The sequence below is a fragment of the Pseudophryne corroboree genome, chromosome 5 (assembly GCF_028390025.1).
Source record: "Pseudophryne corroboree isolate aPseCor3 chromosome 5, aPseCor3.hap2, whole genome shotgun sequence".
NCBI classification, from domain to species: domain Eukaryota; kingdom Metazoa; phylum Chordata; class Amphibia; order Anura; family Myobatrachidae; genus Pseudophryne; species Pseudophryne corroboree.
Genome location: NC_086448.1, coordinates 432,173,438 through 432,245,526, shown reverse-complemented (window position 1 = coordinate 432,245,526; position 72,089 = coordinate 432,173,438). Strand labels below are relative to the sequence as shown.

General features: G+C 43.4%; 1 protein-coding gene and 2 long non-coding RNA genes across 3 annotated transcripts in view; 1 reads left to right on the top strand and 2 right to left on the bottom strand.

The window, feature by feature from the left end:
* Positions 1-747, bottom strand: part of LOC134929103 (uncharacterized) — a 12,508-nt gene extending 11,761 nt beyond the window's left edge. The window contains exon 1 of the long non-coding RNA XR_010178287.1: positions 595-747. This is a non-coding gene — a long non-coding RNA (uncharacterized LOC134929103). The remainder of the gene's footprint in view (positions 1-594) is intronic.
* Positions 748-37,991: 37,244 nt separating this feature from the next.
* On the bottom strand, positions 37,992-43,318 carry IRX2 (iroquois homeobox 2). The gene is made up of 5 exons (XM_063922815.1): positions 42,677-43,318; positions 40,721-41,126; positions 39,650-40,351; positions 39,145-39,212; positions 37,992-38,522 (listed from the first exon to the last, which is right to left on the bottom strand). The coding sequence occupies exons 1-4, from the start codon at positions 42,911-42,913 to the stop codon at positions 39,169-39,171; spliced, it is 1,389 nt and encodes a 462-aa protein (XP_063778885.1). The 5' UTR covers positions 42,914-43,318; the 3' UTR covers positions 37,992-38,522; positions 39,145-39,168.
* Positions 43,319-50,525: 7,207 nt separating this feature from the next.
* On the top strand, positions 50,526-59,845 carry LOC134929102 (uncharacterized). The gene is made up of 3 exons (XR_010178286.1): positions 50,526-50,611; positions 57,194-57,247; positions 59,659-59,845. It is a non-coding gene; the product is annotated as an uncharacterized LOC134929102 (long non-coding RNA).
* The last annotated feature ends 12,244 nt before the right edge of the window (positions 59,846-72,089 follow it).

Sequence of the window (72,089 nt, the reverse complement as noted above, 5' to 3'; positions counted from 1 at the left end):
GAATTACCCTGTGTGTATTTTCAGTATCACATATACAAAAGTAAGGAAACAGCACAGAAGATTATATGCCTTTAATACCAGGGACGTGCAGTCAGGGGAGGCAGGGGAGGCAGTGCCTCCCCTGTCATAAATGATTAAAATAATAGAAAGAATATACTTATGACACATATGATGTCTCATAAGTATGTGCTTAGACTTTATATTATTTTAATCATCTTTTTATATTAAAAAAAAAAAACGGTTTTACTTATTTACTTATGAATCGGAGGCACCGCTTTCGGTGCCTCCCGCTGGCTATATGAGAGGGCCGGAAGCGGGGGGCGGGGCCAGGCATCGGGCAGTAAAAGCCCATTACAAAAACCCCTGCAAGCGGCACCTCTAGGAGTGCCGCTGTGACAAGAGGCGTGCTGTCAGATATGAGAGCACGCCCCTGTCACTGAATGATTGGGCAGTGGCAGCAGGGGTGGATTGTACTGTCAGAATACCAATCCACCCCCCTTCCCGGGCTGACTGCCGCAAACAATGTCCACCCCCCTCCTAAGCTTACACCAAGGGGTGCCGATTGTGACCCCCCCGCCGCCCCCCGAAGTTTACCGGAGACGGAGGACTTCAAGGCAGCAGGGCAGGGCAGGCTCTGTCTGTTATGTGCAGCTGCAGCACAGCATCATTACACTTATGTGGAGGCTGGGCTGACTGAACTGTAGGGGGAGCTGCAGAGTCACTTCACCCGGCCAGCTCCTCTCAGGCAGTTCCCAAGGGCCTTTGAGAGTTCAGAGGTCGGGTGAGGAGGTGACTCTGCAGCAGGTCCGTGACTGGCATGCTGGAGGGGGCTGGCTGGCTGATCGGGTAAGTAGTCTCTGTCTTCTCTCCTCATGCCTGAATTTCTCTCTCTCCATCTGTGTAGCTGTCTCTCTCTGTGTCCCTCTCTCTGAGTCCCTTCCCAAACCAGTCTCCCTCTCCCTCCCCATATCACTCTCTTCATGTCTGTCTCTCTCTGCATGTCTGTCTCTCCCTGTTTCTGTCTCTCCTGGTGTCAGTCTCTCCATGCCTCTCTCCCTCCATATGTCAGTCTCTATCTCTCTCTATCTCTCTCTCTCCCCTACCAAAAATGATGAAAGAGCACACAATAGAATAAATGGATTAAGCCTTCAGGGGTCCTGGGGCACTGAAAACAGGGGGGCCCCCTTCCCTGATGTCAGGAGTTAATAACCTTCTCTCACCCCCACCTCATAAAATATGTTTAATGATTCCCCTTCAGAGTCCCGCTCCTCAGTGCCTTCTTGGAGGATGTCTCCACCCCCAGTTGTCTTTTGTGCAGCGCGTCTACTCGACACGAACGTGCAGACGGAGGGGAGACGATCAAGCCTGTGGGCACAGACTCAGGGGCAGGGCTGTTACAAGACATACCCAGTGCGAACAGTAACCCCCCCTTAGATAGCTGGAAAATGTAGTACACCAATAAAGAGGTGTGGTCCAACTGCAAAGAACGTAGCCACACACATCCACATTCACATAAGCACACACACGCAAATGCACACAGCTACATTCACATATGCACGCAAATGCACACAGCCACATTCACATATGCACACACACGCAAATGCACAGAGCCACATTCACATATGCACACACACGCAAATGCACACATCCACATTCACATATGCACACACGCAAATGCACACAGCTACATTCACATATGTACACACACGCAAATGCACACAGCTACATTCACATATGCACACACACGCAAATGCACACAGCTACATTCACATATGCACACACACGCAAATGCACACATCCACATTCACATATGCACACACACGCAAATGCACACAGCTACATTCACATATGCACACACACGCAAATGCACACAGCCACCTTCACATATGCACACAGTCACATTGGCACATTGAAGCCAGTGTCCCAAACACTAAACAATGCACTTGTTAGTGTCTGAGCTGGGTGTGTGCAGTACAGCCTGTGCCCAGCACTCTCCCCCATCAGTCCACTCTAATCTAACCTGCTGTTGCTCCTCAGAGTCCCTCACCTAACACCACGAGCTGGAGCTGATGCTTCGACGGGAGTTTGGGACAGAGACAGATCGCTGGGGCAGTGAGGAGGCGGGCGCACTTTTGTCAATCCTCGCCTCTTCCTCCACTCTAATGAATCCTGTGTACTGGGACAGGGGCTTAGACACCGGTCAAGGCACGCAGCCTTGCAAGGGACTGTATTGCTGCTGCTGGCAGCGGGCATCTCCACGTGTCACCCGCCCTCCAGTAGAAACATCAAGGGTGTAGCCGTAGGGGATTATTCTATTTCTCTTCAGGCTCCGACACGGGCACAGCTCTCCCAGCAGCTGCCGCTGCTGCTGGGAGTGCTGCTGCTGGCGGTGGAGCCTGTAGACAGTAGAATTGTCAGTGGACAGCAGCTTAGACCTGGAGGGCCCCGGGTACTTACCCCCTGGGTCCCCTCTTAATCCGGCTCTGGAATAACATATAATAATATAAAAGTTGGCATAGTTAATATATTAAAACACTTTCATTTGGCAAATATCTCATGTATATCACAGAAATAGTAAAGTGACAATCAGCTTGCAATCGGAGCTAAAATCACATATGTTTAAAAAGTTCATGAAGTAATATGTTACAGTTTATGCCCCTGTTCCAATAATACAGAATACATTTCCGTATATCTGTTCCTAGTATAGTCCCTGGGGGGGTGATAGGCAGTCTATTGATGAGCACAAAATCAGCAGCATTGAATAGTTACCGCAGCTGATGGTAGGGTCACAATCCTACACCAGGTAGAAGTAGTCATTCAAATGCATTGGGTATGGTTGACTGGCGGCCGGGATCCTGGCAGTCAGCATACCGACGTCGGGATCCCGGCCGCCAGAATGCGACCTTGTCCATTGTGACCCTACCATCAGCTGCGGTAACTATTCACTGCTGTTGATTTTGTGCTCATCAATGCTAATTGCAAGCTTATTGTCACTTTACTAGTTCTGTGATATACATGGGATATTTGCCATATGAAAGTGTTTTAATATATTAACCATGCCATCTCTTTTATATTATTCTGTTGAGCGCTGTTTCATCATGTATTTTGTTTCAGGTGTAACTAACCTCTACGTATTAACAGCTGCTGTGGAAACGCTGCCCTTGTTGTACCTGGAAAAGGGGCACAGGTTCTCATACTCGGTCCTCAGGACCCCACACGGTTCATGTTTTGCAGGTCACCTGTAGATTTTTAAAATGTGACAGTTGGTGATACACAGAGCAGCTGCTGGGTGACTTGGAAATAGTGAACCGTGTGGGGTCCTGATGACAGTTTGAGAACCACTGGGTTAACATACCATTTTCCTCAGTCTCTCCCTCCCTGTGTCTGTCTCTTCCTGTCTCGGTCTCTTTCTCCCCATGTCTGTCTGTCTCTCTCTCCTTGTGTCTGTATCTCTCTCCATGTCTCCTCCTACCTCCCAATGTGTGTGTGTGTGTGTGTGTGTGTGTGTGTGTGTGTGTGCGTGTGTCTCTCTCTCTCTCTTCCTGTATCTCTACCTCCCCATGTCTTAGTCACTGCGTCTGTCTCTCCATGGGCCAGATGTACTAAGATTGAAAAGTGATGAATATCACTGTGTTAAAGCACCAGCCAATCAGCTCCTAACTGTCATTTTTCAAACACAGCCTGTGACATGGCAGTTAGGAGCCGATTGGCTGGTACTTTATCACAGTGATATTTATCACTTTTCAGGCTTAGTACATCTCCCCCCATATCTCCTCCCTCCCCATGTCACTCCTCTTTCTTCCTCTCTCTGTTCGTCTCTCTCTGTCTCTCTCTCTCCGTATGTCTATCTCTCTCCCTGTGTCTGTCTCCACGTCTCTGTATATCTCTCCCTGTGTGTCTCTCTCTCCATGTCTGCTCCCTCCCCTTGTGTGTGTGTTTCACTCTCTCCCTCCCCATGTCTGTCTCTTTCTCCATGTCTTATCCCTCCTTGTGTCTTCTCTCTTTCCCTGTGTCTTTCTCTCCATGGGGTCAATTCTATTCGGCAACCAAAGAATAGCGCCGGGAATTAGCTCCCGACGCTATTCAATTCTGCTACTAGTTGCCCGCAATTGTCGGGAATTCTTCTCTCATCCCCGGGGGATGAGAGAAGAAACCCGACAAAAGTGCTGCCTCGCGGCCGGCGCGAGGCTGATTCTGTCGGGAATCTGCCTCGCGCCGGGTAGTTAAGTCGGAGAATGCCCGTTCTCCCGACAAAACTACCTGTTAAGTCGGCGAGAACGGGACATCGCCGACTTAACTTTAGCTGAATTGAATAGCGTCGGGAGCTAATTCCCGGCGCTATTCTTTAGTTGCCGAATAGAATTGACCCCCATGTGTGTCTCTATCCCACCTCATGTCTGTCTCTCTCTCTCCCCATGTCCGTTTCTCTTTCCATGTTTGTGTCTCTTTGTCCCTGTCTCTTTCTCCCACCCAAGTTACTCTCTTTCCAGAACTGTCTCTCAGCATGTATGTCTCTCTTTCAACATGTCTGTGTCTCACTCCCTCTTTCTCCCTCCCCCCCATGTCCCCCTCTCTCCACATGTCTGTCTGTCTCTCCGTCCCCATGTCTCTTTGGCTCTGTGTTCATATATCACACACACACACACACACACACACACACACACACACACACACACACACACGGGTTGGAGGTTTCTATATATGTGCACTCTCTTCTATTTCTATCGCTCTCCCTCTGTCTCATATCTGGAATCCCTCCCTCCCCCCTAAAAATCCTGCATTTGCCCCTGGACTGTCACAAAGAGAACTCTGACAGACAGCTCCAGTGATGAGGAGGGCACAGCTGCGGGCAGCCAGAAAACAAAGAGCCTTATGTACACCTGGTACGGAGGTGCAGCCCTGCCCCACCCCCAACCTGATCGCAGGCCACGCCCATGTTCCCCTGGACTACGCGGAGAACACCAGAGGAGCGGAACCCATAACTTCTACTGAGGCTGTCTGTCCGTCCTGTGTGAGCTTGCATGGAAGGAGCAACGGTGGCTGGGACCCGGGAGCTGCATTAGAGGAGGTGAGATCCCATACTGCCCACTTTTTCCCTCCACTACTCCCATTCTGCCCCCCCCCTTCTATTACTCCCTGCCTGTACCCCTATTCTGCACTACTGTTACTCCAATCCTGCCCCCTGCTCTCCACCACTACTACTCCCAGTCTGCCAGCCTGCTCCTGCTCCTCCTCTCTCTCTCTCTCTCTCTCTCTCTCTCTGTCATCTCCCTCTATTCCTCTCACTCTCCTCTTTCCCGTATACCCCTATTTCTCCTCTCTCTTTGCCATCTCCTCTATTCCTCCTCTCCCATCTCCCTCTATTCCTACTCTATCTTCCTTCTGCCCCCTATTCCGTCTCTCTTCCTTCTCACCCTATTCCTCTCTCTCTGCCATCTTCCCCTGTGCCTACTCTCTTGTCTATCCGTCCTGTCTTCATATTTCTCTTCTCTCTCCCATCTCCCCATATTCCACCTCTCTGTCTCCCATAAATTTATGAAAATTGACAATGTATTAGCCACCTGCTCATCACAAGTATGATGAGCAGGAAGGCTGCAGGCACTGGCGGCATCAGACTGAGATGCAGGTTAGAGGCTGTGGGTCAGGCAGTTGATGGCGGCGATTTTGTAGGCCATTGGCAGGGTCGGCACCCATTAGTGGCGGCAGTAGTGGGCATTGGCACGGCGGCAGAAGATGACCTCGTCGGGACTTCACAGAGATTATGGCTGCAGTGCCTCACCAGCCACTGACCTCACCGCACGCCACTGAATAATACTTTCCTACCTGACCCTCTCCATGAGGGAGAAAATGCTCTGTTCCTGGACTTTCCTGGTAATGTATGATTGCCATCACCTGTGGTGAAACACCTTTCTTATCAATTAACTAGCTCACCACAGGTGATGGCAATCATACATTACCAAGAAAGTCTCGTGGAAAGGCTTAGGTAGGCAAGTATGCCTTTAATAGAACAGTGTACAAAGTTGAATGTGAGAATAAATCTGGTCCAGGCAGAGTACGATTAGAATGTTTAAACCACATAGCCCAGACTTCATGAAATGCAGCTATTTTATCATGTAGAAGAGCAGTAATGTACTCAATGGAAGCAGTGTACCAAACCCTGTTTATTAGGGCAATAATGGAGGCTGCAGCAGACTGCTTCTAATTTAGGGCAATTAACAATTTGGCAGCATAGAAATCGTGTCCTCAAAGCTTAGTAAATGGTTTGGGAACCCCTGGAATCAGTGTGCATAACAATACATACAGGGGTTCCTTAGGGGGTAGAGAAGTAGTGAACAGGGGTATATCTTCCTATTGGCCAGGATGGCACTCGCCAGGGGCGCCAGCCGAGTAGGGGTGCCATCCAGAGGTGCTACCCGTGGGCAGTAGGTAGATTCACATTTAGAGGCAGCAGCAATCCCTCCAACCCTGTGTAGTTCCTCACCAGCAGGGATGGCCAGCTGGGGAGGTGTAGTTTATGTAGAGTTTCTTGTCTGTATTGTGCTGCGGTGCTGGACCCCAGCGCCAATTACAGTGGCTGCTGCTGCTGCATTCTTTGATCATTAATGGCCATCCCTGCTGTTGAGAAACTACACGGGGGTGGGGGGATAGCTGTTGCCTCTAAAAGTGAATCTACCTAAAAGTGCTGCCTTTAATAGTAAAATCAACATGGGGGCATATGTGTGTCTGGTACTGTGGGGGCATACGTGTCTCTGGCACTGTGGGGGCATACATGTCTCTGGCACTGTGGGGGCATTTGAGTGTCCGGCACTGTGGGGGCATTTGAGTGTCTGGCACTGTAGGGGCATACGAGTGTCTGGCTCGGTGGGGGGCATGTGTATCTGGCACTGTGGGGGCATATATGTATCTGGCACTATACTCTGAGGCATTATGTGTATCTGGCACTGCACTACTGGGGTCATTATGTGTAACTGGCACTATACTGGGGACATTATGTGCATCTGACACTATACTGGGGACATTATGTGTAATGAGAACTACTGTGGGTATTGGGGGTCATTCCGAGTTGTTCGCTCGCAAGCGGATTTTAGCAGATTTGCTCATGCTAAGCCGCCGCCTACTGGGAGTGAATCTTAGCATCTTAAAATTGCGAACGATGTATTCGCAATATTGCGATTACACACCTCGTAGCAGTTTCTGAGTAGCTCCAGACTTACTCGGCATCTGCGATCATTTCACTGCTTGTCGTTCCTGGTTTGACGTCACAAACACACCCAGTGTTCGCCCAGACACTCCCCCGTTTCTCCGGCCACTCCTGCGTTTTTTCCGGAAACGGTAGCGTTTTTTCCCACACGCCCATAAAACGGCCTGTTTCCGCCCAGTAACACCCATTTCCTGTCAATCACATTACGATCGCCAGAACGATGAAAAAGCCGTGAGTAAAATTCCTAACTGCATAGCAAATTTACTTGGCGCAGTCGAAGTGCGGACATTGCGCATGCGCATTAAGCGGAAAATCGCTGCGATGCGAAGATTTTTACCGAGCGAACAACTCGGAATGACCCCCATTGTGTGTAAGGCTGCTAATTGTGTGTGTGCGCATGTGTAGGGGGTGTGATTATATATTTATAGTTTGATATAATATAAAATTGTGAGGCCACGCCCACTTCCCAGGAGCGTGCACACCTTCCCATATATATGGGCACTACTGTGTGGCATAATGTGTATAAGGGGTACTACTGTGTAGCATAACGTGAATAATGTACATTACTGTGCTGTGTAATGTGAGTAAGGCACACTACTGTGGTGTAATTTGAATTGGGGCACTATTGAGGGGCCACGCCCCTTTTTTGGCACACGTGCCTTCCCTATTTCAAATATAGGGGGGGGGGCACCAGTCCTTTACTTTGTCAGGAGCGCTCGGACACCTAAATACACCCCTGGTTATGAAATCTCCCGAAAAAGACATAACATTGTTCCAGTAAGCAAAAATGTAGCGGCAATCACACCAAATGTGAAAATAAGTAACTTTGTGTCTGTACTTGTGCCTACTGAAATTAGTGGGTACATAGAATGCAATCTCTCAGGGACCATGTACCATCAAGTATAAATTTTGTAAGAATTATCTTTTAGATTGGTATGAATAGACATCTTAGCTACTCTTTGACAGATGTCAGACCTCTCCTCAACACCCACAATTTTCCCTAAATCTTTCTCCCATGCCACTTCGAAGGGCTCTTTGTTTGCAGTGGATGGAGTTGCTAACAGTGAGTATAAAATAAAGATAGTTCTCCTATGAACTGGGTCATAAGTACTGAGGCGCTGAAAGGAGTGAATAAAGCTAATAATCTGCATGTATCTAAATTGATGTTTATCTTGTAACCCATACTTACTGGGTAAAGAACCAGATCAAAACATTTGTTCAAATTGTCCCAAACACTCAATGTTGACTTAACATAGGGAACTACAGTACATGTACTGAGGCTGGTCTCAAATGAGGAGGAAGCCAAGGATGAAATCCCACTTGTTGACCTTAAATCAGATCGCTTTAAATACCCACCCATTTCTTAACTCCCAGGTCCACATGTCAGGACATGATATGACTCAAATGTGTGGCATGATAGTATCTTTCAAAAATAGGTAGGCCTAGACATCCACTAGATCAGGCATGTCCAAACTGCGGCCCTCCAGCTGTTGTGAAACTACATATCCCAGCATGCCCTGACATAGTTTTGCTGTCAGAGAATGCTAAAGCTGTGTCAGGGCATGCTGGGATGTGTAGTTTCTCAACAGCTGGAGGGCCGCAGTTTGGACATGCCTGCACTAGATGTAGATTTAGCAAGGCAATTTCTATGGTTGTGGGTTTTTTACCATACCATATAAAGTTGCCACATAGCAATTGTATTGTGCGGAAGAATGTTGTCAGCATGGTAACAAGAATTGTCTGGAATAGATAGAGCACCCTGGGTAGAATGTTCATCTTGACAGAATTCATGTGCCCTGTCCAGGAGATACAGAGGGGAGCACATCTAGCCTGGTCAGATTTAATGGATTGCAAGAGAGGAACATAATTAGCAATATACAAGTGATCATACTCTTTTGTGATTTAAATACCTAGGTATTTTAGGGATTTCGGTAGCCAAATATATGCAAAGTTATGCTCTAAGATTGTCAAAGCAGAGGGAGCAAGGTGGAATGCAAGTGCTACCGATTTAGTCCTATTGGCCTTATACCCTGAGTACTTGCCATATAAGGCCACCTTAGCCTCCACATTAGAGAGGGAGATCAGAGGAGGGAGAGGACAAGGTCAACAGCACATTGTCCGCGAACAATGATAATTTACATCCAAAATGGGGATACCCTTAATATTGGGATTACCTAGTATTTTAGCTGCCAAGGGTTCAATGCTTAATGTATAGAGTAAAGGCAAAAGTGGGAAAACCTTGCCTTGGCCCATTAGTCAAAATAATTGGCAGCAAAGAAAGCCCATTAATGGACACAGTCACTGTAGGGTGGAAATATAAAGCTAGTACTGCGGTTAGAAAGTTACTGCAAAAGCCATAGGACCGCAATACTCGAAACAAAAAAAGGCCAAGACAACTGGTCTAAGGCTTTTTCAATATCTAATGAAAGCATTACTGCAGACATTTTGAGGCGGTTAATATTAGTAAGGAGAGTGACCATAGTACGAGTGTTATCTAAAGCTAGTCTGGTTGGCACAAAACCGACCTGGTCTGCTCCAATTAAATGCTGCAGCTGTAAGTTTTATCTATTTGCTAGTACTGTCGCAAATACAGATGGAGCCACACTACTCATGGCTCCATCTGTGACTAGGCATGCCTGCATGGTGGGCCTATCGTCGAGAGTGTCCCCGTCCGCCTGGGCGCGCATGCCTGTAATGGGATGGGAGCATCTCTGTACACTCCCGGCGTGACTAGGTGGATGGATCACCTAGTTATGCCGGGAGTGCTCGTTTGTGATGGAGCCACCTCCAATGAGCGCAGCTTCATCTGTAACTTATTGTCTGCATTTATCAGAGGTATCGGTCTATAATTTGTACAGCACGTAGTGTCTTTATGTGGTTTGGGAATAACAATGATAACTGATTTTAATGTGTCAACATGAAATCGTTCTCCCTAAATAACTATATTAAAAAGAGAAACCAAATGCGGTGTCAGGACCCCCAAAAAGGTTTTATAATATGACGCAGGAATCCCGTCCGGGCCTGGTGCCTTAGAGAGTTTTTGAGACTTTAAAGCCGCTTCCAGTTCCTCGTATTAGGTGAATTAAGTTTAGAGATGGAGGAACAACTTAATTTAGGAAGGTTTCAAAAATCTAATTAAGCTTGTATATCTAAGGAGTGTAGTGCTTGTATTAAGTCACCTCCTGAAGATTGTATAGTGCCTTATAAAATGCAAAAAAGATTAATAGTATTTGTAACCAAAAGACTTTAAACCTTGAAAGCCAACAGCAAACCAGGATTTTATGAGATTCCAGGTATTATCTTCTAGAATGTGCTAGATAAATGAGAAATAGAATCTGATTGGTTGCTATTGGCAACATCCCATCTTAAATAGAACTCCCATCTTAGTAAATTTACCCCCCAGATAGGTATAGTGAGGAATTTGGCAATATTGAATTCTCAGAACTGCAATGTTTAGAAGAAGCAAAATTGAAAAATGAGTGGTCCAAATAGAAGTCTGCTGTAGATAAATAAATGGCAGCTTTAACACTGAAAATGGGACTTTAACTCTTGTGAACAGAACAACCCACTGGGAAACAATTCAAAACAAATGGATTTTCTGTAGAAAGATAAATACAGACAGATCAATTGCCCATTACAAGCAGTGGTGAATTTCCCATTAGGCACATGAGACACATGCTTTGGGGTGGCACTTGTTGGGGGACGGCACTTGGATGCTTGCTTTAGAACTGTCAGACTGAAATTTACCAGTAAATACAAAATATTTTCACTCTACTGTACCATATGTCATCTTGAGTGGAGTATAAATGGGTAAGACTGCCCATGAATGCAGTCTATTTAGTAAATATGCATACATAATTAAAATGAAACGAAATGTCATTGTTCATGACTTTTTTATTATTATATTAAATTGGCAATCATCAAATGATGGCTTATAATCAATCAAAGAAAAAAATAAAATTAGGCAGAGAGGGGGCAGCCATTATAGTTGTGCCAAGGGGCATCTGCCCCTGATTACAAGGCTCTGCTTACTGCAAAATGATTTATACCCCTTTCACACTGCACAAATAAACCGGTATCGACCTGGCATATTGCTGAGTCGACATGGGTCAGCGTGCGGTGTGAAAGCGCCATGTCGGACACTGCTTTATTCCCGGGTTGAATACTGGGTCAATGGCAGCGTAAACGGGCTCACGGGTCAAAGTGACTCGGGACCCGTTTGTAATAACAAGGAGAGGCAGCATGGAGATGATCTCCCAGCGCCACCTCCGTCCCCGCTGCCGGCTCTGCCCCCCGCTGCTATGGCAACCCGCCCGGCATATTGCTGGGTTGGGGAAGCCAGCAGCAGTGGCCAATGCCGGATCCCACCCAGGAAGGACCCGTTTCCAATTCCTAGGTGGGATCTGGCATTGGCGGTGTGAAAGGGGTATTACTCAAAGGTCTGGAACTGACTACGGTGAAGTGTTCCCCTCTGTTGCAAGGTACCCTACATTTAATAATTGCTATATGTGCACTGTATGACTGACTATTATACCAACTATATTTTGATTTGGTGAACTAGCTGAATAACTCTTTATGGAGCCACCAAAGCACTTTGATTAAGCTTTATTTCCAGAAGGAAAAGTATGCCTACTTAAGAAATCATTATATGCTATTGCTTACAACATACATCAATGCTGAAATATAGTATGTCAGATGCAAAACCAGTGCATACTCCTGACAACAAAAGTACAAAACTAAATAGAAGCATATTGCCAACATTGGGAGTCTGATGCATGAAAGTGTTGGAAGTCTCATTACGCATGCAGTGAGCCACGTTAGCCAGCTGTCACTTAATTCTGGAAAGCAGCATTAGTTAGAGGTTAAGGGGTATATGCAATTGCGGGCGAATTGCGTCTTTTTTTTCGTCCGTTTAAAATTCGCCCACACTCGACAGCCGTAGCCCTGCCACCGGGACCATGTATTCACCATATGCAATGCAAAACGGATTCGACACACCCCTTGGCGGATAACGGCCAATCGGCGAGTAGTGGGCATCCCGAATTCGACTTCCCGCCGAAAGCAGCCCTTTATGAGGGCTTGTTTGCTGCGTGCTCTGCAGCCATTTTGTGAACCTGCAGAGAGGTGTGAGGAGGTGCAGAGCTAGCAAATTGGTTGTTTGCTGTGGTATCGTTTGGACACCCCAGCAGGCTTTATTCCAGGACAGACAGGAGGACACCTGTTACCCCGGAGGAGAGCCATTTTAGGAGCTTTTACTACATTTGTAGGTAAGTACCACATGTGGGTCTGGTGTTGCATGTATTTGTGTAGTGGGGGTTGCCATGAGGTGTACATGGGGTGTTTGGGTATGTGTGCAGGTATGTGTATAGCTCCTGCTTGTTTGGCTGCATTTTTGGGGGGAGATTTGTGTGTTGGGGGAGTTTTTCACGTTTTTTTTTTTCTTAAAATGACTTTTTGGGTCTTCCTTTTGCATTGGTGTACCTCCAGCATGTGCAGGATTGATTTTTTTTTTGCTAGTTTGGGCTGATTTTAGTGTGTGTCGGTAGCAATGTGGTTGACATGTGTGGTGTCGTTTGTTTGCCAAACCTGTTTTTTCCCTCCTATTTTACCACTGGTGTACCTCCACAGTGTGTAAGGATGTTTTTTGGCTAGTTTGGGGTGATTTGGAGCAAGTTTCTGTCTCACATGTGGCCGACATGGGGTGTCGGTTGTCTGCCAAACATGTTTTTCCCCTCCTAATTTAGCTGTGGTTTGCCTCCTGAGTGTGCAGGGATGTTTTTTGGCTAGTTTGGGGTGATTTAGAGCAAGTTTCTGTCTCACATGTGGCCGACATGGGGTGTCGGCTGTCTGCCAAACATGTTTTTTCCCTCCTAATTTAGCTGTGGTTTGCCTCCTGAGTGTGCAGGGATCTTTTTGGCTAGTTTGGGGTGATTTGGAGCAAGTTTCTGTCTCACATGTGGCCGACATGGGGTGTCGGCAGTCTGCCAAACATGTTTTTTCCCTCCTAATTTAGCTGTGGTTTGCCTCCTGAGTGTGCAGGGATGCTTTTTGGCTAGTTTGGGGTGATTTGGAGCAAGTTTCTGTCTCACATGTGGCCGACATGGGGTGTCGGCTGTCTGCCAAACATGTTTTTTCCCTCCTAATTTAGCTGTGGTTTGCCTCCTGAGTGTGCAGGGATGCTTTTTGGCTAGTTTGGGGTGATTTGGAGCAAGTTTCTGTCTCACATGTGGCCGACATGGGGTGCCGGCTGTCTGCCAAACATGTTTTTTCACTCCTAATTTAGCTGTGGTTTGCCTCTTGAGTGTGCAGGGATGCTTTTTGGCTAGTTTGGGGTGATTTGGAGCAAGTTTCTGTCTCACATGTGGCCGACATGGGGTGTCGGCTGTCTGCCAAACATGTTTTTTCCCTCCTAATTTAGCTGTGGTTTGCCTCCTGAGTGTGCAGGGATGCTTTTTGGCTAGTTTGGGGTGATTTGGAGCAAGTTTCTGTCTCACATGTGGCCGACATGGGGTGTCGGCTGTCTGCCAAACATGTTTTTTCCCTCCTAATTTAGCTGTGGTTTGCCTCCTGAGTGTGCAGGGATGCTTTTTGGCTAGTTTGCGTGATTTGGAGCAAGTTTGGTCGGCCATGCGGCCGACGTGATGTTGGTTGTTTGCCAAACATGTTTTTTCCATCCAGCCATTTTGTGTGTGTCAGCCATTTTGTGTGTGTCAGCCATTTTGTGTGTTTTGGTCCTGCTTGAGAACTGGTCCCAGCAACATGATGTGATTGCATTTAATTATGTAATGTGTTAGATTTGATATATATATATATATATATATATATATATATATATATAATTTTTTTTTAAATTATTTTAAAACAGAGATGTCCAAGGACAAGCAGACCCGATCCGCCCCTTCCCCCACCCCCTCGGATCTATCCCTGCATAGCAACGAGGAGTGGGAGCCGACCCAGGTGGAGGATACGACCGACCAGGCATGCAGTGACCAGCCGCGGTCGTCAAGGGCCCATGAGAAGTCTAAGAAAAAGCCTAGTGGAAAGGTACTGACAACACCTGCAGACACAAATAGCATCCAACTTTACCCACTCTAGTTTGCGCACTGCCATGCACACCTATAGGTATATTGTGCGCAATGCCAGGGATACTGACACTCACAGGTACATACCGATCTTAGTAAATGCATGTTATTTTTTTTTTTTTTTTCAATCCCTAAAGGCAAGAAGCCAGCCAGAGGAGCAGTCGGAGGAAAAAGCCTCTGGTGAAGATGCAGGACCGAAAAAGCCGCGTGGACCCAGATACACTGAAGCGGAAAACTGTACCCTAGTGGATGGCGTCGACAGGTCCTACGACGTTCTGTATGGACCAAGGGCACAGACCACAGCAGCTAGGACAAAGCGAAGCATCTGGCATTCCATCGCGAGCCAAGTCACTGCAGTATCTGGAAACCGCCGGAGCACCAGAAACTGCATGAAGCGGTACAGTGATTGCTGCAGACAGACCAAAAAGAAGATGGGGATTCAGCGCCGACATGAGACAGCTACGGGAGGTGGCCCGGCTCTCAATCTGAAGTGGCTACCCTGGGAGAATGTTATTAGAAGGCGCATGAACCCTGCCATGGTCGAAGGAGTTCGCGTAGGTGTGGACTCCAGCCGTCCTGCTGGCTTTCCCCAGGAGGAAGAACCGCCCAGAAGACGGAAGAAGGCGGGAGACAAGCAGTCCAAAAGGAGGCCTGATGGTAAGAATACATTCACATGAGCTGTACTTCCCTTTAAAATTTTTGTATGTGCTAATGTGAGTTTTTTTGTTTTTCAGACAGGACTGCCCAGAGGACATCACCTGCGCGCAGGACATCGCCAGCGCACGGACCATCACCTGTGCAGCAGGCATCGGCAGCAGCACGCGGACCATCACCTGCGCCGCAAGCATCAGGAGCGCGCATATCGTCACCTGTGCGCCACAGTTCGTCATCGCGCAGTTTGTCACCTGTGCACCAGACGACGTCAGCGCGCAGACTATCACCTGTGCGCCAGACATCAGCGCACAGAACTTCACCTGTGCGCCAGACATCGTCGGCGACCACACCACAAGATGGGCGCCAAACTACAGCTCCTTCGCGCAGGCCATCACCAGATCGTCGTCTCTCCAGGAGCTCTGGGACTGTGACTGAAGAGCCTCAAGACACAACCCTTGTGGACCCATCACCCTATCTGTTTGAGTCTACAGGGTTAACAGACGAGACTTTTCTTGGGTTTGAGGACAGCCGTGCAGACATATCCAGCCAGACCCTTGAAAAGTCTTCCGAAACGAGGACAAGTGAAGCTCCTGGAGCAGCGGCATCACGGGATGGAGAAGGTTTGTATTTATTTTGTGTGTGGGGGGGGGGGTTCAGCAGTTGTGTATAGTTTATTAACTTTCAAAAAAAAATTATTTTGCAAACAGTGGTGCCACGGACCAGCAGCGCTCTAGCTTCGGGGATTGGTTCCTACTTCAGGCCGGATCTCCTCCTACAGGATTCGTCAGAGGATGACGAGGTGGAAGTGCAGGAGGCTGCAGTTGCTACATCCATGTGTGAGTAAATAGAATTGTGAGCCTTCAAACAAATGTATGATGAATGTGTATAATCAGAGGCGGAACTACCGGCAGTGCAAGCAGTGCACTGCACTTGGGCCCGCCTCTGTCCAGGGGCCCAAGCATGTAATGAGTCAAACTGACTCATTACATGCCGCTGTGCGCTGCGGGCAACCGCTGCCCGCAGCGCGCAGCCGCCCGGCGAGGAGAGGAGCAGCGGCACGGACGGGGGAAGGAGGAGGAAGGTGGAGGAGGGAGCCGCAGCAGCGCTTTGTTACTGGTGGAGGCGCAGCTGCTGCTGCTCCTCTGCTTCCCTATAGGCTGTCTTCCGAGAACAGCCTATAGGGAAGCAGAGGAGCAGCAGCAGCAGCGCCTCCACCAGTAACAAAGCGCTGCTGCGGCTCCCTCCTCCACCTCCCTCCTCCTCATTCTCTACTGCCCGGGAATCGTCGTCTGACGCAGCTGCACCGAGGAGCCTGATCCGGCGGAGAGGGTAAGTATAATTCTTCTTTTTCTCTTTTTCTTTCTTTCTTTTTTTACTTTCTTTCTTTCTTGGGCCTGCCTGCTGCAATGTGCAAAAATGGGGGACTGCCTGCCGCTATGTGTAAAAAGGGGGGAATGCCTGCCGCTATGTATAAAAAGGGGGAATCAGCCTGCCGCAATGTGTAAAAATGGGGGACTGCCTGCCGCTATGTATAAAAAGGGGGGACTGCCTGACGTAATGTGTAAAAAGGGGGAATCAGCCTGCCGCAATGTGTAAAAAGGGGTAATCTGCCTGCCGCTATGTGTACAAAGGGGTAATCTGGCTGCCGCAATGTGTACAAAGGGGTAATCTGCCTGCCGCAATGTGTAAAAATGGGGAATCTGCCTGCTGTAATGTGTAAAAATGGTGACGCTGTCTGCCGTTATGTGTAAAAAGTGTACGCTGTCTGCCGTTATGTGTAACAAGGGCACGCGGTCTGCCGTTATGTGTAAAAAGTGTACGCTGTCTGCCGTTATGTGTAACAAGGGCACGCTGTCTGCCGTTATGTGTAAAAAGTGTACGCTGTCTGCCGTTATGTGTAACAAGGGCACGCTGTCTGCCGTTATGTGTAAAAAGTGTACGCTGTCTGCCGTTATGTGTAACAAGGGCACGCTATCTGCCGTTATGTGTAAAAAGTGTACGCTGTCTGCCGTTATGTGTAACAAGGGCACGCTGTCTGCCGTTATGTGTAAAAAGTGTACGCTGTCTGCCGTTATGTGTAACAAGGGCACGTGGTCTGCCGTTATGTGTAACAAGGGCACGCTGTCTGCCGTTATGTGTAAAAAGTGTACGCTGTCTGCCGTTATGTGTAACAAGGGCACGCTGTCTGCCGTTATGTGTAAAAAGTGTACGCTGTCTGCCGTTATGTGTAACAAGGGCACGCTATCTGCCGTTATGTGTAAAAAGTGTACGCTGTCTGCCGTTATGTGTAACAAGGGCACGCTGTCTGCCGTTATGTGTAAAAAGTGTACGCTGTCTGCCGCTATGTGTAACAAGGGCACGCGGTCTGCCGTTATGTGTAAAAGGGCACGCTCTCTGCCGTTATGTGTAAAAAGGGCACGCTGTCTGCCGTTATGTGTAAAAAGTGCACGCTGTCAGCTGTAATGTGTAAAAAGAGGAATCTGTCCGCTGTAAGGTGTAAAAGGGTCTCTACCTGGTGTAGTGGTGCTACTGTGCGACGTAATTTGAATAACGGAGACTACTGTGTACCGTTTTATGAAATGGTATTATTTTGTGGCCACACCCCTTCCCCACGAAGCCACGCCACTATGTATTTTTGCGCGCGCCTACGGCGCGCACTGCCCCTGTTTTGCATGCAGGGGTGGGGCTCCGATGCCGTTTCTTGCACACAGTGCTAAAATGTCTAGTTACGGCACTGTTGCTAGGTATCCATTTCTCTGGCCCTGAGCAGGTCCCCCTCACCAGATCCTCTCCAGGGGTGAGGGGGTGGACTTGGATGGGATGTGTGTGTGTGGGGATATGTGGGGGGGGGGGGGGGGGGGGAGGAATTTGGCGCACATGGGCCCACCGCTCGCTTGTTCCGCCACTGTGTATAATATTTTCTAATTTTCTTTTCAGCTGACCAAATGCAAGTGGTGGCAGACGTCCGGGAAGGGCAGAATCCCTCAACTGTTCAGAGGGTTCACACCCTGGCATCGGAGATTACTACCCGCCAGGATACATACACAAATGTCGTGGGAGGCAGACTGGACAACATTGAGAGGACAATGGAGAAAATGTCAAACAGTCTGCTGGAAATGCAGAAGACTCTTACCGACAGCACGGCCACAATACTACAGGTCAGAATGCAAGATCATAGGGAGACTATGGACGTCCTTCACATTCTGGCCGAATCCATGGGCCGGCTCGTGGAGAACACAACATGTCTAGCACACAGCAATACCAACATGTCGGAGAGCCATCGACAATCCTCATCCAGCCAACAGCTCATCGCAACCACACTGCAGATGATCTATGACAAGCTCCCAGAACCAGCTCATCAACACGCTGGTGATCCACCTTTTCCGCCGTCACAAGCCACAAGGACGCCTCGTACCCTTCCGCAAGTACCATCCCAGTACAGACAGTCACAGATGTACCAGGGATATACAGGGATGTACCCCACCCACCAGATGCCTCCACCACCGGCCGCCACATCTACAGCCGCATGGGCACAGAGGCCCAGTCAACGTACTACCATGCCTCCTAGGACATCGACACCCCACACTCAGGAGGAACACCAGGATCTGGACAGACTTCCACCATAAGCCCGGTCGTATTGTTTTATTTACTTCATATGTTTTTCATGTATCCCTTTCTTCCCCTCCCATTAGTTTTTTTTTTTTCTTACTATTGTTTTTTCTTTGTTGGGCTTCCCCACCCGTGACCGGGTACTACCAAGGAGCTTTGTGTAGGCATACATGCGCGGGCATGTATGCGGGCGCGTGTGGTAACTGATGAAAGCTCCTTGTGGCTACATGTATGATGGGCCAAAGAGCAATTCTGATACCACTCTTTTACCCAAAAAATCCTTTTTGTAATGGTGTACAATAGGCTTTCACTGTTGTGTGAATTTACTATTCACTAGTGTGTGTTTTTGGCTTATTCATAGGATTGGGTGGAAAATTGAAGTGGACGGCATAAGTTCGTGTTGTGCGTACCAAGGTGAGTAGAGCAATGTTTCAATGTATATATTCTAGAAACTTTGGACCGCCTGCCTTTGTGGAACCACACAGCCCAGCAATGGGTCATGCTGGGCTGTGTGGTTCCACAAATGTTAGCGTGTCAAAGTGCTGACCACTGACACCACTATTTCACTTTGGACCGCATGCCTTTGTGGAACCACACAGCCCAGCAATGGGTCATGCTGGGCTGTGTGGTTCCACAAATGTTAGCGTGTCAAAGTGCTGACCACTGACACCACTATTTCACTTTGGATCGCATGCCTTTGTGGAACCACACAGCCCAGCAATGGGTCATGCTGGGCTGTGTGGTTCCACAAATGTTAGCGTGTCAAAGTGCTGACCACTGACACCACTATTTCACTTTGGACCGCATGCCTTTGTGGAACCACACAGCCAAGCAATGGGTCATGCTGGGCTGTGTGGTTCCACAAATTTTCTTGGAAAAGAAATGAACATGAATTTAGTGTCTTTACTTTCATATATATTTTTTTTTCTTTTCCCCACAGATATCTATATACACAAGAAAAGAATGTAAAGAAGAACAAACTACTTTTTTGTTTTAATTAACTTTCAAACTTTATTTAAAAAAAAAACCTTTTTTTCTTCAATAAACTTTTAAAAATAGAAGTTTCCTGTGGTTTTTATTAAAATTTGAAATGCAGTTGGATTGTACGTAAGTAGGTCGCCCATGGAACATCAGGGGAAATGTCGTGTCTCTTCACATCCACGCCACTTGGGAAGGATACACCGCAAGACCTGTGGAAGAGAACAGTATGAGCTTCCAGATATGGGTAATAGTGTCACCCTGGGACTGAAAAGAAGAGGTACAGACAGTCCACACGACACAAGCGGGGAACAGTGGGCCCAAATGCAACCCTCCGGCACTTGCGTCACTACACATCCAAACATTCCCTGACAAGCATTGGTGTATCAGGGAATGTTTGGATGTGCAGTCTTGCAAATGCCGGAGGGCTGCACTTTGGACATGCCGGGGTGATTTTGGACAAGGGAATTTTGGTCAATACATCTCACCTGAGGGGGTTGTCTGCTACATGGCGGAGGGTCAGGTCCACATCACAAGTAGGTCGCCCATGGCACATCAGGGGAAATGTCGTGTCTCTTCACATCCACGCCACTTGGGAAGGATACACCGCAAGACCTGTGGAAGAGAACAGTATGAGCTTCCAGATATGGGTGATAGTGTCACCCTGGGACTGAAAAGAAGAGGCACAGACAGTCCACACGACACAAGCGGGAAACAGTGGGCCCAAATGCAACCCTCCGGCACTTGCGTCACTACACATCCAAACATTCCCTGACAAGCATTGGTGTATCAGGGAATGTTTGGATGTGCAGTCTTGCAAATGCCGGAGGGCTGCACTTTGGACATGCCGGGGTGATTTTGGACAAGGGAGTTTTGGTCAATACATCTCACCTGAGGGGGTTGTCTGCTACATGGCGGAGGGTCAGGTCCACATCACAAGTAGGTCGCCCATGGCACATCAGGGGAAATGTCGTGTCTCTTCACATCCACGCCACTTGGGAAGGATACACCGCAAGACCTGTGGAAGAGAACAGTATGAGCTTCCAGATATGGGTAATAGTGTCACCCTGGGACTGAAAAGAAGAGGCACAGACAGTCCACACGACACAAGCGGGGAACAGTGGGCCCAAATGCAACCCTCCGGCACTTGCGTCACTACACATCCAAACATTCCCTGACAAGCATTGGTGTATCAGGGAATGTTTGGATGTGCAGTCTTGCAAATGCCGGAGGGCTGCACTTTGGACATGCCGGGGTGATTTTGGACAAGGGAGTTTTGGTCAATACATCTCACCTGAGGGGGTTGTCTGCTACATGGCGGAGGGTCAGGTCCACATCACAAGTAGGTCGCCCATGGCACATCAGGGGAAATGTCGTGTCTCTTCACATCCACGCCACTTGGGAAGGATACACCGCAAGACCTGTGGAAGAGAACAGTATGAGCTTCCAGATATGGGTAATAGTGTCACCCTGGGACTGAAAAGAAGAGGCACAGACAGTCCACACGACACAAGCGGGGAACAGTGGGCCCAAATGCAACCCTCCGGCACTTGCGTCACTACACATCCAAACATTCCCTGACAAGCATTGGTGTATCAGGGAATGTTTGGATGTGCAGTCTTGCAAATGCCGGAGGGCTGCACTTTGGACATGCCGGGGTGATTTTGGACAAGGGAGTTTTGGTCAATACATCTCACCTGAGGGGGGGTTGTCTGCTACATGGCGGAGGGTCAGGTCCACATCACAAGTAGGTCGCCCATGGCACATCAGGGGAAATGTCGTGTCTCTTCACATCCACGCCACTTGGGAAGGATACACCGCAAGACCTGTGGAAGAGAACAGTATGAGCTTCCAGATATGGGTAATAGTGTCACCCTGGGACTGAAAAGAAGAGGCACAGACAGTCCACACGACACAAGCGGGGAACAGTGGGCCCAAATGCAACCCTCCGGCACTTGCGTCACTACACATCCAAACATTCCCTGACAAGCATTGGTGTATCAGGGAATGTTTGGATGTGCAGTCTTGCAAATGCCGGAGGGCTGCACTTTGGACATGCCGGGGTGATTTTGGACAAGGGAGTTTTGGTCAATACATCTCACCTGAGGGGGGGTTGTCTGCTACATGGCGGAGGGTCAGGTCCACATCACAAGTAGGTCGCCCATGGTAGAGTTGGATAAAAGGGTCAAATATTTGCGGTAACCCAACAACAGGATAAAACAGGGGGGAACGAACTGTACAAACATGGCCTGGGGATGTACATCAACAGGATGTAAAACTCTGAAATACATAAATAAAGAGGTTTTTTTAAAATATTACAATGTCAGTTTACACGATAATACAAATGTTATAAGTATACTCACAGGCAACTGAAAAAAAATTTTGGATCAATGTCCGCCGGGAATCATCTCCTTCGTCCATACCCACCGGTAGAGCAGAAGACCGGTTCCCACGTCGGAAAGCACTGCGACGAAGAGTCACCGGCAAACGGTTTGCGACACATATGTTGTGTAAAATACAACATGCATTTACCATGCCGCAAACCTTCGCCGGTGAGTACAAAAGAGCACCGCCGGAAGTGTCTAAACATCGAAACCGGCTTTTAAGTACACCGAAGGCACGTTCAATTATTTGCCTCGATGCAATGTGTGTCTCTTGGTAACGTTTTTCTGCTCTACCAACAGGATTAGACAATGGGGTCAAGAGCCACGGTTTGTTTGGATAACCCGCATCGCCTATAGAAAATAAAATAAAAAATGTTAGGTACTTGTAAAAAAAAAAAAAAAAAATTAATAAAATAATAAAAAAACAACAACAATTAAAATACATACCTAACAGCCAGCCACCAGGCATGTTTCCTGTTTCGAACTTGTCAAACAGCGATGACTGGCTTAGGATGAAGGAGTCGTGAGATGATCCAGGAAATCCCACAAAAATGTTCAAAAATCTCATGTTTACATCACAGACCGCCTGTACATTCAGGGAATGGAAATGTTTTCGGTTCCGAAAACATTCCTCCGAATTCCGTGGCGGTCTGATCTGCACGTGGGTACAGTCAATCGCGCCCAGCACATTGGGAAATTTGTATTTGTTGAAAAAGCCTAATTTGATCTCACGACATTCGCTGTCCGTCTCTGGAAATGTGATGTACTGGATCGTCAATTTGCGGAAAGCCCTAATGACCTGGGTTATACAGCGCGACAGTGTCGACTGTGAAAACCCGCATGTTTGAGACAGTGTAGGCTGGAATGTGCCTGACGCCAAAAAATGTAACGTCGCCAGCAGTTTCTGGAAACCGATGACTGCACGATTTGTCCGTGCCCGAGGTTCCAGGTCGGCCTCCAACAGAGCGTACAGCGAATATATGTCGCGAGTCGATAAGCGATAATTTTGTATCACCTCGAACTCGCAGAGATCCTCCAGTTCACGCCTAGTGCGATACTGGCGTGGACGTGGAAATGAAACCCGCAATACTGGCTCACCCAATGCAGACATTTCCTGAACTGGATCCTGATGTTCAGCAACACTTTCTTCCTCCATGCTTGCAGCCAGCATGAACATCACAATCTGGTCAGAGAAAGGCTCCATCATTGTAGTCAGTACAAAAATAGGAATGTATTTTAAAACGCAGGAATTTTCCTAAAAAAACGATTCCACAAGAGAGCTGACTGTAATGGCTGCTCTTCTCCCTGTAGTCTCAAACCCGGGAGTGAGGAGATAGGAGGGGCTTTGCAGAAGTGTATCCTGGGTAAAACTGTGGAATCATGGGTAAATTTCCCTCACCACAGAGTGAAGAAAAAAAAATCTTTTTAAAAATCAATTAAATAATACTTGTGAAGCAAAAAAAGACAAACCAAGTAGATAATCCTTTCAAATATAAATAGATATGCTATTAGCAATCCTCATATATTAAAAAAAATCATGTACTAAAAATGTTTTATTAGATCCCGCCAGGCAACTGAGGCGGACTGAAATTGTCGAATTTGCGGTCGAAAAGCACTGTTGTCGAATTTCCAAACTTGAATTGCATATGCTTTTGTCGAATTACAGCATTTGTACCATTGCAGAAAAGTCGAATTTGATAAAAGTCGAATTTCCAAAAGTCGAATTTTGAAGGTCCGTTTTTTGTCGAAAAAGTACTGTATTGCATTGGCGATTTTTTTTTTTTGGCGAAAAAGTTCCGGAATTCGACAATTTCTGTAATTCGCCCGCAATTGCATATACCCCTAAGAGTATCTTGAGATACCAAAAAAGGTATTATCTTATTCAAATTTATGTTTCCAAAGACTAAAACTTTAAAACTTCAAATATTCTACTATGAAGATTGGGGAGCAGACAAAGACAACAGATGTTCTCATACTGGCTATCTATCTGAATTAGCAGGCACAGCAATAAGTTGGAAACAACCAACAGTTGCTTTATCTTCAACAGAAGGAGCAAACAAGGCCTTGACTGAAGCAGCAAAAGAGGCACATTGGATTCAAAATACTGTAACTGAACTAAAAGTTTTAAATGCTAAAGAAACTCTCAACATCCTATGCAGTAAGAAAGTACTATAGACCTGTCTGCTAGTAGAAAGCGCTATGACAGATCAGAGCAAATTGCTACAATAACATTTCCTAAGAGAACTTGTCCAGAACAAGTTACTTACTGTGAACTATATCATAAGTGAGCAAAATACTGCCAATATACTCCCTAAAGGACCTACATCACAAGCACTAAGTACATTTTGTGAAAAATGTGGACTGAACTGTGATAATTAATTATGTGTTGTTATTGTTGTTGCTAGATGCTTTTATTATGTTTTTTTAATAGGGGTTTTGTGAAAGTTTGAGATATTTAGAATTCGTAACAAGAGACATCTCTAAGCATGGGGGAGTTCTAACATGTAGTTAAACTCAATTACAATAGCATCACATGTCTGAGTTAGTGTGCTTGACTCATCAGCCACAGTAACATCACATGTCTGAGTCACCAGACATAAAGGTTAGGCTGAGTAGACTGAAGGTGCATATTGTTTACTTGGCTCTATAAAAGGGTCTGCATATGCTCAAGCCTGTCACTGTGTTATTGGAGCTGCACATTTCTGTACAATACAGTACTTACTGTAGCCAAGGAGAGATTGATACCTTATCATATTGGCTAATGTTTATCTTCTTTCACCTGTACCTGTTATCTTCAATAAAACCTACTCTAGTTTGGAGTCAATGGGGGGTATTCAATTGTTTGAAAAGTCAGTTGGGTGTCTGTTTTTTCCTATCTAATAGACATGAAAAAACAAACACATAACCAACTTTTCAAACAGTTTAATTCACGCCAATGTGTGGACTAAACTTCCTTGCTCACATCCGCTACGCACCTATCAACTGGTAGGCATCTTCCAATAGTATTAAGGATAGAGAAAATTGCATTTAAACAAATTTAGTCAATAACAAACTTAAAAGCATGCAGATTCTCAAAGAGTAAATATAACATTTTCCACTTTTGGTATTTCACACCTCTTTTTACACAATTGCACAAATGTTTAGGTAAGCATTATGCAGCATGGCACAATTGAGTCACATAGTTCAAATGGAATGAAATGGGGCATCAGGAAATTAGCTGACCAATGTGGGCTAACCACAAGAATACAGTTATCATATTGACATGCATAAGGTTGACATGAGAATGCTGACATGGTCAAAATGGCAACATGCAGCATATTGACATACTTAACATGTTGACTGTGACCATGTTGACAATCATCATGTCTACATGGATGACATGATGACCTTCATCAGGTCTACACAGATGACCTGTCAACATGACAAACTGTTGACAAACCATTCATGGTCTTACCTGTTTCCAGGGAAAGTGGCCTCTCCATCATCATCCTCTATGTCCCCCAAGGACTGATAAAGAGAAGTTTCAGCTGAGGCATCTATTGAGCAGAATTCATGTGATTATTGTTTCACTAACCCTCCCCTAGTACCTAACCCAAATCCCTACCACTAACCAACCCCTTAGTGCCTAACCTTAATGTAAATATTATATTTCAAGTTGCAGGAGAAAATATTTGAATGAGCATTCTAGGTTTAGCAGCTAGCCACAGAGCCTTTCTAATTCCTGCAAAGTGAACTAATTTGTCCATTAAAGTGCTGGAGATCAGTCATTTGAATTATGTCTTAATTGGATGTACGAGTATTATGAACCCCGGAGACACACTTTAGCCCTGAAACAAGTTGTACACGTGTTGGATGCACATGCAGCTACACCGCAGTCACATAATAAAACTTGCATATTTACTTGCATTCAAAATTTCAGGCAACTCTGCAACCATACAGAGCATGTCCAACTAATTGTGAAAGTAGCAATCATCATAATTAGTAAAGGCTTGCACACCTTAAATGGGCTGGTCATTCAAAGTTACTGAAAGCATATATGGAGATCTAACATGTGCACGTTTGCAAAAATTATGCAATCTGTGTATGCATTTTGTTCCAAAATATTGTAGTCCTTCAAGATAGAGAGACACCTACTGTAGACAACTGTTAGAATTACTATGCTTAGTACACATGTGGAGCACAGAGGCAGAACTCTGGGAGGCAACGGAGTCATCTGCCGCCGGGCTCCTGCTCTTAAGGGGGGCACCTCTCCTCCCATTCTGTGACACCATTGAATGAAGTTAATTGATAGCTGTCGCTGTCTTTTCAGTGGCCGACTTCCTCACTGGTACCTGCACCTTACAAATCACACCCTCTTTATTATACTGAATATACACATTTACAAGTATCACACCCAGGATTAGAAACCACACCCTATTACACTGGAAGCAGACACCTTACTGATGAAGCTGTTTGCTCCTGTACAGGAAATATGAGAATTTAACTATATGAAGATACTTCTCTGCCAATTACACGTAACTTCATATAGTAAGAATTATCATGCTTCCTCTACAGGAGCAAATAACTCCATCAGTAAAGTGTTAGTGTAACAGGTCATGGGTTCTAATCCTGGGTATGACTGCTAAGAAATGTGTCATTTAAAATAAAAGACAATTAAATGTATAAATACAGTATATACATTTTTTTTCAGAACACTCCATACACACACACACACACACACACACACACACACACACACACACACACACACACACATATATACACACACGTGCACACATACATACATATATTTATCTTAATATAGGAAATAGGGGGGCACCAATATTTATCTTGCCTCCGGGCAACTGTGACGAACCTACGCCACTGGTGGAGCACCATAAATAATATTTAGCTAATACATTCAGTGCATCTCTGCTGCAAATTGGGTAAGCCACAGAGAATTATTGCACTTGGAGGAGGGGTGGGATCAGTGCCCCATACAACTTCTCATATGGAATTCCCATTCCCCCAGCAAGAAGCAAGACAATAAAAGAGAATGCCAATCGGAAAAAAAAGAATAGAAATATACCTCCCTTTTCTCCATATTTGTCCTAATTGCCTCCCCAAAATGTAAGTAAGCGGTACAGGGGCCCATGGAAGCACAATTGTGCCATCCTGGCCCCACCCCTTGCTATTCAATGTCAAGATTAACGGGAGACTTTTCTATCTTTCCAGGGGGGACGGGAGCATTGCCCAATTTTCGAGAGCATCCCAGCCAATTCGGGAGAGTGGGCAAGTATGTCCCAACTGTCATTCTTCAGGCACAGCCTGTAACATGGCAGTTATCACTCTCCAGCAATTAGGGCCTAATTCAGACCTGATCACTCGCTAGGGTTTTTTTGCACTGCTGCGAGCAGATAGTCGCCGCCCATAGGGAAGTGTATTTTTGCTTTGCAAGTGTGCGATCGCATGTGCAGCCAGGCGGTACAAAAACTATTTGTGCAGTTTATGAGTTGCCCAGAACTTACTCAGCCCTTGCGATCACTTCAGCCTGCCCGGTTCCGGATTGACGTCAGACACCCGCCCTGCAAACACTTGGACATGCCTGCATTTTTCCTAACACTACCAGAAAATGGTCAGTTGACACCCACAAATGCCTTCTTCCTGTCAATCTCCTTGCGATCAGCTGTGCGAATGGATTCTTTGTTAAACCCATCGCAAAAGCAATGATCCGCTTTGTACCCGTGCAACGCACCTGCGCATTGCGGTGCATACGCATGCGCATTTCTGACCTGATCGCAGCGCAGCAAAAAAAAACTAGCCTGCGATCAGGTCTGAATTAGGCCATTAGTACATCTCTCCCTCAATCTGTAAAGGGCAGGAAGCACAACATAAATGACTGATGGGTTGATGAATCATACAGTGAAAAGAATGGAGAAATGTACCAGTGGAGAAGATGCCTGTAGCAACAAAATACCTCCTACCTATTATTTTAGAGAATAAGGGGAGATATACTAAGCCTTGGAGAGTGCTAAAGTAGAAAGAGATAAAGTACCAGCCAATCTGACTCTAACTGCTATGTTTCTGGGGGTGGTCTTCAGGTTGCCGGTGGCCGGGCTCCTGGCGACCACCGCGCCGGAATCCCGACTGCCAGCATACCGACATATTTTCTCCCTCTTGGGGGTCCACGACCCCCCTGGAGGGAGAATAGATAGCGTGGCGCACGTAGCCCGCCATCGTGCTCGCAGCGTGGCGAGCGCAGTGAGCCCGCAAGGGGCTTATTTGCGCTAGCCCAGCTGTTGGTATGCCGGCGGTCGGGATTCAGGCGCCGGTATGCTGGTCGCCGGGACCCCAACCGCCGGCAAACCATACTACAGCTGTTACAGGATGTGTTTGAAAATGGCAGTAGCGGATTAGCAGGTACTTGATCTTTCTCTACTTTATCACTCTCCACGTCTTAGTACATCTGGCCCTATACTGGATAAATGCTACTACACAGCTGATTGGTTGCTATGGGTAGCATCTCCAATGGTCTACTTCTCCACTCTTTTCACAGCTTCATACAACATTCCCTAACTTAAGGCCCATACACACTTGCTGATAAAATGGGCGACGTCGCTCATTTTCTCCCTCCCTGAGCGACGTCGCTCATTTTATTTAGTGTATGCCGCCAGCGACGACCGATGCGCGGCCCCGCGGGTCGGAAACGAACGTCACTGTCGGCAGTGCATGCATGCAGGATATGGACTGTCGTCCATGACCTGCATACAGGGCTGGCGGAGGCGTGACGTCACTGAGTGATATGAGTGGTCATATCGCTCAGTGTGTATAGTCGGCCGCCGACCGGCCGGCCCGGGAGGGGAATCATTAGACGACGTCGAGAACAGAGCGACTTCGTCTAATGTGTACTGACCTTTACAGCAAACCACTATAATACTTTGTTTGTTTGTTTGTTTTTGTTTTTTTAATGAAAACGAAAACCAAATAAAACAGAATATGCATTTTCCAAAGAATAATGTGATTAGCGACTCAAATTAAATATTATTATTGTATGAATTTATTATATTTATAACATGCTATTTAAAATTAGACAACAGTAAAACAGCAATCATGAATTCAACAATTTGTGAAGATGATTTGCAGACAAATAAATGTTTTTTCCAGTGTGTAACTTCTTGACACTTTGTGGTATCCATATTTACTGTAATACTGTACTGGAGTGGTGTGTGGGGGGATATATAGAAATATATCTACCTGACAGTGGGGGTAATTCCGACCTGATTGCAGCAGCAAATTTGTTAGCAGTTGGGCAAAACTATGGGGGTCATTCCGAGTTGTTCGCTCGCTAGATGCTTTTAGCAGCATTGCACACGCTAGGCCGCTGCCCTCTGGGAGTGTATCTTAGTTTAGCAGAATAGCGAACGAAAGATTAACAGAATTGCGATTAAATAATTCTTAGCAGTTTCTGAGTAGCTCGAGACTTACTCCTACACTGCGATCAACTCAGCCCGTTTCGTTCCTGGTTTGACATCACAAACACGCCCTGCATTCGGCCAGCCACTCCCCCGTTTCTCCAGACACTCCCGCGTTTTATCCTGGCACGCCTGCATTTTTCCGCACACTCCCAGAAACCGGTCAGTTTCCGCCCAGAAACACCCACTTCCTGTCAATCACACTCCGATCACTTCAACGATGGAAATTCTTCATTCAGACATGAGTGAATCTACTAAGATTTGTGCTAAAATACTTAGCGCATGCGTGCTGCGTACCATGCGCATGCGCATTTTTATCTTAAACGCTCCATTGCGAAAATCGGCAACGAGCGAACAACTCGGAATGACCCCCCATGTGCACTGCAGTGGGGCAGATATAACATGTGCAGAGAGAGTTAGATTTGGGTGGGGCGTGTTCAAACTGAAATCTAAATTGCAGTGTAAAAATAAAGCAGCCAGTATTTACTTTGCACAGAAACAAAATAACCCACCCAAATCTAACTCTCTCTGCACATGTTATACCCGCCCCCCCCCACCACCACCACCACCAGCAGTGCACATGGTTTTGCCCAACTGCTAACAATTTTGCTGCTGTGATCAGGTCTGAATTTCCCCCTGTGTCAGATCCCATTTACCAATGATCACATCTGCAATGCAATCCTGACTAAGGTAAAAGTAACAAACTGGAAAGAGAGTAACATTTTAAGTAAAATCCCCACCATCTCTCCCAAAATAGATCCCGAAAAGAAGAATGTTATTAACCAGTAAAAGGGAAGCTTGTTTGCTATTTCATAATTATATGGCTGAAAACATAAAGACAACGTGCAAAACTGCATATCCCACAGGGTTTGTGATCTGGTTTAGACTTGGTTACCATTGAAATACATTGACTGCTAGCTGGTACTGTACATGCAGTAATATACCAAGACAAATGAGTGACAACTAGAAAACTATTTCTTAAGCTGTAGAACAACTTAATATGCATTGCTTAAGGGCTAACAATCATTTGCACATATGTCAAAATACAAAGAAATGCAGAACAACTAGTTTCGAAGAAATAAGAAAAAAAAGAAAAGAAAAATATTTTATTAAGCTGATTTTCCCTGAGATAAATGTTTATTTAAGAGAAAAGGAGGCAAGAACTTTCTTGGGCTGATGTACAGTATGTGACTGGGAGATAGTTTAATCTCCTCTATTCCGGAGTCACAGTGGCACACCGTTTGTGAAAATGAACACAAATAAAGAGACATCCAGGTACACGATAGGCCTGATATTAATTTCCTGCTGATTTCCCACTCTTTGGAAAGTTACACAGCAGGAACCATTTACCAGACCTGGGCTCCTCTCCCCTGATATATTTATTCTACAGTGAACTCAAACAGAGCACGGCATAGAAAGGAAAACACACGTGGCCCTTCCCAGGGCAATGCGCTGCGGCAGCCCAACTCAGATGGGAAGTGTGATTGGCACATACATGACAGGAGGAAGATAATAAGATTACAGCATGTAGATGCAGTATGAATTAGACTTGCAGATTTTCAATGGCAGCTTATAAATGTAGATATTGAGAACGAAAAAAATAAGATAAAAACTGGAAAGATGGAGGGAGAGAGAAGGGATGAGACCATTTTATTATACAGCACACATAAAATAGAAACCACTAGGATTGATGCTACCAGTAGATGTAAATGTATTTATATGTATGTTTAATGTCTCTAGAAAGCTAAGCGTGTCTCTCTGTAAACTTTGCTCCGCTGCCCTGTAATTATTACCATCCTAATGGTGGTATCACATCAGTTCCAATTGTAATAGTTCAGTGTTATGGGAATTACCAGTGTCATACCGTACTAATTTCCAATACTTCTTCACACATTACAGCCTCTTGTATATCTGTGGCTGCTAAATGAGCAGGACAATTGTTGTGACTTTTTTTTTTTTTGTTGAATGTTCCGAGGTGATTAAATTTGCCTTGTTGAGCCTTGTAAAAATCTGACTTAATCATGTAAACTTCTGTGTAAGCAAAATAGAAGAAACTTCAAAGGGTCAAAACGCCTTCAGGGATTTAGGCTGAGACGCCAGCAACAGATACTAATCTGCTTTCTGAATTCTGGCTATATTTGTCCAAGTAACGGGTACCAGCAAAACTTTCAGCGGTAGAGATACTGGGTTAATTCAGCCTTTATTCCTTAGAGAGTATTGGCTTTGCTCGACTCAAGTTAGTACTTCAACGCCAAGGGATCCATGCTGGCCCAATGTGCTCTGTAAATGACGTGCAGAGGTAGTAATTTGAGATAATGACTTTGTAACAGACTGGGGTAGGAGAAGTGAGAGATGTTATCACCTCAACATTCCACTTAAAATGCACTTTTTCCCTTGTTTACTTCCAGTTAGTCAAAGCTACATTAACATTCCATGCAGGGCTTCTAAACAGAATCTTAATTAGTCCTGATGCTGTTGTGCAAGCGGTTTATTCATTGCACTCTTAACTAATGGTTGCTGTCAGGATATTTTTTTTTTCTCTTTGGGGATATCGTGTTCTACTGCAAAGCATGACAGAAATGTAATGTGTATGGCAAAAAAAAAAAAGAGCAGATCAGGAAGAGGAGGCCCAGACAGACTCCAGTGATGTCTAATGGAGAGATGATTAGTGCTAATGAGAGGAACTTACAATACTCTGCTCCCATTCACTCAGTATTTTACACCTTTCAGATCCAAAGCACTGATCATATGAAAAGACTCCAATACGTTGTTTCTTTTAAATCTATGCCATAATTATTCCTTTAGCTGCAATGTTAATGACATCCTGACTCAATTACAAGACGTTATTCTTTTAATCGATCTAGATGAGCAGTTAGCACATGGTGTAATCTATAGTATAGTTGCACATTTATGCTAGTAAGACTAAAGAAGAAATGGTTAAGTAAAGTAGTCTTTGGAAGCATTCCAGAACTAGACACCACTACATGCTCTTGTGAAAAAAACAAGTGCAATCCGCCCCCTATTCTGTATCGCAAACTGATCATTAACCTTACTAAAAAAGTCAAATGTGTACTTTCAATAAGAAATTTTTATATTTTTAATTTCAAATGTTTAAGTCTAAAATCGCCAATCCTTATAGGCCCTACACACTGGCCGATTTTTTGAAAGATATGAACGATCTCGAGAACTCGTGTGGAGACTCCAGCGATGAACGATGGGCGGCCCCGCGCTCGTTCATCGCTGGTCTCCCGTCGGCTGTGCATGCAGGCCAATATGGACGATCTCGTCCATATTTGCCTGCACTTCAATGCAGCCGCGTGACGGGGGGAGTGAAGAAACTTCACTCCCCCCGTCACTGCCCCCCCGCCGCCGGGTCGCTCGTCGGCCGTATCCGCCGTCGGGCAGCTCGGCGGCGGGTCGGCCAGTGAGTAGGGCTACTGTGCATATAGCCGCATAGCAGATACTATGGACCGAACCAGTAATGCAGATGTTTAAAGACAGTTTTTTAATCAGTAAGAAATTGGAAATGAAATATAAAAGAGGATGGCAACCATGCGTAAGTGCATTTTTTTAAGTGTTAAAGCTTTTGGTGACTGAGTAGTGTGTCTAACTCTAATGACTAAAATTCCAATGGGCAGAATTAACCCATCAATGGATCTTTCCTACAAGAAATCCCAACAATCATCGTGATATTATAAAATCTGTTGACGTGGTAGATCTGTGGAAAGTCTGACATGCCATTCGTTAGCAATTAGTTTGTACTTTTGACCTGTTGCAGAAATGTTAACTGTTTTTGTTTGTGTTTTAGCCCCTGTTTCCTTTGATGTGACAAATTGTATATAATCTGCAAATAACTTTCTGTTCTGTGAAAAATGTCACTGCATGATGTTAGTGCTGTCAGCCTCAATTATTCTGTGTAATGTATTCCTTTGGTCCCAGCAAAAAGAAAACCTCCTAATTGTCGATGTGAAAAGCATCAAATGATTAATAACTGTTTTAGAAAGATATCTCGTTGCGATCATAATGCTAATTAAAACGTACTATAATCACGTGTAGGATTAATTATGTGCATCTCTCACCACAAAGATAGGACAAAGAATGAGATCCAAACTTTCAGGGGTGGAGCGGGAGAGGGTATGATGTGGTGTCATCTCTTCAGTCTTCAATATGCTCATACATGCACACACATTTATTTGATTTTTTTTTTTTAAACATTGAAACAATTTCCGCTATGCTAATTACAATGTTGGGTAATTTTAACTAGTAAATTAACCCCTTAGGCACTCTTGTTAACGATAATGTTCTATTAGTGAACATGATATGAAATTATTGGGCAAATAGTTTTATTTTTGGTTTTGTTATACCAAAGTACGATCTTCTTACCATAATGACTCCACACCCTTGTTAAAATGTATGCTTATTAACAATCGTCTATTAATAAGGTAGTCGTTCCTTTCTATTATCTAGCTAGTTTTAATAACAATGCTGCTCTTTTCCCAAGCAGCAGCATAACAAAGGCACATTGTATTAACATAGACAATTTATAAATGACTTGCATGATATTTTACGCCTACCCAATGCATAAATTTCCCACCATGTACAGCGCATTCGTGTATCCTGCATCTAATCAGCCTGTGCTTATCTCTCTGGGAGGCTCAAGATGCAATATAGTATCGCTGCTCCTATGTTACCATGTAATTAAGTTGTTTGTTTTCATACTTGCTTCTGTACTTTGTGATTAGAAAATAACTACATGTGGGTGCCATTATCACTCAATTACTCTTTACAACTTGTCCACATTGCTCTACTATGTATTGGAATCAGTTTAACACACTATTAAAGTCAGATATAATAGAAACACGTACATTTACATCTTAATCCGCGTCCACTCGATAATCTCCTCGGTTTTAGCAATAATTTAATACAGAACCTTTATTCCTCTCTAGTGAGAATGTCAGAGGTTACAATGTTGATCTCTCCCTCTCGATCTTCTAGAAATAATGCAACTCCTTGGTGATTTTTATGTATCTAGATTAAACTACTCTTCTTTGATGCATTTGAACACCACCACTATCAATCACTCTTAATTCAGTCTGAGAAGTGTTTTATTTTAAACCAGTTTACCTTTTTTGTGAAATTATTACTTACAAACTAACTAAACAATATTAACGTTTTAAAACGCTGAATAAGTCCATCAATACATAATCTTAATTAAATTATCTGTGACATTATTACAATGTGATGTTGAACAATTATGTCAGGGAAAAAATAAATATTCATTTCAAACGCGGAGTACAATAATCACACCGTTGTTGACAGTACCGATTAATAATTTATAAGTCGTTATACACACAACAAATTGTCAATCACGTCTTAAACGTACGCCTCTGTTCTCGTCTTTTAAGACTGTCAAAAATAATTAGTTTTCAGATCAATGGAACAAATGTCAATGTTTATCCTTATTATTAATTTTCAAAAGATTCATTTTTTTAATGCCATTTTGTCCTGAAGAGTTTTGGACACTTGTACAGAAAGTCGAGCAATAATCACCGCAGAAGTTTTATTGCACGACTTACAGTAGATTTGGCCGCACAACAAATCCTAACGTGATTATGTTAATTATAACACTATAAAATACATTATTAAAATACAGTATGTTACATTATTAAATGGGCATTGATTCTAAATTACACGCGTGTGTGTGTGTGTGTGTGTGTGTGTGTGTGTGTGTGTGTGTGTGTGTGTGTGTATATATATGAAACTGTCAATAAGTTTATTTTTATATATATACATATATATATATAAATGTGTATATATATATATATATACACACACACACACACACACACACACACACACACATTTGTGATGGCACTATAATCTGTACATATCTGTTTGCTGTAGCTGTTTCTAGGATGGGTGCTAAGGTAATAGAGCGGTAAAAGTTAAAACAGAAGACACTTGACTATGTCTATGTACACATCAGAGCATGAGTAAAGTTGCCTTTTGGTAAACAGATATCTGGTTTTAGGGAATTGGAATATACGCAAGGCTGATGGACAAAAAAAATGATCCTCTCACGCCATTGTCATCTATATAACAAGCTTCGGATCAGTTACAGAGTCCAGGAAAATATCTTTGTTTTGACAAATAGGAAAGTTACATGTTGGATGGGTATTGTGGTGTAAAATTCCTAAGCAAGATTTCTGGACGTGTAGTTATTTATTCTATGAACATTTGGAGTTCCTTTTCGTTAGTATAGTGGATTCAAATTGCCCTCGTCATTGTCTGTGGAGAAAATACAAGTGACATAACCACTGAGGCCAACTTTATTCAAGGTGAAGACGTTTAACCAGTAAATCACCAGAGGCTGCTCTTTTATTTAATTAACCAATAAATGATTGGATCCTTGTGATACTTAATCGTTTTGATGTACTTACCCTGGAATGTATGTACCCGAACTGCGAATTTATCCAGGGCTTTTTATTCACATTATGAAAGTGAGGTGAATCATTGCCTTAAAATATGCTAAAATGTAACTTTCTAAGCTTCAGGTGTAAAGGATTAAAGAGAATTGTCCGTGTAAATGCAGCTTACACGTACATGTGCCAAACCGTTATTGGTTACTTGGCAAATGCGAATTGTCATTATTATTGTTTTTTTTTTTTCAAGTGCAAAGCCAAATTAGTCGTTCCCAATCGTCAACACATATTATTATTACCTATGTATTCTGTTGTAATACCTGCAGTCCTCCAGAAATCCCCCTCTCACCATTCTGTCCTTAACGTCCAGCCCATAAACTTCTAACAAGTTTAGTTACTGCTGCGTGGGTTCAGCATATTCATCCATACTCAGACAAAGGTGAGGTGTTTTCAGGTTTCAGAGGCAATTGGTGAGCAGCTTTACCGAGACAATAGGACTTTAATTAAGAACAAAAGATAACATTTGAGGGATCAAGGAAAATCTCAACCTAGGCGAGTGCAAGGCAGTTGTGAAAGAAAATCGCCTGCAGTTTTATCTGACAAGTGTAACCGTGTCCTCAGGGAACCCATCTGAGATTACACCTACAGTATCTGCATAAAAACCCACCTTTAGAAATGGCGCAGCCTGTATAAAATAAGTGTGTTCATTTAGTTATGAGATGTCATATGTGTGTATGAATGTGTGTTTGTGTATATAAACACACACACACACACACACACACACACACACACACACACACACACACACACGTGTGTCTTCATTTCATAAGTGCAATTAGTTAATTATATTTCATTACTATACTCACGCTTGTGGCAGATATAGTCTGTCAATTTTACTGATTTGCCTACTGTGTTAGCTATGAAAAGATATTTCTTAATCAATATACTATTTCATTATAGTGTGTTGTTATATCTTGTGATATGTTGTCCAAGATTTGTTTGCATAATTGTCTGGTACAATTCTGTTCCTAGGCTAGTTATAATATCTTCTTTTAGGATTTGGGGGAAAAAAAAAGTGGTAACATAATGAAAGTTACAAAATCTTATCTGAATTAAAGTTCATAAAAAGATTCTACTATAATAGATTAAGATTAACCTCGATGTTGCATTATGTGTGGTAAGAAGCAAAAAAAAAAGTGTGTGTGTGTTCTATATATTTTGTTTTTCATTTCTTGTCTTCGTTCCTGTTTTTAACACGAACTGATAACTGGATAACTGTAGTGTTACGTTAGAGATCACTTTCAAATGCCCTTTTTAACAACACTAGAGCAAAAGGCCACTCATATTCACTGCACAAAAGGCCACAGGAGAGAGATTTGTTTGTCAATATGAACTGGTCCAGCAATTTTCCATATTCACACTCATTGGCCTGTCTGAGTTGGCAGATGTTTAGACACGATTTTATAAATTGTTCAATATCAGCCCATAATGAACCCCAACTGACCATTCCTGAGCAACTAAAAGCATACAGGATCTCCCCTGCTGGGATCTAATAATGCCCTTACACTGAAACATTATTAATCATGGAAAGAAATAGATGAGGCTCTTGAAAAATAAGTGTATGATTGATTAAAGGGCAATCTAAGAAGCTATTATTCTTGTTTTATTACCGTATGCTATATTCACTCCATTTATCTTTGTGAGGAAACAAATGATTGTTCATTTTTTTTTTCCTGTGAGCCAGCTACATCACATTAGCGGTGTAAGTTATCTGGTGATCCCACTGAATAGTCTCTTTGCTTTGTCTGGCGACCACACTGTGTCAGCAACATTATCCTGCCATGATGACTAATTCAGATCACTAATACGCTCCTTGCAAATTACCACCAGTTCCCATATGGATAAAGGGAGATTGGTGATGGCAAGTGGTGGGAAGGGAAGACACTGATGAGAGTGGGGTTATAAAAAATGCGTGTGTGTGTGTGCGCGAGCGCGCGCTCACAGGTAATAGTGAATACAGTACATTAATGTTGGTTTTGCACACTACCTGCTGTAATAGCATGACTAAAAACAAAGCCTTTTCATCAGACTAACCTGTGTTTATTTACAATTTTCGATATAACTTATTAAAGAATTCTTATTGACAATCAAGAGAAAGGAAAAAAAAGATCGTTCACTGTCATCTGTTTTCAAATAAAAACGAGGCAGGATTTATTTACAAAAAAGGTTTTAAATTTCATTGCAATACAACTTGCATAAATTACTAGAAGCATTTTTTTCATATCATTACAAAAATAAATATCAAATCTTTTTGTTTTGCTTTATCCCACATATTAAGTACTCCAGTTCATCAATCAGAAGCATTGTCTCTATTCTTGGATCTTTTAGTTAATAGATTTGTATTCTTCTTTCTGTCCATTCTTAACATTAAATTCTATCACACTTATAGAATATATATCGTGGCAATGAAGTGATCAAGATATCCTGAGAAAAAACAGATTCTTTGCAAAAAGTCACAATATACATTAGGGCAACTATACTATACCAATAATTTCACATATGTCCAAGGGACCTCTCCATTGCTGTTTAAAAAAAAAAAAAAAAAAAAGTCTGTAGATTAAATAGTGCTCTTTGTGTCTTCTTTTATACAGTGGCACAAGATGTTATCCGGATTTAGATACGTAATACTCGGGGAGAGATGATGGCTTGCTCCCTTTTTTCAAAGCAATTGTGACACCTACCTGTGAATCAAGGAAAAAACCATATCACTAAATATTTTTCGTTGCACAATACTACAATACTAATGATACAATAGTAATTATTCATCGTTTGTTCTAAACACGACTACAAACTATATTCTGTCACATATCATTCAAATATGTCGCTAGTGTCAGACATAAAAACACCTGAATGCATAAAATCGTGATTTACAATTCAGTGATTATTAGTTATCATTACAGCAGTACAGCGAAATATAAAATCATACATCGATTTACAGATAATCAGAAAAAAATGGATGTAAAGTGTTTTATAACAATAGTATACCACGGTTTCCAGAGTCAACAGAAATGTGTGTGTGTGTGTGTGTGTGTGTGTGTGTGTGTGTGTGTGTGTGTGTGTGTGTGTGTGTGTGTTAAATATCAAATGTGTTTATTTTGACAAGATACTAAAAAATCTAATTCATACAGTCCTAGTTTGAATTTAAGCCTGAAAAGTGACATTAAATAAAAAGACTGATTGAGATTCTAACCAGAGGGTTATGTAATCTAGCAAGTAATGGACGTTAAGGTCCCTGATTGGCTGTACAATAGGTCTTGGACCTATTCCCATATGATCGGGGCAATAGAGACTGTTTCCACTTACTTCCATGGCTGTCTGATTGCACATCTATAGGTATGGTTGTGCTCCTACTGTGCAGACTTCAGTGGGATCTGTCAAAATATAACCGTCAGTTAGTCACAGGACACAGCCAGCTAACTAGATTATATGTTTCAATCCTCCAATGGACTGAATTCACAGCCAGGAGGTTTAGGAGCTACATTAAATACTATGGTTTCAATTAACATAAATACTCTCATTTAGAACCCGAAACACAGCGTGACATGAGGCCAAATGCGTTACACATGGGGAGAATGCATCCATCCTACGTGGCGCAGTTATTATTTACAGTTCAATTCTGCAGTTAGTTTATGATTATTTATTTTCTGTGGTGCAAACACATCCACAGCGAACCGATAATTGCTGGCATAAATACATTACACGTTGACATCATTGCATTTTTAATTACAGCTGACGTCTAATGAAATATTGAATCCATCCAAAGTCGTTTAAGAAATATGGGACATGTCCTTTTCGTTAAGAAACCTACCTTTTTTAGATTCATAGCTAGATGACCTGTAGTGTTGATCTAACTGACTGCTGGGAGTCTTTATAGAGTCAGTAGTATGTTTGTGCAGAGAGTTACTGTTTAAAACCGCTTGACTTAGACTCTCATTGGAGGTCACTGATGTTGAGTTATATCTTAGGATTCCTTGGCTTTGGAGAGCATTGAAATTCCCATAGTTCGTATAGTTGCTATAAAAAGGTGACGTGTAGTATATATGCCTTCCCAAAATTGAAGATGAAGGATAAGCAGAGCTGTGAGATGCAGATGACGAGGTGGCAGAGGACACAGCTGACAACTGACAGCTCTGGCTCATGTTCTGATGTTTAATGTCTGATGTGGCTATTTCTGCAAGTGACCATAGTTTGGGTTTGCTAGCTGGTGTCTGAGAACTGGGAGAAATCCTATTGTCCAAAGTGGATTTGTTGGAGGTTCTGAGGCTGCCCTCATTTTGGTGATTAAGCACAGGTGCCTCTATGCCACTGAGAGGCGATGAAGTGACAGGCTTTGCAGGAACAATTCTGTCTTCCTCATCAATGTCTTCATCGTCGTCTTCATCCTCATATTTGCCCTTAGATTCAGTGCCTGACTCACAAAGATGGTCCCCAGCTCTACAAGGCAACTTCTCCCCATCAGATTCGGCAGAGCAAGAATGATCTGTCAGAGAGTCTACGTGCAAGCTAATGCCTGAAAAGTGAGAGAACACGGTTATACTAAACATTTATTTTTTTCCCCAAAATTCGCATAAATGAACAGGTGCATGCTACATATACATAATATGCATTATATATGGGTCTCGACTCTCGAGGCAAATATGGGAACTTCCCCACACGACGCATACACTTTTTTTGAATTTAATATATATGTCCAAAACGGCGTTATAAAAAGCAATGCACATTTTCCCAGCTAGATTTAGATATTTGACAAATAGCATAATGTTCTCCTAGTCAGTGGTTACTGGCATTAAGTTATGTCCAGCAGTTATTGTTGTGTTATGTGTGGACACGGCCTGTTGTAATGCACATAGAAAATCACATTGCTGGTTGCAGGACTCACCTTCATCCTCTGCTGATGTCTCATTGCTGTCTTGGATCTTATCAGCATGTACATCTTTGCCCCTTTCCCCATCTCCATCGTCTTCGTCCTCGTCCTCGCTTTTATTTCGAGGCGCCCAGGTCATCTTGTTCTCTTTCTTTAGTCTCCTCCTGGCGTTGGCAAACCAGGTGGAGACCTGGGTGAGGGTCATCTTGGTGATAATGGCCAGCATGATTTTCTCGCCCTTGGTGGGGTATGGGTTCTTTCTATGCTCCTGCAACCAGGCCTTCAACGTGGCTGTAGCGTCCCTAGTAGCATTTTTCCTATAAGCTGGGTCATTTAATTGGTACGGATAAGCTGGGCTGCCATATGGATGGTAGCTGATTGCTCCTGTCATACCAGTCGTGTGTGCATCATAAGGAGAGCCCTTTAGACAAACAGAAAATATATACCTTCAGTTCCTGATGACAAACATTGCAAACAATTTGTATATTTATTATGTTTGTTATGGAATTAATCCTTAATATAAATATATATCTATATCAATATCTCTGACTATCTAACTAGCTATCTATAGCAATGTTAAATAACTATCCATGCCATAAATAATTTCAATCCAATAATTTTTAACTAAAATTGTATTTTGATTAACCCTATTCCCTTGCTGAATCCTAACTACATCGCAGCTGCCAGAAGCCATTATGTTAAATGTAAGCACATCAGCCGTCATAGTGAGAGTACTTGTGTCTTGCTGTGTGTATTTTAAAAATAAAAGATAATTATACATATCGCCAGAAAATGAGACAGGCGTTCATTTTCTTTAATTTTTTTTAAAGTGTCTACACGCAAATCCCAAACTTTGCCATTAAAGAAACATCCTTAGACGAAAGTAGTTCTTTCATTTAAAGCTAGCAAATGTAACAATACCATCTCTGAACAATTCACTGATCTAAAGCATTGTAAATCCAGTTTGCAAATCAGAAGATATGCATGACTTCGGATTGTTTAAATGGCATGCAATTTGCATTCTAATTCGAACTTTAACGTTCAAATTGCCTTTATTTAACCCTGCATAATGTAGGAAAGTTGCAGCTTGGGTAAGTTTTACACAGACGAGATTTCTGTTCTCTTCTGTGATTACCTTCATGTATTTAGGTTTACTATTGTAGCAGTGCAAAGTAAAATAAGTCAGACTGGCTCCTCTTAGCAGGAAAGTGTACACTTACACAATAAGCTCATTAAAGTATCAAAAACAAAGCCCGAGAAAAGGAATCCTGCAATTAGTAAGACAGCATATTAATAGTTCACAGAGCAGTAAATATAGGGTAGGTATTCACACATCAGTTCGCAGATTCTTTAGCAAACTGCATTATCGCAAAACAAAATACGCAGAAAATCTCATTTAATTCTCCTCTCCCCCTCCCATATTAAAATAAAGTGGAACTGAAGATCAAATAATATGAAGGTTAAAAAAGAGCTTAAAACTATATTCAGTCCAAAACCAGACTAATAGATCATTAAACCATATGATGAGAGGCGCAAACATTAGACGTATAACTACTGTGATGCAAAACTGCGTACATTGAATATATAATATTGCTCATTGTGTGCTCGTATCTGTAACCGTGTGTATTGTGCCCACATTATTGTATTTTTAAAGTATAATCTTGATATAAGAGGAGATAAATATTTTGAACCACAGTTTAACATGGACATTTGTGGCATGGTGATAAGTTACACGAACACAATAAACAAAGTTAAATGTGTATCTTTATGTGTGTTATGTTAAACAAGGGGATTAGAAGTAACAGAATATGTGTGTGGGAGTGTGTGTGTGTGGGGGGGGGGGAGCAGTTGAAGTTCTGTGTGTTGTCATAAAAGTTATATATAAGTGGATAGATAGAGAAAGTATACGGAAAGTAGGTGTAACAGAGTGATAAGCAGCGTGTAAGTGCATAGGAACTATTCAGTCCTTACCATATAAGACGTGAATCCGGCCGGGTCGCTGGAGTACTGCAATGGGCTGCTGAAGCCTGTGGCCGCCTGGGCGCTGAAGGCAGCCGATCCCGGGTAAGGGCTGAAGGCGGAGCCGGACGAAGACCTGGCCAGCTCCTCGCTCCTGGGGGCGGCCAGCGCTGAGGCCCCATAAGCCGGGCAGGAATATAGAGCCAAGGAGCCAGGCGGCTGGTAGAGGTAACCCTGAGGATAAGACATTGCAGGTCTGAGTGAGAATCACCGGGACTGACTGACTTCTACAGAGGGATCAGGGTGAGAGAGGGAGGGGGCTCCTGCTCTTATGCTCCCTCAGCTGTGGCTTCTTGCAGCTCTCCTCACTCATGCAAGGAAATAAAAGTCTTCTTCCTCCACCCCTCCCCTCTGGTGAGCCCACCAGCCAGAGATCACTCTGTGATGTGTGTGATCATGTATAGGTATAAATCCAATCACAGGATGAATCATAGGAGTGAGTGTGATCGAGGGAAGAAGCAGATCATGGAGTGGAGGAGATGTAGAGCAGAGTGCTCTAGGTGATCAGGAAAGTGCTTGCTGCATATGGAGGAGCTCTTGCAGCCAGCCAGCTCCCCCAGCGCCTGTCAGCGTGTATTTTTTATTTTTTTTAACAAGGAGGAGGGTGTCGGTGGGGTGGAGGCACCAGACACTATGTAGAAAGGAGCTGCGAAGAAAAGGAGCGCCGGAGCTTTCTAAGGCACATTGGAGATCGGAGCTGTCTATCACCGCGGTGTCATTTGCATATCCGGAGTGTCCCGCCCCCTCCCCCTCCCCTACAGGAGATGGGAAAGCAGGAGGGGAGCAGGGCAGGCCTGTGTAATGTAAGTAATCCTCTCTCCATTAGCCAGTCAGCATTTGCAGTGAAGAAATCGCAGCTTCTACCAATTGCTACAAATACAATCTTACACACACGCCATATATATATATATATATATATATATATATATATATATATATATGTAATCGGGCAGAGAGCTATATATGTTTATAATGTTTCTTTGTTTCTTATATAATATTTCCCCAAAACTTTATGTTCTATTGTAAATAACTCATGTATCTCATACAGGTACACAGCATAACTACTTTGATATGAATGGTATACAAAACTGCCAAAATTTTAACTGTATGTTAGGTAAGAACGGAACAGCTAGCGCATAATTATACTAATCATTCTTCTGCCACCTTGTGTTCTCTCCCGGTGCTCTGTTAGGACATTTGAACATTGTCACCTCCGTACGTTTCATTTCTCCAAAGCAGATTAGTTGTAAGTAAAGCACAATCTCATTGACCCGTCCCCACTTCTGATATAGATGGACAGGTAAAGCTCAAAGCACATGGCTCTATCAGCAAATAACAAGAAACGATCAAGGAGGCATTTCAGTAATTGAACTAGACTATATTGACATGAAGTCAAATCATAGTGTGATGGATTTGATGCTCCTATCTACCTACAAACACATATATATGTATATGTGCATATACACACACACACACACACACACACACACACACACACACACACACGACACATGAACACATGAACGCTTCAGGAGACGACACACCGAGCGTATACCGTTGTAAAATGCATTTTCTTACATATCTTGAGATTTCTCTCCACAGAAAAAGATCTATGATGTGGCCTGTAGGAGGTGCACTTTTCCAAAATAAAATAAGTGTTGGTGGACTAATATATGAATCTCAAGGAAAATGATCCGACTGCTCAGGACAGTATGCACATGAAATAGTAATCTTAATACCCATTCCGCAGAAGGATGACCGTCTTCAGTCACCTGTCTATTTTTCATTATTGCTTAAAAAATCAAGATCAGATGTTTTAAGACAGTAATGCGTCTTCCCCTTCGCTATACACATTTATATTTAAGTGCTTCTACGCAAGAATCAATACAAGCCTATAGTATCTGAATAAAACATTCCTCTTTGTCTCAGAGTTTTAATCATATATTTCTCTTTAGCCTTAAAGCTTCAGACACTTGATTGAGACAGATAAATCAATTGCACAGAATTAGCATAGAGCGACCGTCACATTTACAGTGAGGGAGACTTTGGAAATTACACATCTTCTCTCCCTACTTATACAATAAGGCTGATTTGGCAGAACACTGAAGGCAAGTATATTCCAAAGCTCGGGTTAAATTCATTGTATTATATGTAATATATTTTGCTACATAGATGTATTTGTGTTACGTGTTTGGTGAGTTTACTTATAATGCAATGTAAAAATATTACTTATTTAAATACATTCACACAGTAACTGTATACTTTATGTAGCATAAATATGTAGTTACTATATATTTATGATTACTGTAACTGATTCAAATTCCTATATGTATTCCATTTGAATTTTAATACATTTTATTCAACTCATATAAATATAATGTACTTGATATTTGCCTCTTTAATATCTGCATGTCAAATTTTGCAAGAAATGATCTGCGAGTTTAATAAAAATAGGTCACAATATGTATCTTATGACTTATGTCTGAATAAATGCAAATGTCTTTAAAAACTGAATCTGGGTTGGAATATATTGCAAAGACTTGCATTACTTTGAAGTGGTGCAATTATTTTTTAGAGAAAAAATGTTTCTAGAACATGAATAAATATAGATTTTGTAAGTCTTTTGAGAAAATAATTAATGCACACTGCCAAATATTTCTTTATGTCTTTAAGTAAATAAATACAAAAAAGACGCTACAAATTTTTGGATATTTCTATGATGAATTTGCAATTGGAATATGTTGCTGGATTTTGCCTTCCGTTAAACTAGTTTGCTGTTCGTCAGTGATTAATTCTTACAGTGCAAACTTTTTTTTCTAAATTACATTGCAAGCCAGTGCCCTTTAAAATGTACTTATGCATTATTAACTATTATACACCAAACTGAGCTTTCTACAATAAAAACTACAAAGCACACATGGAATAAGCGCTATACAGTCATTTCTCGTTCACTGCCCTAAAACTTTAAAGATTTACTAAACTTTTCATTCAAAGATGGTTTTGGAAAAACTAATAAAATAATTATTTAACATTTTTGACACTACATACATATTTTAATCGCTTGCTAAGTGATCTCAAAATGGCATATAACCAAATCCTCGCGTTATGATAACTTACTTTACTTACTCAAAGCATTTATATACTAATATACACTGTTTCTAGATATCAGGTTGAACACTCAGTATATTAGCGAGTCATTTATCGTGCAATTGACAACTGTTAATAGTTTACTTAATAAACAAATTGGACAAACGATGTCATTGAGGCATACGTTTTATTAGCACTATTTATGACTTCACGTACGTTTCTTATAGTGTATCAATCATTTTCAGATGCGCCTTCTCCATCTGCGCAGCATTCGTTTTTCTGTTTGATGCATGAACAACTTAAATCCAAAGATACCGAGAAGCTTTTCTTTAAATGCCTGTAAACATTATAGTCCTCCTGCTCTGATTTCATCAGTGAAGTGTGATTGTTAATCGCTGAATCTTCATCCAGATATCACAACCTTCTGCATCAAAGAGAGGTTCATCATTAACACCACTGTCCGCTGTTAAATATCACCAAATGAGATAGCCGTGCTCTGTAAACATATACAATAATATTACTAATAAAGCAGACACAAAGCACTGATGTGTGATTAAATCAATGTTTGAAAGCCAATAGAAAAAACGTTTTTCGTTCTGTAGAGTATCCAGGTTCATACACAGTTTGTGTGGAAGAGGGCGCTGTAGTAGTGGGTTTAGCCCGTTTGCTGGCAGACTCTGCAGGATGTAAGCACCTTTTTCAGCATTTAATTTTGTAGCTGTTTTGAAGATAATGGCTATCAGCTCCTTCCTGTGGAGACGATCTGAAAATGATCACATTGGTTTTACATATAACTTAGATATTGGAATGTTTAAATATAAATATAGTTATCTTACTGTACGGATATCTATCTATCTATCTATCTATCTATCTATCTATCTATCTATCTATCTATCTATCTATCTATCTATCTATCTATCTATCCTTCCAAAATATAAATTTTTAGTATTTTATTTTCAGTTAATGAATCACAGTTTTTTTTAAATCACAGTTTTTTTTTTAATGTGGAGCACACTGCTGGTGGATTTTAAGTAACAGTATATAACATATATATAAAAAAGTATATAACATATATAAAAAAATGAAATAAGAAAATAAAATAGAATATCTACATCGTCTTTATCAATTTGATTGCAATTGCATTACACATGATCATGCAAAATAAATTAATAACATCAATGTAATATGAGTCACAGAAGTAAGTGCAATACTGACACTGTAAATGGAATATGGCTGGCCACATAAAAGTCACATGCATGGATGATTGGCATTTGTGACATTAATAGTATCTAGAGAAGATGAGCATTTGTGGTGTCACTGATTATTGGAGAAACACAAAGTGATACAGTGATGGTTTTCAATGTCAATAGACATTGACCACCTGGCACTGCATAATAAATTTGAAGAGGAGTTTAAATTGTTCTGACAATGCACTATACAATAAAGAAACAGTTACAGTACATCTACTAATATCTTATTTTGCTGTTGCTATGGTCTTGCTGTTTTAGTTATGAGTATTAGTTAAAAAATAATGACAAAAATCGATCTCTAAAATGATTTGAAGTCAAAAGTGATGTCTATGTAACCTTATACATGTAGAACCCAAAACAGCATCTACAACAATTTTGATCTCACTCACCATGTTAACTTTAGGTGTATAATCATGATTTTTATTAAGTGCATGTAACACCGTTAGACAAATAAAGTTATTACATATATTATTTTACTCCTCTTAAAAAAAACTAACATAAATATAATTGGTGTAGTTTATGGATAAATATAATAGATATTTAATGTGGAAAAGTTGGGAAGTAAATAATAAAGTAAAAAAAAAAATAAAAAAAAAATCCAGACAGCTGCTTGTATTGAGTTCTCTTTTCAGCAGTTTTGACACTAGGGTGCACCTGTTGCAAAGAAACTCCTCTAGAGACAGGCTGTTTCCTTTCCAGCACACATAAGCATCCAAGACTTGCAATGTTGCTTAAAGTGTGTGTAACCACTCTTCTTAATTAGAAAATAAAAGAAGATCAAAAGCAATACAGAAACTGCAGCATCAGCAATGAAGATTTTATTACATTTGTATAAAATGAATTTTAAACATTGATGTACTCATATTAGTTTTATTTCTGCTCCAGTATTGCAATCATTTCACTGAAGTAGCATTTCAATCAGACCTACAAAATTAATGAGAATAGGGGTGTATTTTGTTACATATTGTCATAATAAATTGGTGTAATTTTTTGTAGGTATCAAATTGGCATCATTCATTGACATGATATTGCATAATAATGTGATGATAAATAGAATCATAGTAGACATATCTGGTTGTATTAACTAATATGTTAGTCACAGAATACAGAGCACAGATGGTGGGGTTTAAAAAAACAACAACATGTAATATATGCCCATTTCATATATATATATATATATATATATATATATATATATTTAAGTTGCATAATTCAGTTGAAACTTTTCACCACTCTTAAATCTATAAGTTTACATTGTAGTTACAAAAAATAAATAAAAAAATGGCTTACGGGTATTTTTACATTAATTTAATGTAAATTTGAAAATCTCCCTTAATTTTTCAATTTGGAATGCAAATTTAACAGAACACGAATTGGTAAATATTTGCATTAGTAAATGTCCGATATCAGGCAGCATTAATTGCATTGCTTTACCAAATCGTTATCAAATAGACTCTCCGAGGTCAATGTAGTTGATTGAGCCTTTTATGTTACTTGCTTATTTTATGGTTAACTGTACTTGTAAGGTAATGCAGCTGTTATTTCAGGAGTGGATTAGATGCCCTGGCAGAAAGCAAAAAGATACAAGTGCAATCTGTGCCAACTTGAACATTGACTCGGTTGATACCACCCTAAAGCATGCACATGGATAGCAATCTGATTGCTTAATATATATATATACACATACATATATATATATATTATATATATATATATATATTTATATATATGTGATTAAGTCCAATTTAGTGTGTGAGACACAAATGACTAATGATCAATTAAGAGCATATATGACTGATCTAGTAATAAAATTGGTTGTACTACCTCCCAAATATTTACATGTCTTAAACTGTGAGAATGCATACAGTTTATGGGTGACAGAAGTAACTTCTACTTCAGTCTTCATATGAAATTTTACTATAGAATTGAGTATCTAGGCAATCACTAAAAAAACAAAAACAAAAAACCACCAAATGTCGATAAGTATTGATTCGAGCATTCACAGATAGCAATTACTAGGAGTGAAGAAAATATTTATATGTTTTGTAGAAGTTATTCTGATTGATGTAATCTAAACTTTGACATTATAAAATTGCTGTGTGCATGTAAACAATTAGATAAATGTGACCGTACTGGTCGATAAAAAAATCATTCACAGTGAGTCATATGAATTTGCTATTTTAAAGGACAGCTATTGCTAAAATGAAACACTAATATTATCTTAATTATATAAGGTATTTTTTTCAGTTCACTCACTGTCAATGCTTTTTATTTTTGGTAAGTCACCAGTACTATGAAATAAAACTTTTATATAGAATCTTCTTACTAAGCACTGTAAGCACAACAGGGTACTCACCTGTTGAAGGTCCTGTGGCTAGATACAGTAAGTGTCTCTCTGGTGTATAAAGTAACTAGAATGGACTAATCCGGTGGTTCTAGTTCAGGACAGTAGTGTTAAAATATATCAGTGATGTCGGTTTTGGGGGAAAAGAAGATGCCAGTACTCACTGCCATTAAGTAAAATCAGAAAAAAAATACTGGTCATTGTTAAACATAGCAATAGGAACAGTTTAGTAATACAAGTTTGATAAAAACAAAACAAAAACAAAACACCTACACTCACAACAAAGGTGGCTTCAGAATTCCGACAAGAAATGTCACAGAAATGTGACAACATTCTAATGCTAGACAATCTGTGAGTATTGATGTTTGTACTACACCGTGATGATTGCATTCTTTACTTTTGATCCATTACACAATCACAACATTCACAATATATATTATTTTTGTTATAATAAAGCTATAAGTTTTCTCATTTTGAGTTAGGCATGGGAATTTGGGAGAACTGATAACGTGCAGATCTAAAATAATGACATATCTACTGTAGGAAGCTAACTATATATGCAGTGAAAATGAATGTCTTTGGCTTTGCAGAAGTTACAGCAGGATCCATGGATTACTGTTTTTACTGACTCCTATTCTATGGCTTTCTGTACTATAAAATGATATAAAGACAAATGGAAAGGCCGGTTTTCTTGGTTCACAGTGACATATTGTGATTTTAATATGGAAAAAAAAGCAGCATGAACTGACACTAAATGACTAGTGTACAATTTATGAGCTGCAAATCACTGCTACATGAGTGGCACATAGACATGGGCAAATTTACAGTTATTTGTGGTTTGTGAGCCAGAATCTATGTGTATGACCACAAACATAATTACACCCCTAATCATAACAGAAGTACATATCCCTTACAGCATTTACAGAATATTACCCCCACTTCCTGCTTCCTATTTTCACTGCGGTCAGGTTGGACAGCAAGGCCCTGTGAGCCATTTCTCCCCCAGCAGTTCTGTAGCTCTGCTCTAGACCTCCATGTGACATGTGGAGCTCTGGCATTTTCATTGCTATAAAGATCTTTTGGATTTCATTTATAAAGCAGATACGTTTTTACAGTGGGAAGAATCCAGATCCTCCTGAGATTGAATGTATCACTTAGGATTTTTTTTTCCCTGGAAGCAGAAGGCCTTTAACCCCCTTCAAACAGGTAAGTGTGGCTGGCAAGGAAGGCTGACTCTGTGAAATGTGGTTAGCAGTGTGTGAAATGTGTAATTTTTTGTTATGCATGTGCGTGTGTGTGTGTGTAATGAGGAATGTGTGAAAATTAGATGTGCTTGCAATATAAGTGCATTGTACAGTAGGTACAATGTACAATTTACAGCTTAGTGCAATGTGGTTTACAATCTAGTCTCTGCAATTTGGTTAGTAATGGCACACCTGCACAATACAAATTACAATAGAGTTTATTTAAACCTCACAACAATGGCACATGTACAAAACAGCTGACACTTTGGTTTATAGCATACAGTTTGTGAGATCTGTGTAATGTGCCTCATTTGTATTAACATTAGGACACAATGAAAGGGTATTCTTATACTAAAGGTTTGTAGATATAGTCCCAGAGACGAAAGCAGGATTTGTGTGTGTGTGTGTGTGTGTGTGTGTGTGTGTGTGTGTCATAGAATGTATACATATACATATACATAGACACACACACACACACACACACACACACACACACACACACACACACAACACATACACGCATATATAGAACACATACACATATACACACAGACAAACATACAGGTACACTTTTGGTGCCAGAGGGAAGAGGGTGCAAGCAGCAGGAGATCGTTGATTGGGCTAGGAAGGGTCACACTCACTTTTCATAATTAGACGCCACCCCACTTCATAATGCCATGACTTGTGGGTCAGCAGGGAAGGGTCCGGAGACAATATGACACAACTCTATGAGAATCACATCATTTGGCTCCGCTCCCTCCCCACAGACCTGCTAATGGTAGCATATAGTCATGAGCGAGTGGGGCTCCAATACCAGGCTATGGGACTGAGGCGGAGAGGCTGGGTAAAAAAAAAAAAAAAATTGGTCCATTTTTGGAGTACCCAGAAACACCCCTCTATGGGCAAAATGGTTTTGGTCCATTAGAAGGGTTACTGAGTACTGTTTCCATTGTGGAGTGTGCTAATCTTACCCCTCATTCCAGTGACAATATAGTCCTCACTGGTGGCTACCATTTTGGTAAACAGTATGCAAAGAATAACTTACTGGTGACTTTTTTTTCAAGATATCTCCAATCTAGCAGCTACTATAGTGAAATTGTTCCAAAACTTTTTTGAATCACTGAATCCTAGAGCATCATCATTTCTTTCACACAGCCCTAAGCCAAATGTTTATTTTCCAGAAACTCAGCAAAACTTATAAAATTAAGTAAATTTTGTTTACCTGTCATTCTTATCGTGTGTACACACAGTGAGATCCTTGCTATGCTCGATTTTCACTTTGCGATTTCCCCTGAACTCCCCGGAGCCCAGCACCACTGATTTTGACTAACTTTTCTTGAGATATGGACTATGTGTGCTTACGAGTTTGGCTTATGTGAGATTTTGGCTTATGTGAGATATAATTGAGATGAACTAGATCAGTGATGGCTAACCTTGACACTCCAGCTGTTGTTGAACTACATATCCCAGCATGCCCTGCTACAGTTTTGTTATTTGACCATGCTAAAACTGATGCAGGGCATGCTGGGATGTGCAATCACTGAAGTAGATAGTACACTGATCTAGCAAGGATTGACTTGCCTGCACAGTCTGTCTTTTCTTGCGATACCGACCTGGTGGGACCGCGCATCGGGATCAAATCGGGATTGCAAGTGGCATAACACCTTGCGATTTGCACTAACTTTTCTTGCGATTTTGACTATATAGCCAAAATCGAAAGAAAAAATCTCACCGTGTGTACACACTATTAGAGTCAGTTATATGGTGTTTCATTGCACTTCTCATTGTCCACATAGTTTATGATTGGCAGCCACCAGCACTGGTCTTGCCTATCACACTGATCAAAAATAATTTTACTTGATGCTGGCACATTAATCAGTTGCACCCCTGCAAGTGCCTTGTGGCATCACAGAGTGCCACAGTGCCTAGTTTGGGACCACTGAGTTAGTGTATTGCAGGACCTACAAGCTAGTAACTAGTGTATGTGGGTTCCAATGTATAGACAGACAATGTCTAGGTCAACAATCATTAGGTCATCCTCATACGGTTGGCATGCATTAGGTTGACACTGAAAATAGGCCTGCAGCTCGCTCGCCATGCAATGGGATGCCACTAATTGGGGTTCCCTGTGCTCTGGAGGTGAAAATGACACAAAAAAATAAATAAATTCTGCATCAACCTTTTTTTGTGTTGACCATTTCCTGTGTCGACCTTTACATGTGTCAACCTTTCGTACCTGTTGACTTTTTCCTGTTTCGACCTTTGTTCGTGTTTACCTAACACATGACAAGTTATTTTTGTGGGAGTGGACACTGGTTGACACCTAGCAATGAGGTTAAATAATGTATAGTACCAGCATACTGTGAATAAATGAAGTATGGCAATGCAAGAGACAGTCTTCTTAAACTTAGATCAGAGTAATAAAATAATTGGATTTGCCAGTGGTACTTTCCAGAGTAATACAAAATGCAATGCCGAGACCAGAGACAGAGTACTCTTTTCTATGGGGCACTCTTATAAACCAGTTAAATATGAACTTTTATCAAAGGACTCACAGAAGACAAACATACAGAAAACACATAAAATATGGATTATTATTATTATTATTATTATTATTATTATCCTTTACTTATATAGCACCACAAGGGATCCGCAGCACCCATTACACAGTACATAATGAAATGAGCAAACAAGAAAAAAGCACTTACAGCTCAAGACAATATAGGACAGGTATGGAAAACCAGGGGTTAAGTGCCATCAAAAGGAGTATGAAGTATAAGTGTAAGTAAGAAAAGGAAAGGCACATTAGGAAAGTAGGCCCTGCTCTTGTGAGCTTACAATCTAAAAAGTGAAGGGCTGATAGACCGGGGCGACACAGAAGGGGTAGACAGTGAGCATAGACAAGAGGGTTAGGAGGAGAGTTGGATGGGTTTGGTGAAGAAGTGGGTCTTGGGAGCCCGTTTGAAGTTTTGTAGAGGTGGAGAGCCAGATGGTAAGAGGTAGAGAATTCCAGATATAGGGAGCAGCACATGCAAAATCTTGTAGTAAGAGTGGGATGAGGTAATCCGTTGGCAGGACAGACGGAGTGCATCAGCAGAGCGAAGAGGATGGGTGGGAATGTAAAGCGAGATAAGGTCAGAAATGTAAGAGGGAAAAGTGTGGTTGAGGGCTTTGTAGGTGAGTATGAGAAGCATGAATTGGATTCTAAATGGGAAGGGTAGCCAGTGGATGTCCTGCAAGAGAGGGGATCTGGATGTAGTATGTTTGGTGAGGAAGATGAGATGGGCAGCAGCATTGAGGATAGATTGGAGTGGAGAGAGGCATTTTTCAGGGAGGCCAGATTGGAGGATATTACAGTAGTCCAATCTGGAAATGGCCAATGAGTGGATGAGGGTCTTAGTAGCGTCCTGGGTGAGAAAGGGTCTGATCCTAGAGATGTTTTTGAGATGGAAATGGCAGGTTTTTAAGAGGTACTGGATGTGTGGTTTTGAAGGAGAGGGAGGAGTCAAGGATTACTCCAAGACAGCACACTTGGGGGCTAGAAGAGATAGTAGTGCCATCAATGGATAATACATTTGTGGGAGGTGAGTTTATTCGGGAGGGAGGGAAGATGATCAGCTCAGTCTTAGACATGTTAAGTTTAAGAAAGCACTGGGACATTCAGGAAGAGATAGTAGAGAGACAGTTGGATATATGAGTGAGGAAAGCAGGGAAGATATCAGGGGAGGACAAGTAGATTTGAGTATCATCAGCGTAGAGACAATATTGTAAGTCAAAAGAGCTAATGAGCTTACCTAATCAATATGTGTAGAGAGAGAAAAAAAGATGCCCAAGAACAGAACCTTGGGGGACACCTACTGGTAGAGGAAGTGGGGGGGAGGTGGAATCATGAGAAGAGACAGAGAAGGAATGGTTAGAAAGGTAGGAGGACAGCCAGGTAAGAGCAGAATCACGCAGAACAAGGGAGTAAAGGATTTGCAGGAGGAGAGGGTGGTCCACAGTGTCAAAAGCAGCAGAGAGGTCAAGGAGAAAAGGCAGAGAGTAGTGGCCCTTGGATTTAGCAGCAAGAAGGTCATTGCAGACTTTGATGAGGGCAGTTTAAGTAGAGTGCAGAGGATGGAAACCAGACTGGAAAGGGTCAAGCAGGGAGTGGAAGAAAAGAAAGACAGTGAGGTGGTTGTAGACAATACGTTCAAGGAGTTTGGAGGCAAAAAGGAGGAGAGAGATGGGTCGGTAGTTGGAAAGAGTGGTAGGCTCAAGGGTAGGTTTTTTAAGAATAGGGGAGAAAAGTGCTTGCTTGAAGGCAGAGGGGACAGTGCCTGATAAGAGTGAGATATTGAGTAGGTGGGCAAGATGGGAACAGGCAGAAGAAGAGAGGATGCGGAGCAGGCAGGAGGGAATAGGGTTAAGGGGTGGGGGTAGAGAGAAAGACCAGATGAAAACCAAGACTTCCTCTCAGGGAAGAAATATGTCAGGGTTGGTAGGAGGGAAGGAGGGAAGGGGGGCAGGGAACAGAGGAGGGGGCTTGTTCAGGTTCTGGTGGGATGTTATGTCCTGATGAATAGAGTCAATTTTGGATATGAAGTAGGTAGCAAAGTCAAGAGCAGAAATGAAGAGGGGAGTTGAGGTGGGGGTGAGCAGAGGAGTGAGTTGACAGTGGAAAAGGGGTTTGAGGGTTGTGAAGAGATGAGGTTTTTGAAGTATGATTGTTTAGAGGGAAAAGGCAGCAAAGTAGGATGAGAGCATAAATTTGTAGTGGAGGAAGTCGGCCTTAGAGCGTGATTTCCTCCACTAACACTCAGCGGTACATGAGCATTTTTGCAGATATCTGGTGCATTTGGTGTGCCAGGGTTGAGGTGTCGATCTGCAAGGGTGAATAGTGGTCGGTGGGGTGACAGAGTCAAGAACAGAAGTATGGGATGCATTGTATAGGAAAGTAGCTTGCTCAGGGCAGGAGAGAGAGAGAGAGAATAGGAGAGAGGAGTGAGTCAAACAGGGAGGATAGGGAAGTGGTATCAGTAGCCTCAATGTTACGCTTAGTGATGGTAGTCAAAGGAGTTAGATATGTAGAAGCAGAGAGAGATAGGTTAAAAGTGAGCAGGTGATGGTCAGAGAGGGAAAACAGGGAGTTTGAGAAATCAGAAAGATCACAGCTGTGAGTGAAGACCAGATTAAAGTGAAGAGGTGAGGTTAAGAAGTTTAGAGGCAGGTGATTTTGTGGGCTTATCGATAGGGATGCGGAAATTACCTAGGATAAGGGAGGGAATGTTAGAAGAGAGGAAGTGAGAAAGCCAGGAGTCAAAGTTGTCAAGGAATTTGGAGGGCATGCCAGGGGGGGCGGTAAATGACAGCTACTCAAAGATGAATAGGTTAAAAGAAGCATATAGCATGGACCTCAAATGTAGAGAATGTAAGGGATTGTTCTGGGTGTATGAGTTGGTGTGAGTAGCTAGAGGGTAATATGAGCCCAACACCACAACACCGTGGCGACCCCCAGGTCGGGGTGTGTGTGAGAACATGATACCGCCAGCAGAAAGAGCAGCAGAAGAAACTGTGTCAGAGGGTTTAATACAGATTTCAGTGATGGCTAGAAGATGCAGGGAATTGGAGATGAAAAGGTCATGAGTGGGGACCAGTTTAATACAGACAGATCTGGCATTCTGGAGATCACAGGAGAGAGGGAGAGAGTCAGAAGGAGTGATGTGAATGAGATTATCAGAGTTGCACTAGCAAAGATGTGAGATGGATTTAGAAGACAGTGATATAGAGGGTGTAGTGAGGGTGCTGGCTCCTGAGCTAGGAAGGGACACTGCAGCAGTTGAGCATGGATGGAGTAAAGTGTGGTACAGAGGGAGATGAGGGGAGGAAAGGAGAGGAGGGAGGGAACAGGGCTGAATGGTGAAGGACTGGGCCCAAGGTAGGGTAAAGGTTAAAGACAGTGGGGTGACAGGGGAGGAGTGGGAAAAAAGCATTGAGGTGGATGGGAGACAGTAGGGGAGAGAGGAGGAGATGTAGGAGACTAGGGGAGAAGAATAGAGGTGGGAGCAGGGGACAAAGAAAAGGATACCGTAGACAAGGAGTGCTGGGAGTGGGCGGGTGGGAAACATCCATTTCTCTCTCAGCAGCGGGTGATGGCGGACGGCGCAGTGTGACCTGTGACTGTACGTCATGCTGCTTGAGGGAGCTGGGAGTAGGGAGCCGGGCAGTGTCTGAGCATCCTGAGGACGCTCAATGCTGATCCCTCAATCCCCGGGATTGGAGCTTTTTTGGCCTAAATCCCTGGATCCCGCCGATCCCGGGATTGGCCTCCCTAATGAATACTGCAAATAAACATACAAGTACTGTAACTGAAGGGTAATTGTAAAGTTGTAGATGCATCAATAACATGGAAATACAGTGCTCATTGTCCAGGTTACACGGACAGGAGTTGTTTGGTGTGGTGAGAAGGTGAATTCACAATTGTGTCAATGAAGAGCTATGTCATCCTGATTATGAATAAAAACTTGATCTAACAAATGTTAATTTCTACAAATGTGTTGTTTAGTGTTCACAGAGTGACAGTTGGAGGAAGATAAATATGTACATACCATTGATATTGGTAAGTAGGTCATCTGTTGCTGCATGTGTTGTTAGATGTTTTCTTTCTGTTTTTGTCCAGTTTAAGTCCAAGCAAAGGCAGACTTTGATATTTAATGATTTCTCTTCACCCTTTGAGCCTACACCCTTCGAGTCCTGCACCCTCGATCAATCAGCCAGGCTAATCAATCAGCCAACTATATTCTAATATGAACTAATACAAACATGTGTAAGATATAGGTTCACTGATTAAAATCTCACTCATTGCTCAACACCCACTGGTGGGCTATAAAATCTAAAACAAACCAATACTGATAAGGGAGAAGGCCATCACAAATTACCCAAATAGCTAACAATTAAACAGGCTAAAGTCTGCTAATATTAATTACTCCACTTTACCTAAGCAATACAGACAGAGCTATGTAATAGTATCCTAGTTCACTGTGCAGTTGGTGAGAGTTGTAGTAATTGTTCTCTTTATATAAACAATACAGGAAGAGCTATGCAATAGTATCCTAGTTCACAGTGCAGGTTGTGAAATTGTAGTAATTTTTCTGTTTACCTAAGCAATACAGACAGAGCTATGCATTAGTATCCTAGTTCACTGTGCAGCTGGTGAGATTTGTAGTAATAGTTCTGTTTACCTAAGCAATACAGGGCCTAATTCAGACCTGATTACTGCAGTGCATTTTTGCGCAGCATCCGATCAGGTCTGAACTGCGCATGAGCCGGCGCCACAGTGCGCTGGCACATGACAGACAGCCGACGGCTGTCTCAGCCCTGCGATCACCTCTGCCTGATTGACAGGCAGAGGCAGTCACTGGGTGGGAGGTTGCGGCCGGCTGCATTTGGCTGCCATTTTACATGCGTGGCCTGGGCAACGCAGGTGTGCCCGTACCGTGTGTGTGTGTGTGTGGGGGGGGGGGGGGGGGGCGTGGTGGCTGCATGTTGTCACATGCAGCCACTGCGACCCAGACAGCGATGAGTAGCTCCCTGCCAGCATGCAGGAGCTGCACTGGTATGGAGCTACTCTTCAAGTACAAAAGCATCGCTGCTGTTCGATGCTTTTGTACTTGTGCGGCAGGGTAGGGCCTGACATGCGGGACAGACTCTGTTTTCCTAAGCAATGCAGATAGAGCTATGCAATAGTATCCTAGTTCACTGTACAGCTGGTGAGATTTGTAGTAATTGTTCTGTTTACCTAAGCAATACAGACGGAGCTATGCAATAGTATCCGAGTTCACTGTGCAGCTAGTGAGAGTTGTAGTAATTGTTCTGTTGACCTGTAGGTGAGAGAATAAGATGTTAGGGTAAGACTGCAGTCCTTTGCCTACTCTATTTTCATCCAGGCTAAGTCAGGCTTTAATAGCCAGTCTCCTCTGACATGCACATTTCAGTACGGGCGGCTTTGTCAAGGAGGACTACTTGACAAAGCCACCCGTCATGAAACATGGATGTTGGAGGAGGCAATTACAGCCATAGCAGGGACTTGGAATACCACTACAAGCATCCCTCCTGCAAGTGTGGCAGTATGTTCGGGTACGGCATACTGTTAAGAATCTGGCCACCGGTATGCCGAATCCCCTGATTAAACTATAGTCGTAGAAAGAAAAATATTGGGAACCGCACAAGTCCTTGATCTGATAAATAGTAGCCTCTGAAAAACTGAATTATCCCTGAATTGCTTCTAGATATAGCAACTTAAACTATAGTCGCCAAGCACCAACACCGCCGCCAAACATAGCTGCCGCCGATCACCAGCACCATTTTTCGGACTGCTGGGAGTGTGACTGTGATGTATTCATGCTCCCATGGCTGGTGCACATAGGACCTCATGCTCAGCCAGTAAGTTCCTAGCTGCGGAACTTACTTTCAACCAGGCTGCTGCTTACTCATTACTCATAGAGAAGACTGCTTGGGGGAGTTGTCATGTTGGAGATGTTTCCCAACTTAGCAAAAGTTTGCAGATTGTAGTGTGGACAGATTGTCACACCACCAGCGCAAGTCAATATCCAAGACCCCATTTTGCTATTCTTCATACTGTTCACATAGCTTGCCTGTGTCTGATTCTCTCTTTGTCAGTGTTTCTAAATCATGTATATATGACCTGTTAATTATTCCCTACCTAGTTAGTCTGCCATGTCTATGGAGTCAGTCTTTCTTCCTTCTGCTTCATGTATCTGTCAAGTTAGAGGTCTTCCTTTATTTTATTAGGACTAGATTGAACTTTCCTGCCCATTGTACATGAGGTACAATGAATTTGCGAAAGTTATTTATCTGTGGATTTTTTATGTTGTTACCCAACTTATTATTTAACCATGTTTTGGCCTATGCCTTTCTTTACCTAACCTTGAAATTAGTCTTGACCTTTGTGTACGTCAATTCTTTCAGCCAAGCCTTTTACTTTTTGCAACCTGTCTTGACCTTGTTTAGATATCTCGCAATCAGAAGTTCTTTAAGCCAAGTCTGCCCTTTTTGGTCTAGTGTCTCTGACTGGATATAGTCAGGATGCTGAGAGTCAGGATGATGGCACCAGAATCCCAACATGCATCCAAAATGCCGATGCTGGAAGTCTGACATTAGCCAAAACGCAGATGCTGGAATCCCAACACCCGGCATCCCAATCGTAAGTATGCGCCCCACTGTAGTGTTAGCCATTGGGGGGGAGGGAGGGGAGGTTTGGTTTAGGCACCCACTAGGGATGGTTAGTGTTAGGCTGCGGGGAGCGGTGGTAAGGTTTAAGCATCCCATGGTAGGGTTAGGGTTAGGCTGCAGGGAAGGGAGGCTTAGGTATAGGCTGTGGGGAGGGGGGGGGTAGTTAGGTTCAGGGGGGTAGTTAGGTTCAGGCAGCACTGGGAAGGGAGTGTTAGAGTTAGGGGGAAGGGTAAGTATACTTACCTACCCCCTGTCAGGATTCTCTCCATTGGGATGCTGGATCAGATCCTCTTTCTGCTAAGACATTAGTATGAAGGCTCATACACACTAGACAAGAAAGAGAAAGGTCTCACTCAGTGGGTCTGAGTGAAATCTTTCACAATCTTGTCCAGTGTGTACACTAAATGTCGTTACTAGAGATGTGCACTGGAAATTTTCGGGTTTTGTGTTTTGGTTTTGGATTCGGTTCCGCAGCCGTGTTTTGGATTTGGATGCGTTTTGGCAAAACCTCCCTGAAAATTTTTTGTCGGATTCGGGTGTGTTTTGGATTAGGCTGTTTTTAAAAAAAAAAACACCCTCAAAGACAGCTTAAATCATATAATTTGGGGGTAATTTAGATCCCATAGTATTATTAACCTCAATAACCATAATTTCCACACATTTCCAGTCTATTCTGAACACCTCACACTTCACAATATTATTTTTAGTCCTAAAATTTGCACCAAGGTCGCTGGATGACTAAGCTAAGCGACCCAAGTGGCCGGCACAAACACCTGGCCCATCTAGGAGTGGCACTGCAGTGTCAGACAAGATGGCACTTAAAAAAATTAGCCCCAAACAGCACATGATGCAAAGATAAATAAAAAAAAAAAGAGGTGCAAGAAGGAATTGTCATTGGGCCCCCCCACCCACCCTTATGTTTTATAAACAGGACATGCACACTTTAACAAACCCATCATTTCAGCCACAGGGTCTGCCACACGACTGTGGCTGAAATGACTGGTTGGTTTGGGTCGCCACCAAAAATGAAGCAATCAATCTCTCCTTGCACAAACTGGCTCTACAGAGGCAAGATGTCCACCTCCTCCTCATCGTCCAATTCATCACCCCTTTCACTGTGTACATCCCCCTCCTCACCGAGTATTAATTCGTTACCACTGGAATCCACCATCTCAGGTCCCTGTGTACTTTCTGGAGGCAATTGCTGGTGAATATCTCCACGGAGGACTTGATTATAATTCATTTTGATGAACATCATCTTCTCCACATTTTGTGGAAGTAACCTCGTACGCCGATCGCTGACAAGGTGACCGGCTGCACTAAACACTCTTTTATAGTACACACTGGAGGGGGGGGGGGGGCAACTTAGGGAAAATAAAGCCAGTTTGTGCAAGGGCCTCCAAATTGCCTCTTTTTCCTGCCAGTATACGTACGGACTGTCTGACATGCCTACTTGGATGCTGTCACTCATATTATCCTCCACCATTCTTTCAATGGTGACAGAGTCATATGCAGTGACAGTAGATGACATGTCAGTAATCGTTGGCAGGTCCTTCAGTCCGGACCAGATGTCAGCACTCGCTCCAGACTGCACTGCATCACCGCCAGCGGGTGTGCTTGGAGTTCTTAGCCTTTTCCTCACAGCCCCATTTGCGGGAGAATGTGAAGGAGGAGCTGTTGACGGGTCACGTTCCGCTTGACTTGACAATTTTCTCATCAGCAGGTCTTTGAACCTCTGCAGACTTGCGTCTGCCGGAAAGAGAGATACAATGTAGGCTTTAAACCTAGGATCGAGCACGGTGGCCAAAATGTAGTGCTCTGATTTCAACAGATTGACCACCCATGAATCCTGGTTAAGTGAATGAAGGGCTCCATCCACAAGTCCCACATGCCTTGCGGAATCGCTCTGTGTTAGCTCCTCCTTCAATCTCTCCAGCTGCTTCTGCAAAAGCCTGATGAGGGGAATGACCTGACTGGCAGGATCTGAACTGACTTCACGTGTGGCAAGTTCAAAGGGTTGCAGAAACTTGCACAACGTTGAAATCATTCTCCACTGCGCTTGAGACAGGTGCATTCCCCCTCCTTTGCCTATATCGTAGGCAGATGTATAGGCTTGAATGGCCTTTTGCTGCTCCTCCATCCTCTGAAGCATATAGAGGGTTAAATTCCACCTCGTTACCACCTCTTGCTTCAGATGATGGCAGGGCAGGTTCAGGAGTGTTTGCTGGTGCTCCAGTCTTCGGCACGCGGTGGCTGAATGCCGAAAGTGGCCCGACAGCATCTCTTGCACGCCCCTGTCATTTTTTAAATAATTCTGCACCACCAAATTCACTGTATGTGCAAAACATGGGACGTGCTGAAATTTGCCCACATGTAATGCACGCACAATGTTGGTGGCGTTGTCTGATGTCACAAATACCCAGGAGAGTCCAATTGGGGTAAGTCATTCTGCAATGATGTTCCTCAGTTTCCGTAAGAGGTAGTGAGCTGTGTTCCTCTTATGGAAAGCAGTGATACAAAGCGTTGCCTGCCTAGGAATGAGTTGGCGTTTGCGAGATGCTGCTACTGGTGGACACACTACCTCAAGAAATTCTCTAACTGCCTGTGAACTAACGGCGAATACCGGATGCACGTCTAACACCAACACAGCTGCCAAGGCCTGAGTTATCCGCTTTGCAACAGGATGACTGCTGTGATATTTCATCTTCCTCGCAAAGGACTGTTGGACAGTCAATTGCTTACTGGAAGTAGTACAAGTGGTCTTTCAACTTCCATTCTGGGATGATGATTGAGTCCCAGCAGCAACAACAGCAGAGCAGGAGCCGTAGGCGTTACACTCAAGGATCCATCGGAGGAATCCCAGGCAGGAGAGGACTCGTCAGACTTGCCAGTGACATGGCCTGCAGGACTATTGGCTTTCCTGTCTAAGGAGGAAATTGACACTGAGGGAGTTGGTGGTGTGGTTTGCAGGAGCTTGGGTACAAGAGGAAGGGATTTAGTTGTCAGTGGACTGCTTTCGCTGTCACCTAAAGTTTTTGAACTTGTCAATGACTTCTGATGAATGTGCTACAGGTGACGTATAAGGGAGGATGTTCCTAGTTGGTTAACGTCCTTACCCCTACTTATTACAGCATGACAAAGGCAACACACGGCTTGACACCTGTTGTCCGCATTTCTGTTAAAATAATTCCACACCGAAGAGGTGATTTTTTTTGTAATTTGACCAGGCATGTCAATGGCCATATTCATCCCACGGACAACAGGTGTCTCCCCGGGTGCCTGACTTAAACAAACCACCTCACCATCAGAATCCTCCTTGTCAATTTCCTCCTCAGCGCCAGCAACACCCATATCCTCATCCTGGTGTACTTCAACAGTGACATCTTCAATTTGACTATCAGGAACTGGACTGTGGGTGCTCCTTCCAGCACTTGCAGGGGGCGTGCAAATGGTGGAAGGTGCCACTTCTTCTCGTCCAGTGTTGGGAAGGTCAGGCATCGCAACCGACACAATTGGACTCTCCTTGGGGATATGTGATTTAGAAGAATGCACAGTTCTTTGCTGTGCTTTTGCCAGCGTAAGTCTTTTCATTTTTCTAGTGGGCGGATGAGTGCTTCCATCATCATGTGAAGCTGACCCACTAGTCATGAGGAACATAGGAGAGGGCCTTAGCCGTTCCTTGCCACTCCATGTCGTAAATGGCATATTGGCAAGTTTACGCTTCTCCTCAGATGCTTTTAATTTAGGTTTTTGGGTCATTTTACTGAACTTTTGTTTTTTGGATTTGACATACTCTCTACTATGACATTGGGCATCAGCCTTGGCAGACGACGTTGATGGCATTTCATCATCTCGGCCATGACTAGTGGCAGCAGCTTCAGCGCGAGGTAGAAGTGGATCTTGATCTTTCCCTATTTTACCCTTCACATTTTTGTTCTCCATTTTTTAATGTGTGGAATTATATGCCAGTAATATATCAATAGCAATGGCCTACTTTACTGTATGTACTGCTACTGCTGGTCACCAAAATGCTGCACTGTCCTACTATATACTGCTCACAATAATGCAGCACAGATATGGATAGTATACTTGACACGGAGCTGCAAGATACAGCAATGGCCTACTGTACTGTACTATATGTATACTGCTGGTCACCAAAATGCTGCACTGTCCTACTATATACTGCTCACAATAATGCAGCACAGATATGGATAATATACTTGACACAGAGCTGCAAGATACAGCAATGGCCTACCGTACTGTACTATATGTATACTGCTGGTCACCAAAATGCTGCACTGTAATACTATATACTGCTCACAATAATGCAGCACAGATATGGATAGTAAACTTGAAACAGAGCTGCAAGATACAGCGATGGCGTTCTGTACTGTACTATATGTATACTGCTGGTCACCAAAAAGCTGCACTGTACTACTATATACTGCTCACAATAATGCAGCACATATATGGATATTATACTTGACACAGAGTTGCAAGATACAGCAATGGCCTACTGTACTGTACTATATGTATACTGCTGGTCACCAAAATGTTGCACTATAATACTATATACTGCTCACAATAATGCAGCACAGATATGGATAGTATACTTGACACAGAGCGGCAAGATACAGCAATGGCCTACTGTACTGTACTATATGTATTCTGCTGGTCACCAAAATGCTGCACTGTCCTACTATATACTGCTCACAATAATGCAGCACAGATATGGATAGTATACTTGACACAGAGCTGCAAGATACAGCAATGGCCTACTGTACTGTACTATATGTATTCTGCTGGTCACCAAAATGCTGCACTGTCCTACTATATACTGCTTACAATAATGCAGCACAGATACGGATAGTATACTTGACACAGAGCTGCAAGATACAGCAATGGCCTACTGTACTGTACTACTATAATTATATACTGGTGGTCCCCAGTCCCCACAATGCAGCACACTGAGCACAGATATTTGCAGCACACTGAGCACAGATATGGAGCGTTTTCAGGCAGAGAACGTAGATTTTTTCAGCACACTGAGCACAGATATTTGCAGCACACTGAGCACAGATTACGGAGCTTTTCAGGGAGAGAACGCAGCCACGTCCTCTCCGTTCAATCTCCAATGCATGAGTGAAAATGGCAGCGATGCGCAGCTCTTTATATAGAATACGAAGCTTCTGAGAATCTGACAGTGGGATGATGGCGTTCGGGCGCGTTCGGGTTAACCGAGCAAGGCAGGAAGATCCGAGGCTTCCTCAGAACCGTGTAAAATAGGTGAAGTTCGGGGGGGGGTTCGGATCTCGGAGAACCGAACACGCTCATCTCTAGTCGTTAACGATGTGCACTCCTGCGCTTTATTAACGACCCCCTCCCTCATTTGAACATGTATACAGATGAGGGATGTCCATCTGAGGATGCATCATGGCTGACGTTCCCCCCCCCTGCCGTTGCTGTCTTTCCCGGCCGCATCGGCAAGTGTTTATGCACTTGCTGATGCCGGCCCCCTGCCGGATTCCTGCCGCCACCAATATCGGCGTCGGCGGGGTTCGCGTAAAGTGTGTGGGGCTTAAGTTTTATCTACATTTTTCTGCCTAACTTTACCTTCCATCTTAATGGCAAAAAATATTTTTGTCATCTCCATTTAATACTTATTGTTTTTTTGACCCATTTTAGGCTTAGAAAGGTTACTTGCAATATCTTTCCAAGACTACTAGTATATTGAAAGTTTATTTTCATAGAGACAAATAATAGAGTGGTCTATAAACCCCATCACTGGAACAGGTTGTGTGCAAAATTGCATTTACATTGCGGTTTCCATTTTGTTATTGTTGTGTGGTACCATATTGATACAGCTGTAGAGAAGCAGATATTGGATTGGTTTTTTTTTGGTCTATAGTGGTTAGTTAGCTTGTAATTTTACCTTTTTGATTACTGAATTTTTAATCCTTCTTCCCCTTTCTTGGTGAGTGTTTGGCAGAAAAGAATGACAGTCCTTACTGGACTTCTAAGAAACGCAGTGGCGTAAGTTCACCCCATTCGCCCGGAGGCATGATAAAATTTTGGTGCCCCACCCCTATACATATAGGGATATATATATATATATATATATATATACATACATATACGCCATATGTAGATATCTGGTGCACAGGGTGAACAGTAGCAGCATACTCAGGAGCCTTTCACAATCGTATAAATACACAAACACACCTTTCGCTTACACACACATGCCTCTTTTTCTTGCACACACACATGCCTTTTTCACTGAAAACACACACACCTTTCACTTACACACACACACACACACACACACACACACACATCTTTTTCACTAACTCACACGCATCTTTCACTTACACACATGCCTCTTTCATTTACACACGTCTTTTTCACTTACACACACACACCTCTTTCACTAACTCAAACGCCTCTTTCACTTACACACACACACCTTTTTCACTTACACACACTCCTTTTTCACTTACACGCGCCTTTTTCACTTACACACAATTACACACACGTCACTCACTTACACACAATTACACACACACATGCCACTTTCACTTACACACACACGCCACTTTCAGACAATTACACACACACACACACACACACACGTCACTTTCACTTACACACACAATTACACACATGCCTCTTTCACTTACACACCCACACACACAATGCAGCAGCTTTCACTTACACACACATACACACACCACTTTCACTTACACACACACGCCACTTTCACTTACACACAATTACACACACAAGTCACTTTCACTTACACACACAATTACACACACACATGCCACTTTTACTTACACACAATTACACACACACACACACACACACACACACACACACACACACACACAATTACACACACACATGCCTCTTTCACTTAAACACACAACTTTCCTTTAAAAAACACACACACCTCACTTAAAAACATTCACACACATAAACTCAGTGCTGCCAACATTTATTAAAGATACCCCCCAGTAATCACCCCCCCACACACACACACACACACACACACACACACACACACACACACACACACACACACACATACACACACACACACACACACACACACACACACACACACACACACTGCAGCAGCTTGAGGCAGGTGGTGCCAGTGCCTACCTGTTGCTATCCTCATAACGGAAGAAGAGAGAGCTTCAGCCGGCCAGCTATATTGGAAGTCCTGTGAGCAGCTGTGCGCTGGAACTCCCCCTAGCTGTAGCCAGGAACATGTCTAGCACTATATTACATTCTCTCAGTAAAATCACATGGCTTAATCTAATTTCTCCCTAGTTCCTAATAATACTGCACAAGTAGATATAATACAAACCAGTGAAATAAAATGAAACATTACGCTGTGACCACCAGCCGGTACTGACCATCTGCCAGGGCATAACCCTGAGTTCTAGCTGCCGCTGCACCCTATTGCTTACGCTTCCCCAACCTATTCCTGACCCAGTGGCGGAACTAGGGAGTGGAGGGCCTAATTGCATATGCAATCCCCCTCACCCCACACACACCCCACCGCTCCCCTCTCCCCCCCCCTTCCAGCACCTACACCCTGATTTTGGATAGGCCACTCTGAAAAGTATGGGAGATTTAAGGGGCCAAACATTTAAGTTTTAACATAACATAAGTTTGAAATTTACACATGTGCCCTCATAGCCATATTTGCCTCTGTCATTAGACCCCTTCTCTGCAGGACACGAGCATTTGTCACATACATCCCCATGCTCTCAAGCTACTTACAGTAGTGCCCCTTATTCACGTTATGTCACACAGAATGAGTCAAAATGCATATTCTGCCTCACAGTATGAGCCGAAATTCACGTTATGTCACACAGTATGAGCCACATTCATGTTACATCACAGCATGTGCCTAAGGTAACTTATTACAAATTCACCACTGGTGGTATAGGTATGACAGCAAGGAAAAAAATATACTTTCAATGCTGATGTCACATCCATATTGTATTATTATCTTTGCACATTTTTCATGCGATCTCTGATACTGCATGTTTGATCACTGCAAAGAAAATTTATAGATTTGGCCATATGACTGTGGCTATGTCGATTCCAATTCCCCCCCTCCCCCCCCCCACACACACACACCTGTCACTTACGCTGACATATGATGCTGCGCCGGTCCTCCTGCTGGGCACACAGTCCAGGATAAAAAGCCCCACCTGTGGCAACCTCTCCTAGAGACCCATTATTCCCCATCGAACCCCTCCCCAGCAACCCAGTCACCTGCTGGTGTGATGAATGATGCCGCCGGCACATATGACCTGACTGGCTGCAGCAGAACTGTGTTTGCTCTGCTGCCTGCAGACACCCGCCCTGCACCCCCCCTTTTCCCTCCTTCCCCCTTGGGCAGCTGGAAGAGATGACTGGCTGATGCTGTAGATATAGATAGAATTTTTCCTGTTACCGGCCCTGGTCCCTGTCCTCCCCCAGAGGAACGCTGCCTGTGGTGTGGCGGCACATGAGGACTGAGTCTGTGAGTGCGGCGGTAGGAAAGCGCAGGTGGGTGGGAGGAAAGCGTGGGCAGACATCATCACGTCACATTGCAAGCTAACTTCAGCCCCCACTGTGAGGCCGCCGACCAGTAAAGGGCACTCACTCAGCATCAGGGGCGGATTGGGATGGCAAACCAGATTGGGAAATGTCTAGATGCATCCCTAATGGGGGCGGTGTCTTTTGAATGGGTGTAGTCTGTTGAGGGGGTGGGATAGTAACCTCGTCATAGAGCATGATCCTAAAACTTGGCCTTCCTTCCATCTTTTGCTGCAGTTGTGCTTGAAACACTTATGTTGATGCAGCTACAAAGCCCTTCCCTGGTGTACATCCGTGGGAATGTGCAAGGGTGAAAACCCCCACTGTCATTGTCTATAGATGCAGAAATCAAACTTTATGGGTTATTAGACGCCACTATCGGTTGCACCAATGACATTTGCACCAGCCCTATGCTAGAAAAGGTAAAAACTGGCATATCAGGGATAAACAAAATGGAGTTGTAGCACTTTCTCATAACAGGCTTGTTTGCACATGATATGCCAGTTTTTACCTTTTCTGATGTACGTGTCATTTATACTAAGTAAACCATTAAGCTTTTAACATACAACTACAGTACTGTACCCGTGCCCCCTATTTTGTTTGTTTTTGTGCCCCCCTCCCTACACTAAATGTCACCCCAGTACACACAGTGCCCTACATATTACATTCCAGTACACACAGCCCCCTCCCTCATATTACCCCCCAGTTAACAAAGCGACCCACATGTTACAGTCCAATATACACAGCCCCCCACATTTACCCTCTTGTACTCACAGTGCTCCAATATTACCCCCCCCAAGTATACACAGTGCCCTCATATTAAAATCCAGTATACACAGTTCTACCATATTATCCACCAGTATACACAGCCCCCTCCCCCATATTACAGTTCAGTGTATAGCCAACACCCCATGGTACCTGCCTTTCTTGGTTTTTCTTATAGAGAGCAGCTGCAGAGAGGAAGTCAGTCAGCGTGGAGAAGGGGGGCAGGCAATCCAGTGACACAGGCAGCCGGCGAGGAGCAGAAAGAAGAGGGCTGGGCTGATACATGCAGCCCACTCTGAGCACCGTTATAGGCTGGCTGGTCCCTGGGGAGGGGCCAGCCACTGTGAATGTGAAGGTGCCGTGGATGCAGTGCCAGCCGAGTAGCATCACCATCAGTTTCCCAGCGGCACAGCTGTTGACAGATCAGCTGTACCGTTGGTTATTCCTCCTGGCAATTAGCTTCTGAGCATGTACCGAAGCTGTGAATGCTGTCCGATAGGAGCTAAGCTCCGTTCGCGGCAGCACGTGTCTGAGTGGTGAGCCCGCGCGGCGGTGAGAGCGGGGGATGGCTGAACACTGCCCAGCTTGGCCGACTGTCCCAGGATCCCGCCGGGCTAATCCGACCCTGTTCAGCATATAGCATTATCAGCAGGTGGCGGGTGCCAGGCGCAGCGGTGAGGGGAGGCACAGGAATGAGATGCAGGCTGCCGCTGGGCCCCGATCACTGCTCAGCAATCACTGTGCTGCAGGCAGCAAGCATGGCGTGTGGGGGGTGCCAGACATTAGAGGGTGCCTGTGCGCACCAGGCACCCCCCGTGCGCACGCCTTATGTTGGGTGTGAGGCAATGGAGAAGTGCCCCCTGCAGGTCAGGAGCCCGGCGGCAGCCGACTCCATTGCCTCCCACAGTTCCGCCCCAGAAGGTACGATACCCTTCAACATGCTGGTTTCACCATACTGGGCTCAGCAGCTCCACATGGCCGGGTGGGCTTTGTTTGAGTGTGAGTGCATTTTATGAGATGAAAAATCACTTTACTAAAAGAACATTGCACAGGTCTTGTGTGAATTGTGAAACTTTATATATACAGAATATATAGCATCATGTTTATGACTAATGATTACTTATTATGCATTGGGAGTTGAAGCTAGGGTGTTCATATAATTCTCTCTAGATCAAACATTAAAAGCTATGATAAGGTATTGGAGCATCTGCGTATATACAGTATTTGTGAAACTTATTATCAACTCATTTATATACCATGACTTGAAATTTACATATAATGTTTCTTGTATGATATATATATATAGATTTAACCACATGTGGCACTTCTGCCAGATAGTGGAAAACTTACATACAGTAAATATACTTGCTCAAAAACCGAGGCCAGACAGTAATAAGGTGATTCTTTGACAACTCTTTTAATGTGCTACAGTGCTTGCTGATACACATGGATACTATTTAGCAGCTTTATAAGGAATTTTGCTACTATGTATTTTGTATTTAAACTGGAGCATCAGAACATGACAGGTACGTGTAACATTCAAGGGATCAGTTATACACACCATTAAGTAGCTCTGACCATGTCTATTTCCCAAGTTTAGACTAACTTCAAAGGATCTAGAAGTGTTATATAGGCCAGTTTTACAATGCATTTAAGTGTCACTTATGAATACCTAATGAACTAAAATTGTATCTTAAAGGAATTCATATACTGTTCACAAAAAAAAAATCCAAATAAGGTTGATTTGTTAATGGAGAATGCATATCTTTTTCCATATAGCCATCAGCTCCTAACTACCATGTTACAGGATGGTTTTGTAAAATGACAGTTAGGAGCTGATTGGTTGGTTGGTACCAGAGCCGGTGCGACCCGCTCAGCAAAGGGATGCAGTGCAAGGAGGCGCCACGAAGGAGAGGCGCCATCCCTGTCTCTGCATCCCTGCTGCTGTATTGGAGCTGCTGCTGGCTACCGCTGAATGACGCAACGCAGCGGCGCCAGCAGACTGAAGCATGGCGCTGCGGCACCTAGCCTGTCTGACAGTCCATCTCCCCAGCACTGCACCGCCCATGCAGCTGCACGCACCTGTCAGGCTGCTTTACACAGACAGGCAGCAGCGGCAGGGGCAGGCTGAAGCACCAGTATTGATCCGTTCTCCAGGATTGATTTTAATATTCAGCACCGCCCCCCTCCTATCTCCTCTCGCCTCTCTCTTTCTCCAGCTCCGCCCACCCCCTCTCTCCCCTCCCCTAGGTCTCTTGACTATTGTGCGCTTTATGCAACGCCCCCACCTCTCTCCCCTCCCTTCTTCTCCCTCTCCTCCCCTCCCCTCCCCTCCTCTGATTCAGGACTGGACTCTGGTGTGTGGACTATGGAGTGTAATGGCCGCCAAAGAGGAGGCTGAGGAGTCAGTCTACACAGATAGGAGTATCAAGAAACCGTGAAGAAGAGTGAAGACAGAAGAAGCAGTTACAGAAAAAAGGTGTTTTATTTTAAATGTTTAAAATATCTAATAGCGATTATTTAATTTAGGAAAACTTTACTGGGGTTTAGATAATTGTAGGGGGTGGGGTAGGGTATGTATATGGGGATGTAGTTATGTGACCGGAGGGAGACCGGAGGGAGACCGCTGGGCTACATCCCACCCCCCTCTAAATATGACAGTTGGCATACTGACTAGCAGGGACTAGTCCCACTCGTGGTTGTCCATGACACCCATAGAGTCACCACCGACCACACAGCGTGGCGAGCACATCTGTCACCCACACTCTCTCCCCAGTGTCACCCAATGCCCGTCTCCCACTGCCTCTCCTCAGTGTCACCCTCTGCCCGTCTCCCACTGCCTCTCC

What these genes read in the sequence shown, in the direction of transcription:
- IRX2 (XM_063922815.1), bottom strand. Translation starts at nt 42,913, where the DNA reads ATGTCTTATCCTCAGGGTTACCTCTACCAGCCGCCTGGCTCCTTGGCT. An exon ending in CCGGATTCACGTCTTATATG is followed by an intron (nt 41,127 to 42,676) that starts GTAAGGACTGAA and finishes GTTTGTCTAAAG; the next exon opens with GGCTCTCCTTATGATGCACA. An exon ending in GACATCAGCAGAGGATGAAG is followed by an intron (nt 40,352 to 40,720) that starts GTGAGTCCTGCA and finishes CTCACTTTTCAG; the next exon opens with GCATTAGCTTGCACGTAGAC.